This window comes from Pteronotus mesoamericanus, unplaced genomic scaffold, assembly GCF_021234165.1.
Source record: "Pteronotus mesoamericanus isolate MK-2021 breed Mesoamerican mustached bat unplaced genomic scaffold, CSHL_Meso_final scaffold_651, whole genome shotgun sequence".
Classification (NCBI taxonomy): domain Eukaryota; kingdom Metazoa; phylum Chordata; class Mammalia; order Chiroptera; family Mormoopidae; genus Pteronotus; species Pteronotus mesoamericanus.
In genome coordinates this window covers 2,730,618-2,802,706 of record NW_026555325.1, presented here as the reverse complement: position 1 = coordinate 2,802,706, position 72,089 = coordinate 2,730,618, and the positions used below count along the sequence as shown (strand labels likewise).

The 72,089-nt window shown below is 36.5% G+C and overlaps 1 protein-coding gene and 1 pseudogene across 1 annotated transcript; both read left to right on the top strand.

Annotated features, from left to right (window-relative positions):
- The first annotated feature begins 10,409 nt into the window (after positions 1 to 10,409).
- On the top strand, positions 10,410 to 12,687 carry LOC129061763 (hsc70-interacting protein-like; annotated as a pseudogene).
- A 7,743-nt stretch (positions 12,688 to 20,430) lies between these two features.
- HNMT (histamine N-methyltransferase) lies at positions 20,431 to 58,582 on the top strand. Its single transcript, XM_054562784.1, has 6 exons — positions 20,431 to 20,627; positions 25,832 to 25,884; positions 40,108 to 40,215; positions 41,261 to 41,391; positions 43,730 to 43,823; positions 57,786 to 58,582. The coding sequence occupies exons 1-6, from the start codon at positions 20,491 to 20,493 to the stop codon at positions 58,139 to 58,141; spliced, it is 879 nt and encodes a 292-aa protein (XP_054418759.1). The 5' UTR covers positions 20,431 to 20,490; the 3' UTR covers positions 58,142 to 58,582.
- Positions 58,583 to 72,089: the final 13,507 nt, after the last annotated feature.

The following is a 72,089-nucleotide window of genomic DNA, read 5'->3' as shown; positions in this document are numbered from 1 at the left end:
AAAACGATGGACAGCATTTGTTGCTGGTGATAATATTCAAACATTCAAGTGAAAATTTGAACTTTAGAAAATTTTTATCCATCACCATGGGTTTACCAGCTTCCCAGCATTTAAAGACTTTTCTGATGAGATTGGTGCTGCTATTAATAAGTGAGATTTTTTGATATTGCATACTGAAATATTTCATTATTTGTAAGATCCACGTAACTCGGTGAACTGAGATTTTCCAAGTCATCAGCTCATGATGTTACAGACTCACACATGATAAGATCTATTCAAAGTGCAAGATAAGCTAATGAATTATAATTTATCAGTAAAAAATGCTCATTGATACCGTTTCAGATCAACACACAATTAACTTTTAAGTAACTACTACTTGTTGAGATTTGGTGTAGTATTAAAAAAACAGTACTTGTAATTATCTAAAATAGCAATTTGAATTCTCCTTATTTTTCCAACTATAAACCTGTTTGGTGACAGATTTTCTCCATGTATTTCTCTAAAATAGCAAACAGCAGATTGGATGCCCAACCATACATGGAAATCCAGCTGTCTTCTATCCGGCCAAACATTAACAAGATTTATACTCACAGAGGTCTTCAGGGACTATTTAATTGACTGCCTTATTAAAGTAAACCTGAAAGACCTTTTGTCAAAATTATTGTCTTATGGACAGTTATAGAAATTAAAGTGATTTCAGGAGCTCATGGGGTGCCTCGTATTTTCCGAGAACAATGGGCTCTACATCTATGAAGATCATGTACCTGTGGTAAACCAAATATTCCTAGGTATCAGCAGCCTAGTACCAGTGAGGTCAAATGAAGACTAAAGTCTTACCAGGCTCGTTGAGACCCACCTGCATACTTCAGGACCTCAACATACCTTCTTCTGGATCCTACACTTCTCCCACTCCACCAGATTTTTTAAACTATCAAAATGAGTTTTTAAGTATTTTATTGTTTATGCTATTAGAGTTGTTCCAATTTTTCCCTCTTGGCCCCTCTACTCAGCCTGCACCCCCCACTCCTATAGTCAATCCCCACACTGCTGTTCATATCTGTGGGTCATTCACATATATTCTTTGACTAATCTCTTCACTTTCTTTCAATCATCCCCCACCATCTTATAGCTGTCAGTCTATTCCATGTGAAACTATCAAAGTGTTTTTTATTTATGTTTGTGAATCAATTAAGTTCACAAGAATCCTCTTGTCCCTTCTGCGTAGCTCAAGCCAGAACCAGTATTGTTCATGTTTTCCTTCAGGTTACTAAAAACCAGGTGGGCTTAATGTCATTGTCATAAAGTTGCATCAGTCACCACTGCACTGAGAAAGCTGGGAGGATGTGATTTTTCTAAGAAATAGGAGTATAGTGAGCATCCCAGCAGGGACTATGAGCTATGAAATAGGAAGAGACATGCTGTCTATTCAAGGTCATGAGGAACAAAGACATGGTAGTCTCAAAACAAACAAACAAAGAAACAAAAAAACAAAATCCTAGAAACTGGTGGAGACCAGGTGTAGGGTTTAGCTTAGCACTTGGCAAAGGATGGAAGTTGTTTGGTGATGATGAAGTAAAAAGCTGAGCTTCCACAAAGGGCATAGCCATGTTAAAAATATAGTTTGAGACAATGTTCTGGTAACATAAAATTGGACACAGAAAAATGTGGTCCCCATGACAATGAGAGGTTTCTAAAGTGTCTATAAAGGCACCCTAGTTAAAGGAGAAAACACAACTCAGGGCCTACTGATTCTACCTTATCAATACTTACCTGAGAGATGACCCATTTCCTCCAACCCTGCTTTTCATTAAAAGCTAATAAAATTATGACTGGTTAATGAGTGACTCCTCCCAGTGAGGATAGTTTTCATAACTCAGTGGGATACATTTAATGTTGGAAATTTAGAGGAAGGTTTGAGGTAGGCAAGAATTAAATATTCCTAACAGCTAACAATAGCTGCAAACCCCACTCATGCCAAGGCCACTGTTTCATCTAAAGTTGAGCCATTTTTCTCTGTTTCTCCTACTGTCAATATTCTTTGTTTTAAGAATCATATTTGGGAGAGGCAAAAAACCTCTAATGACTGAGAATTTCAGAAAATACCTTTTAAGAACTCAAGTAAGCTTCTGCTGGTCCCCTTTGTCCCTCAGACTGTGTGCATGTGTTTACAGATATTTTATAAACTAACTTCAGTAAACACAACACTCCTCTGAAGATAAGTATGACTCAGAAAAAGTTTTATGATGATTCAAAATTATTTTTAATTATAAATGCTGAAAGTTACCTTCATAATTATAGACAAGTATGAGTTGATAACCTGCAGGAATCAGTTTTCAGGGATTATTATGAAAACTCAGTGAGATTGTTTGAATTGAAGGATGTAGAATATAACAAAAGGCTTAATAAAAAAATATTCACTTCAGTATTATGGCTACAATTTATATGAAGGCGTGTGTGGAGGCTTTGTCTAAAAATTGTTACACTCAATTTTCATGTCAGCAGTGCAGTTGCAGTTTATTTGTGGGAAAAAATTTAGATGTCATTAGAATGGTCATTATTAGTCCTATGATTTCCCAGAAACCTAACAGTAAGAGAAGGGCACAACCATCCCTGAGAAGAGTGCCAACTGAGGCATCTGGAGACTTTGCTGCATATCTCAATTACCAAAACTGAACTTCCAAAGACACACTGTACATCTGGGCATATGATCTCTCTCATCATCATTTTCAACTCCATTTCATCTACATCCTCTACAGAGCAGCCCCTGAATGTTGCCTGAATATACTATGAAGGCAGAAGGTAAAATAGTAGAGTAAAAACGTAAAGTTAAATGGATGTGATGGTGAGAGAAATGTAAGAGCCCATGATAGGGCAATCACCAAAAGAGATGTGATTGCACCTAAAATGGGAGCAGTGGTTCAGGATCAGAGGGCAGGTGCTTGTTTACTTAAATCAGGCCTAGGTTACACTGACTTTGACCTGAAATAGTGGGCAGGTGTTCAGGGACATTCCAGATTACATAGAGCAAATAGATTTCTTCTGGTATGCTGACGATACTTGATGGATAATGTATCTGGCATTCTGTATTGAAATAGAATTTGGGTTGTGGGAAAAAGAAAGTTGTAATTCATTTATAACATCTGCCATGGACATGACAAAGGTGACTGCAACATGTGTGTGACATATTTATAACCCTGCTCCACATTTTTCTGAGTAGCCTGCTAACTGTATGACTACCTCTTCCTTCCACATTCTCAGGTTCTAAGGTCACCTTGATATTCAGTGACATTGCCTGCTGCAGAGATTGGCATGTGTATGAGAATTCCTGGCACAGGCACTTCTATCTCTTCCTGTCCTTCCATTTCTAGAAGACATAAGGGATTTAAGTCTCCATATTCATCATTCTCATAACCTCTTCGCTGGTCCTGTTCCCAGAATAATTTTCCTAAGACTCTGCCAGGGATGTTGTCCATTTCTGTATTCTCCCAAATGAGTGACATAGGCAAAAAACTAAACTATTTGTCAGAGAGAGAGGACTCAGTGGGACTATTCCCCTAGGCCACTAACATCCCTACAATAATTCAAATGAGATGACAGCCAAATATCTTCTTTATTTGTTCCCTTCCCTTGACTAGCCACCAGAATGTGGACAATATTTTAGAAAGCCCAAGTTAAAAATTGCTTCTACTCTCTGTTTATATTGCATTTTAATTTAATTGGTTGCTTTTGTCTATTTGTTTGGAGGTGGCGACCCAGCTCTGGGGGACTAGGGATGATGAAGTGAACACGGAGGAAGAGAGAAGGAGAGCACACACATGAAAAACCCCATCAGCAATACCTTCTCTTATTTATAGTGACAACCCCAAGCAAAATATAAAAATATATTTAGGGAGATGACAGCTTTGCTGCTTCTTGATCACAAACCAGCACTTAGGAGTTCACTTTCGTGAGCAGATAAAAAGGGCTGCATCTTGATAAAGCAGGGTGAAGAAAAGGGAGATAGAGAAATTGGACGAAGGGCAATGTGTCCTAGATAAAACAGGTATAAGGACCAATACTCTAAATAGGAGGGAGATTCTCGGGTTGTTATCTGTGGGTGCCCTGGACTGCAGATGGATGAGAACCACTTCCCATCCACAAATTTGAATGCCAGAAAAGCAAGAAGTCTTTAGACTTGCCTTTCAGTGCTAGGATTTATATTTGATAAATAATACATTCAGTCTTCAATTTATCTCACATCAAAATAAGAGATGCATGAAATGATGCATGAAAATATTTGAGCACTCCTATTCTTGTGTTAAAATAGAAGCATTTTTCAACTCATAAATGGGTCCATATTTGAAGAGTTCAACAAAAGTGTACTCTGTGCTAAGACACAGACCCTGCTCTTAAAAGGCTCACTTTAATGGAACCAAAAGTGTTTTGGAAGCTGATTAGAAACTTGTAATGCCATTAAGCCCTGGCTGGATGGCTCAGTTGGTTGGTTGGAGTGTTGTCCCATGCACCAAAAGGTTACAGGCTCGATTCCTTGGCAGAGCACATACCTAGGCTGTGGGTTTGCCTCTTGCTCAGGGAACATATTTAGGTTTTTGGTTTGAGCTTCATTTAGGGCATGTACAAGATGCAACTGATAAATGTTTCTCACATTGATGTTCCTCTCTCTCTCTCTCTCTCTTTGTCCTTCTTTTCCTCTCTCTGTAGAAGTCAATTAAAAAAAAAACTTATAATGCCTTCTTCATAGAGATTATGTTAAATGTGGCAGTTGGTTTTCAGTTCCCAATTGTTTTGTTTTTGAATTATTACTTCAATAGTTCCATATCAACACCTCTTTTACTGGTACTATTTTTATTATTTTTTTCTATGATGGAAAAATATATATTTTGAGTTTCAATCTAGGACAGAGAAAGTGCTTTGCTTATAGAATCTATTCAAATATCTGACTTCCTTGGTGCTGAGTCACTTGAAAAGGGAGAAAAGCTGGGGGAGAGGTGGAGGCAGAAGATCCCCTGCCTGTGAAGATGTGAACACGTACTCCTCACTACAAGTGTGAGTGCCCAAGAATCTCAGTTTTGACCTAGGCTGACAACATCTCACCATTGCTTTACATACGTTTCTCTATCCATTCCCCCAAACCTCCTAGTCCACCTAACCTGGTTAGTTTTAAGAACATATGCAGTTCTACATCAAAGTACATTCCCGTACAGGACCATGACCCATTACTTCCTGCCCACCCTTGTTTCTACTCCTGATTCGTGTCCGCTTGCGGTCTCAGCTCTTCCACTCTGGCTGACTCTTAATCTGAACACCCAGTCTCTATGAATCTGCTTTTATCCACTTTGGTTTATCTTTGTCTTGGTTTAGGCATTCTCTTTGATATGTGATTCTGCCTACAAGTAATCATCTGCTACCTCCCTGACTTCCTTATGCTCTCTTTAGTATCTAAAGTCAAGAGAAAATATTCCAATGAGGTGTATGAAGAGGGGAGGAAAGGGAGTTATTTATGAACTTGTTAACTCTCATTAACTCTATAATTACTTAAAGAGTTATCTAAGTCAGACCACCCACCCATGAACGCCACTAAGCCACAAGTTAATTTTGATGATACTGAGGTTACTAAATCCCCAGATACTCTTTCCATTCCTTCCTTACTCCCTCCTTTCAGACTCACAGGGATCTTGCTTAAAAAAAATAAAAAGAAGCTACACACACCCCAATTCAACTCCCAACTCCACTACCACCAACGTTCAGTGTGAAGCTTTTCCATCAGCCCAGTTCCCCTACAATCAGAATGTTCTTTCCCAGGTCAGAGCTCTCTTCATCACCATCATTAATTTGAAGATTTGGTTCCTAATTTTTTTCTTTTGTATTAAAAAAAAAGAAATCAGGAAATCATAGCAAACACTGGGGAATAGAGGAAACTATAGAGAGGTGGGCAGGAAGGAGGCTTTGAAATAGTAATTAAGAAGGTGGAGAAATACCAGTTATATATCAAGTCTACTGGTGGACACATGTAACAGAAAGCCAAACTGATACACTTTTAAAAAAATGTATAAGTAGGTAATGTTTACTTATCTATTTTAAAATTTACATACACTAAAATCCCCTCCCTTTTGTCATACAGTTCTAGGAGGTTTCACAAATACCCCCGCCATTCTCAGAATACAGAATAGTTCCATCATTCCACAAATACTGCCTCTTGCTATACCTTTGTAGTCTGGCCCTCCCCCAAACTTTAACCCTAGCAACCACTGATCTCCTTTCTGTTTTTACCAGAATTTTAAAATTGGAAATGAAAATTTCCCATGCAGGTGGTAAATATAGTTTCCTTCTTATCTCAGCATTGCCCTTGGTCTGGACTTTTTGTTGCACTATCGCTTGCAGTAATAAAGTTCAAGGAAGAGCTATGGTTTTCCAAGCATTCCTATCATTGTTTTGGCAGATGTTTTCCTGTCAGGGTGCAGAGGAAAGTCTGGGGGTGGGGATTTATTGTGTTTGAAAAAATGAACAAGATCTCATAGAAAGGCCATTTTCAGTACAGAATTGCAATCCTGGTATCAAATTAGAATTGCTTCTCAATGAGGAACAGCCTTTATTAAAGTAGGTACAAATTCTTTCAGGAGACTCCCAGGTTTGATATAACTTTTAATTAAGTTTCTCAAAAGCTGGAGCTCATTTATTCTTCCCTCTGCCACTTAGCAGCGGTGTACGGGGCTGTGTATTCACTGAGACCTTGCTTGGAATTCTAATTCCAATTTGCGTTTCTATATATAATTTTTGTTCATTCTATGGGTTTTCTGAAATTATTTATTTAAATATCAATATATACTTCCTCCTCTCCCTCCATTTTCACTATGGAAATCTCTCTGGATAAGGTTATTAAGGAGTTCAAGCTATCTCTTTTCAATACCAGATTGCAGTTAGTATTTTAAAATCAAATTAAACAAAATAAATTCCCTAAACAAATTAAATTCCAATATGCATTCATTTCTTACCCTGACTGGAGATAAAAAGGTGATAAAATGAACCTTAGGAAAATGACTTTAGCAGCAATATTATGAAAACCAGGTGAGCTTTTTAGTGTTTATCTGAATAATGAAAGGCCCAATACTGCGAAAAGTTTTAAACCAACTTTGAAACACCAACCAGCGTTTCTTCTCACATGCAAACAAAAAGCAGATGCTGAAAAAGAGCAGGCATTGGTGTGAGGCAAAAATCACTTTGTGGCTTTTTTCCCCCACTTCGGTGGTATGACATTTCAGAGGAAAGAAGCCCACATGTGTATTCAGAATTCCCAAAATCATATTTTAAAAAGTTACCAATTTAATTCCATACCAATTTACCATCTTTGACCCAATCTGAATTTCATCACTGCTAGAATTATACCAATGGAAGTATTTATTTGGACTAGCAGAATAGAGAGGTTTTATATGCACTTTGTATACATTATACACTCTCTCTTAATCATGTGTTTATTGACTGCAAATTTCACTTGACTGCACAAAATGCATTCAGAATTGATAACTCTAAAACATAACAGCAACTGTGTTTATGAGAGGCCATCTTCTAGCTACTTAAATTGGCTGACACCCCATGTATGATGTCTGATTATAGAACATCCTGGGCCAGGAGCTAGTTTTTCAGGTGCTATAGGTATCAACAACAACTCTTAGATGCCTATATAAGAAATAATACATACATACATACACACAAATATATGCTTTGTTTTTAATTAGCCATATTGGTGAACAGATCTTAATTATTTTACACCATTTCAGAGCATATGAATAATTACTATGATCTCCTTATGTGTTCCAAATAGTACATTATGAAGGTGAATATTTGCTTAAAAATAGAAAATAGTTTTGAATTTAGGGAAGAAGCATTACCGAAGTGTTGCAGGGAGTGATGCATTGCAAGGAGCACCACGGTGGCTCTTGGATCTGAGGGTTACTGTCCAGAGCCAGCTGAGGAGGGAGCAGGGCTCCGAATCCCACAGAGCCCATTCCAGGGTTGTCACAGATGGGGGAATAAACACAAGTCGTCACAAACACTTCCCTGTTTGCCAGGAGAGGAGACATGGCTCTTTCCTCTAGGGGAGAGAAGGCCCCATACCCCCATGTCCAAAGGCTTTTATTGAAAACAATATGCACAGTGGTATACAGCAAAGCTCATCAATCAATGTCAAAAGGCTACATTTACAGAAAACAGACAGAGATCATAGATAACAATTGGAGGAACACAAGAGATCTGCCTCAGGTCAGGGTCTATGAATAATGTAAATCTTCCCAGTATGAGCCAGTTATCATGGTTATCATTGCTTTTGAGGGAAGAACAAAGCATGCTTAGAGGAACTTAATTCTAGACCTGATTTTCCCCAGGAACTTCCCAATCCAGTTTAGGGCTGTACTTGCCTTTAGTATTGTTTTAAGCCTGAACCAGGCAGGTGGAGCAGAGCCACCAAGAGATAAGGGGGCTCCTTTCAGATAAAATGAGGACTTCAGCCTTGTCCAAGCTGAGCTGAGAGGTGTGGGCCTTTTTACCCTTTCTCCGTGTCCCCCCAAGTCTTTGTCCTGCTGCCCATACCAGATGATGTCTGTCTTAGGTCATCTTTCCTCATGAGAGAACTTACCCTTCATCAACAACTGACCATCACAGGGCCAAACAGGATAATGTGAGGGAGGCAGAGGCTGCACCCCTGACAAGGGGACATGTTTTGTCTACTCAGTGGCCTGTTTTCCCAAGGCCTCCTTGATTATTTACAGGCTTGGGGCCCTCTCACCTGTCAACAAGGCTATAGTTCCTGAAACCAGGCAGGGCATTTCCCAACACCAAAGAGTTGGAGAATGAGGTGCACAGAGTGCATACAGGCTGTAGCAGGGTATGCTTACACATCATTTCATTTGAGTGGATTCAGCATAATGCTCAGTGCATGGCAAATTCAAGATTACTTTTGGAACTTTCTGAGATTTTTTTTTTACTTTTGAATATTTTTATCAACAGTTAGTTGAATTTGTGGATGTGAAACCAGCAGATATGGAGAGCCAATTGTACATTAACAAGTGTTTGGAGGCATACAATATTACTTCATATTCTCTTTATTCCAGTCTTCTCTAATATGGAAAATAATATTCATGTTGGAAAGGTACAGAATGTGAGAGGTAATATGATGTAATTTAAAACAAACATTCCATGGGGTTAAAAGCATAAATTTGAATCCAGACTCTTCTCAGTCACGATGGGCCAGAAGTGTTATTTACTATGCCCATTCTCTGTCCCACTGCCTCACTAATAAACTCTTTCACTTTAAACTCTATACTGGCTTGTGTTTGAATTCTTTCCTACATGAAGCCAAGGACTCACAATGAGTCATGAACCTTGCTCCTGGAACACCAGCATCGTTAGGATGTAGTGACCTTTCGAAAGTGATTAGGTCATGAGGGTACAGCTCTAATGAATGAGATTAGGTGCTCTTACAAAAGAGATTCCAGAGAACTTTCTTGCCCCTTCTAGCATGTGATGAGGCAGTGAGGAAATGGCTAAGAACAGAAAAAGGGCTCTCATTAGACATCAAATCTTCCGGCACCTTGATTTTAGATTTCGTAACCTTCAAAATAATAAGAACTAAATGCTTATTGCTTAAGTCACCCAGTCTATGGTTTTTTTGTTATAGCAATCCAAATGGACTAAAAATTACAAAAGAAACTCCTTTGGAAGTAGAGCTATCTTATGAGCCAATTTCAAATTTTTCAATGGGTATTGTACAAAGAAAGAATTAGAATCATTCTGTTCAGTTTAAGCAACCAGAGATATGAGTACTATGTAGAAGTTATAAGGAGGAAGATTTTGACTGAATACAAAGACTTGTAAGAGCACTGGTCTTGAGATTTGATAAACTAGAATTACATGCCTAATCCTGCCACTTCCTTGCTAGGTGTCCTTGGGTAAAGGAACTAACCTCTCAGAATCAGTTTTTTCATCTGTATATAGCAAGTTCACAGAGGTACTGCAAAAGTAAAAGTCCTAAAACTAAATTTGAAAATATCCACATAGTTCCTGGCATATAGCAGATACTTGATAAATGGAATTATTATTGTATTAATAACACTTATAAATGTTCAATAATGAGAAGGATTAAGATCTTCTGATGATGGAGAGCATCTCAAAAGTGGAAATGATCAAGCACAATCTGAGTCATTTAAATTAACTGAAAGGCTACTGTGGGCAGCACACATCAGAGAAAGTAGTTGTGATTCCGTTCTTGTCTTTATGGGCTAGCAATCACATGATGACTAGCAGGTCAGGTAAGGTAAGTATATTAATAAACTATACTCAAGGACAAATGCTATCAAAGTTGCAAGAGGCTAAGAAGATTAATAGCATGAGTGAAAGTCCTTTTAAAAGAAATACAGATGGCTTCACGAATGTGGAAGCACATGAAGAATGGGAAAATTTTCAGTGGGTGGGGTAAGAGGAGAAGCAGAGCATTATAGAAGAAACTATTATGAGAAGTCATAGGAAGGAAAGAACAGAGAAATCTACAAAGAAGCAGCACCATTTGAAGGACTGCAATGGCAACCCTGAAGTAAAATGACTTGTGGGGGTCATAGAATGAGTTTTGGACTTAACTTGGGGAATAGTGGGGAGAGAGTAAATATTTGGAGGAGAGGAGTAGCTTTATTAAAATTGTACTTTAAAAAACTAAATTAGACAGTGGCAATGAAAAATTGGCTAGAATAACCAATGCACGATTCCTAACACAGGAAGACCAACATAAAAAATAGCACAGCTTGTTCTGTCTGGTGACAGCCACCCCCTTCCACAAAATCACAATGAGTTTGCACCCAGGGCCTGGAACCTGGCTGCAATCTTAATGGTGCCTGCTGCCTTGGACTATTTCCCAACCATGGAGTACATCCCCACAAAGTGAGTGAGCCTTGGGACCTTGTGAAATTGTGTAAGCAGGATCCCACCATTCTGCATACAGAGAAACAGCACTTCTTGAGGGAACGCTTAGAGAGCATAGGAGGTAAAATACTACCTGCTACTTATAAAATCAGAGGAAATACCAAGGAAGGAAAAACAGATAGTAAGTAGGCAGAGGAAGACATAAAGACAGATAAACCATGAAGTGAAAAAAGTGATCTTAAAATTGACTATGGTTGTTTTCTCTACTCATCTATTGACAGACACTTGGGCTGCTTCCATTTCTTGGTGATTGTAAATAACACTGCAATGAACATAGCGGTGCTTCCATTCTTTTGAATTAGTGTTTTGGGTTCCTTTGGATATATTCTTAAAAGTGGAAACACTGGGTCAAAGTGAAAATCCATTTTTAATTTTTTGAGGTATCTCCATACTGCTTTCTACAGTGGCTGCACCAATCTGCATTCCCACCAACAGTGCAAAAGCATTCCCCTTTCTTCACATCCTTACCAGCCCTTGCTGTTTGCTGATTTATTGATGTTAGCCACTCTGACTGGTGTGAGATGGACATTTACACAATGAAATACTAATCAGCCATAAAAAGAAGAAAATTTTACCCTTTGCAACAGTATTGATGGACCTGGAGAACATTATGTCAGAGTGAAATAAGCCAGTCAGAAAAAGACAAATACCATATGGTTTCACTCATATGTGGAATCTAATGAACAAAATAAACTAACAAGCAAAACAGAAGCAGACTCATAGACGAAGAGCGGATGACAACTGGGAGGGGTAGGAGGTTAAGGGGTACAGGAATTGAGCAAAAAGGAATAAGGATACATAGATAACAGTGTGGTGATTGCTGGGGGGAGGGAGGTGTAAGAGCACTAAATGGTAATGGAAAAAATGCAATAAAGATTAAGTAAAAAATTAAAAATTGAGCATGAAGGTGTGATTGAACAGACACTAATGCCCCTCAAGAAATTGGAGGTGAAAAAGAGATAACTGAGGAGATGATGGATCAGACAAATGACAAAGAAGTGGCTGCCATTGATACCCTAGATTTACAGTGAACTACAAAAAGACATTGACTTGTTCACAGATGCCATAAAGCTGAATCCTCACTGTATGACATTCTGTATGCAAAGAGAGCCAGTCTCTTCATCAAATTATAGAAGTCAGATACAGTCATCTGAGACTGCCACAGGACTATTGAAATAAATCCTGATTCAACTCAGTCTTATAAGTAGTGAGGAAAAGCACACAGACTTCTGGGACATTGGGGAGAAGCAGACCATGATTTTGCCCTTGCATGTAAATTGGATTATGATGAAAATGCTAGTTCAATGCTGAATAAACTTCAACTAAGGTGACAAAAATTTCAGAACATAAGAGAATGTTTAAGCAGAAATATGCCTAACAGGAAAAGAATAGAAAAGGTTAAGAGGGCTTGGGAAGGACAAGAGAGCCTGGAAATCAAAAGAAGCCAGGTAACAATCAGCAACTCAGTATGGCTCTTTTCCAGGTGCCTTTCTTTGAGGAATGCCTGGAAAGGAAGGAGGCAGGCCTGGAATGGCAGAAATGCTTGGGCTCAATGAAATTTTTAGTGATGTAAGGATTCTTACATCCATACAGGATCCAGAAGTTATGGTGGCCTTCCAGGATGTGGTTCAGAACCCAGCAAATATGTCAAAATATCAAAGCAACTGAAAGATTATGGATCCAACCATTAAATTGTCAGCTGAAGTTGGAAGTCAAACATAATGCCCTTCTGATGAATGAAGTCCTTGATGAAGGAAAAACAACTTAGATCAACCCAATGGATGTTACAGTATCACAAACCTGTGTACCTCTGACTTTCTCATGAAGAAAGCTGCAGTGATTTGAAGAGAATCCTTACTCGTGTGACCCGAATGCAATTATAACATTTTACAGTGGTTTGCCATTAGGGTATTCATTCACATAATATTTTTTTCCTAGAAATTATAAAGTTCAAACACGTTTAAACCTCAGAGGATTACAAGATGGTAGGAAAGTAGGTAGAAAGTACACTCTCTTTCTTACAGGACCAAAATGGAATTACAGCTAAAATATAGAACAATCAACCTGAATGACCCACTGAAGATTAGCTGAACAGAATTCCTATAACAAAGGACTTACAGAAGAAACCATATGGAGACTGGTAGGAAGGGTAGAGAAGTGAAAAGGGCTAGCCCCAGTCCCACCTGGTATAGGCTGAGGTTCCAAAGGGATAACGTAGCTGCAAAGGTTCCCCCAGAGGAGTGTGGGGTCTCAACCCCACTTCACACTCACAAGGCCAAAGCACCAGAGCCACGAAGTGGTGCCCCTGTAACATCTGGCTGTGAAAAGCTGCTGGGATTTTATCCACCCGGGAGAGGCTGGAGTTAGCTAGGGACAAAGGTGCCCTCTTAAAAACCCAGTGTCTTGTTTGCAGCCACTCACTCTGGGCTCTAGTGGAGGGAGGATGGAGCAGACTATAGTTGTATGAGGAAAGACTGGGGCTTGTGGCTCTGGAGAGAAAACTGAAGGTACAGCTACCAAGATCCCTCTGTTTAGTCATTCTCCCGCACCACAGAAGCCATCTTTCTTGGGTGGAGCACTCCTCTTCGTACTGCATGAGCCAGAGGGAATACAATAGTCTCACTTGCTGGACACCCTATTGCCCCAACCTGTAGAGCTTGAGCCCTACTGAGGAGTCTATTGCCTGGGCCAGGGTGTAGAGGTCTGGACAGACTCAGGGAGGTGTCAGTGACTGAGCTGTGTGGTTCTCAGGTAGAGGCCATTACCCTCTCACTTTCCTGTGAAACTGACAAGCTGTTTCTCCTCTACATGTGGATCTGCTAGCTCAACCCTCTGAACTTCCAGCAGCCCTGCCCTGCAGAGCTCAAGCTCCCAGCAGAATCTGGGAAAGACTAAGTTGTGTGCTTCTAGAAGAGAGGTCATTTTTCCCTTGCATTCTTAACCAGTGCAGACTCTTCCCTTTACATGGTCATATCATGGTCTCTTTGGGTCTGATAAACTCTGTTGGTCTCACCCTGATGATGCCCTGAGATCCAACCTCACCACAAAGGTCTACAGACACCCTGTGGAACGCAGCTAGAAATGGTATACCCTGGAACATTTGTTGAGTGTCCTCAGACCCAGCACTATCACAGAGTTGGAGTCTATATATCTGGTGAACACAACTTGCCCCTACATGGTGTCACTGTGAACCTACCTCAGGTGACTAGAGGCTATTTCAGTGACTGAGCCTAACAGGCAGCTCTCAGACCTGTTAGGGAGAGGTGGATCTTAGAGTATCTTAGGCCTTTTGCTGACAAACCCCCAGGCAGGGTGCTGGTAGAAGGCGGCCTTGGTGAGCAGCTTGGTCCTTCCCCCACACATTAAAACACAGCAAAGGCAGCCACAAGCTGTGGATTGCTTTGAAGCTCCAAACAGGTTGTCCAGAGACAATTACAGGCAGTGTCTGACATGGATCTGTACCTGAGTCCCTCCCAAAGAGGCCTCAGAAGAGATACACCCAGTAGCCAACTTCAGATATTAGAGCACGATCTAATTAGCTTCAGAAGCAGCATATTCATAGGCAGATCTTGGCAAAAACCAGACCCTACTACGGTGAAATTTGCTTCCTGCAGTCAGCACCTCCACAGCAGCTAGTACACGGTGGTTGGGGTTTATAGCCAGCCTGATGGTCCTCCTCACACACAAATTGGCCAACAGCAATCAAAACTCAGTTACAACAGAAGGGTTCACATAACCTGCACAAGTGACATTCCGGGAGCACCCAACTCAGGTGATCAAGGAGACTGCACCACTGGGTCCCACAGGACTCATAGCAGATCATCCTAATCCATAGAAACAAACACAGGGAGGCAGCCAAATGGGGAGACAAAGACACACAGACAACCAGAGAAAACTGTTAAAAAAAAAAAAGAGCTAAATGAAATTTACCAAACAAAGAATTTTTGGAGGCAATTTACCATGAAGTAAAAAAAAATATGGTTATAAGGATGCTCAAGAAACTTAGTGAGGAACTTCAACAGCATGAAAAAGAACAGACAATCCATTAAAAATAACAGTCAGAAATGAAGAATACAGTATCTGGAATGAAGAATGCAGTAGAAGTAAATGGTAGGTTGGATAAAGCAGAGGATCAAATCAGCAATTTGGAAGACAAGGTACCAGAAAACACCCAATCAGATCAACAAAAAGAATTTTAAACAATGAGGATATTTTAAAAAACATTTAGAACAACATAAAGCTTAACAACACCCACATTATAGGCATGGCAGAAGACAAAGAGAGAAATGGATCAAGAACCTATCTGAAGAAATAATGACTGAAAATATCCCTAACCTAGTGAAGAAAAAAGACATACAAGTTCAAGAAGTTCAGAGAAACCCAAACAAGATGAACTCAAAAAAACTCACGCCAAGACACATCAGAATTAAAATGCCAAAGGTTAAAGCCAAAAAGGGAAAATGTTAAAAGCAGCAAGAGAAAGATGGTTAATTACTTACAGTGGAGCTCCCATAAGACTGCCAGCTGATTTCTCAACAAAAATATTTCAGGCCAGAAGGGATTGGCTTGAAATATCAAAGAGATAAAGAGCTTCCCAGACAAAAAATAAAAAGAAAAACTTAAACTAAAAGAATCCGTTATCATCAAACCAGTATTACAAGAAATATTAAAGGATCTTCTTTAAACAGGAGAGAGCAAGAATGAGAACAAGAACAGAGTAACATAGTTATAAAGAATAAAATAACAGTAAATATGTATCTATCAATAATTCCTTTAAATATAAATGGTTTAAATGCTCTAATCAATAGACATTAGGTAGCTGCATGGATAAGAAAACAAGATTCATATATGTGCTGTCTACAAGAGACCTACCTCAGAATGAGAGATACACACAGACTAAAAGTAAAGAGATAGAAAAAAATTTTATGCAAAAGAAAATGAAAAAAAAACCTGGGGTAGCATTTCTAAATTTTAATAAAAGGCTATAGTATCAGACAGAGAAAAATACCACAAAATGATAAAGGGAGCAATCCCACAAGCGGATATAACCCTTGTAAATATTTATGCACCCAACATAGGAGCACCTAAATATATAGAAAATCTTGATGGACATAAAGTGAGATATCAACAGTAATACAGTCATAGTTAGGGATTTTAACACCTTATTGACATCAATGGGTAGATCTTCCAGACAGAAAATCAATAAGGAAATAGTGGTCTTAAATTATACAATAGATCAGATGGATTTGATTGATATCATCAGAGCATTTCACCCCCAAACAGCAGAATATATATTTTTTTCAAGTGCATATGGAACATTTTCTAGGATAGACCACATGTTAGAACACAGAAAAAATCTCAATAAGTTTCAGAAGATTAAATCCATATAAAGCATCTTCTCTGATTATAATGGTATGAAACTAGATATCAATCACAAACCCCTCCCCACAAAACACAAAAAGACATAGAGACTAAATAACATGCTACCAAACAATGAGATGGAGGAAGAATCAAAATGCAGTCATACCTTGGTACTTGTTGGCTTCAGACTCATCAAACCTTGTACTTGCTACAGTTTGGAGAAAAAAAGTTTTAACACATGGTGCTTGCTCAGGACTCATCACACTCGCTAGAACTTTAATGAGTCAGGACACCGCTCTGCACGAGAAAATGCTTCTTTGTTTGGTACCAGTTGGTTTCAGCATTCATCATGAGTTCCAGAAAAAATTAATGGGAAGTAGCGAAGTACCACTGTATACCATAAAAAAAATGAAAATAAGAACATAACAACCCAAAATCTATAGAACACAGTGAGTGCTGTCCCAAGAGGGAAATTCATAGCATTACAAGCTTACCTAAAAGATAAGAAAAATCTCAATTAAGCATTCAACACTTAAAGGTACTAGAAAGAGAGCAACAAACACACAGTGAGTAGAACAAAGGAAATATTAAATATCAGAGCAGAAATAACAAAATAGAGTCAAATAATACAAAAGATTAATGAAACCAAGAGCTTGTTTTTTGAAAATATAAACAAGATTAATACACTATTATCCAGAATCATGAAGAAAAAGGAGAGAGGACCTAAATAAATAAAATCAAAATGAAAGAGAAGTAACAACTGACATCAAAGAAATATAAAGGATTTAAAGAAAATATTACAAACAACTATATGTCAATAAATTGGAAAATCTGGGTGAAATGGCTAAATTCCTAGAATCATACAATTTTCCAAAACTGAATCAGGAAGAATTCGAAAATGTGAATAGGCTCTCTACAAACAAAAGCCCTAACCTGGATGGGCTTCACAGATGAATTTTGCTAAACATTCAAAGAACTAATACCTCTCCTTCTTAAACTATTCAAAAATTCAAGAGAAGAGAAGACTCTCAAGGCAATTTTACAAGGCCAGCATTATCCAAATTCCAAAACCAGATAAAGACACTACAAAAAACAAAATCATATTATAATATCCTTGATGAATATTGATGCTAAAATCCTCAACAAAATATTAGCAAACCAGATTTATCAATACAGTGAACAGATCATACACCATGAACAAGTGAGATTTGTTCTGGGGCTACAAGCTGGGTACAACAGTCACAAATCAATAAATGTGATACAAAACATAAAAAAATGAAGGATAAAAATCCCATGATCATATCAATAGATACAGGAAAAGCATGTGATAAAAATCCAGGACCTATTTATGATAAAAACTCTCAGGAAAGTGACATAGAGGGAACACACCTTAAAGAAAAAGAAAAAGCTAAGCATTATGCTAAGCGAAATAAGCCAGGGGGCAAAAGACAAATACCATATGATCTCACCTATAAGCGGAACCTAACCAACAATACAAAGATGCAAGGAAAATAAGACCAGCAACACTGAAATGAAAAGAAATCAACAGAGACAAGAGGGAAAGGGGGTGGGGCAGGGAAAAGGAAGGGAAGGGGAAAGTCAAGGAACATATAGCAAGGACTCATGGACAAAACCAAAGGGGAAGAGCTGAGGGAGGGAAGGAGGGAGGGGGCAAGGGAAAGTGCTGGGGGGTAGGCAGAGACAAATGTATTTGAAAAAATAAATTAAAATAAAATTAAAAAAAGTAAATGATAAAAAATTCAAAAAAGTTGAGATTAATTGGTTACCTTTTTTAAAAAAATGAAAAAATAGAACAAGCATGGGGAATGATCATAATAGATTAAAGCTCTACTAGAGTTAATTGTAAAAAATAAACACTTTTAAACTTTAAAAATATTTAAAAACAAAATGGTGTGCTAAACCCTACAGTTTTCTTTAAAAAAAAAGAAAAAATGCACAGCAAATGAAAAAAAGAGAGAATCTTAAGTAAGCTGGATGCAATGAGAATGGAGAGAAAATCCTTAATGAACCTATATAAAAAGCAGACGTTTAGTGAAGATTTGACACGTGATGAAAGTGATGAACTTAGGAGAAGATTAGGTTTTAGTTAAAGGTAGGAAATGTGAAGATAAAATCAAGAATATTCTCAGCAGAATAACATACATTAGACCCCTACTAAACATTTGTTCAGTTGATGAATACGTGAATAAATGATTTGAACTGAGTTCTAAAAAGAAATGTGGACGATAGTAATAGAAAAAACAAAAGCTTAAAGAGTCAGTTTGAGGAAGGTGAGGCTGGTTGGATGGAGCTGGGAGTATATTTAAGCAGCAAATATATGGAGGCATAGGAGCTAGATTATGAGTTGGCCAATTAAGGTCCATGGGCCAAATCCAGCCCAGCAATGGTTTCTGTACAAGCAGCCCATGAGCTAAAAATAACTTTTATATTTTTAAATGATTGAAAAAAATCCAAAGAAGGGTAATATTTCAAAACATGTGAGAATGATATGAAAATCAAGTTTTGGTGTCTATAAACTAAACAACTTTTTGTTGTTTCATTATTGCAGAAGGCATCATCCTGTACCTTACAGGAGGAGTAATTATGTACTAAGTATTTTATAAAAATTATCTCTGTAATTCTCACAACAACTCTATGAGATGTAATTCATGGCTCCCATTTAACTGATGAGAAAACTGAAGCTTATGTTTTAGCCAAGGTCACATAGTTCATTAGTGCCCAAGTCAGGAACTATAGCCATCGATTTGTTTTCCAGGCTTCCCATTTTCCCCCTAGGATAAAACCTATGGCTCTGAAAGGAATGGGACCATAAAATGCTTATAAAAGAGTATTGGAGTGCTTGCTGAATGCTTAGAGGGCGGTTTTGGAACTGAATCAGAAAAGGTAATGGTTTAGGCATACATATTTCAAAGAGATGTACATAAATAAACTCATCTAATTCTCACAAGTGCTCCATGAGTTGTATACTATTATTAATAATCCTTCATTGGATAAAGGGTAGCTTCCTTTAAGACCACTTCCCAGGTAAAATGCTCAACATTTGAGTACTCTAACACTGAGTCTTTTGATAGGTAACACTACTGGATCTCCAAATGCTCACCCAACCCTAAGAATCTATGATCCCACCTTCAGAAGCATTTAGGAAAGCTGTGCAATGGACTCAGCTTTTAGCCTGGTTCCCTGCATGCTTGTCCTAAGACTCCTCTGCCAGTTCCCTCATTTCTCCCCCCTAGGCTTCTGAGACTTTCTAGCTAATAATTCTCTGGTTCTTCTCTGATGGTTTATTCTGAAGAGACTTCCAAAATCACAACAAATTAATCAGCATGTTAAGAAATGTAGCAGACGAGTTTAAAGTTAACCGTTGAGGAACATGAAGGCATGAAACTCTCCACAGACAGCAAGAAAGTGATGACAGTAGTCCCATATCAAAAATTTCAACAGCTGCCCTGGCTGGTGTGGCTCAGTGGATAGAGCACTGGCCTGAGAACCAAAGGGTTGCCAGTTCAATTCCCAGTCAGGGCACATGCCAAGGTTGTTGGCTAGATCCCCAGTGGGGGTTGCACAAGAGGCAACCACACATTGATGTTTCTCTCCCTCTCTTTGTCCCTCCCTTCCCCTCTGTTTAAAAATAAAGAAGATCTTAAAAGAAAAAAAACTAAAAAAAAAATTTCAACTGCTGTAAATTTCAGAAAGATTTTTGCAGTTTTGTAGCTGGCCTGTTTATTCCTGTGTTTGTCACCTTTGGCCCTGAAAGCAGCCACTTTACCACTTGAAATTTATTAGCAGGCAGCTGCTGACAAAACAGGAAATGATCGGACTGTAGTTTGTTTTTACAACTCTCTGACCTTTGGGAGTAAAATCAGTTTTAGCATTGGATTTCCTGCCTGGCTTACTACCTCCAGTTCTTATAAAACAACTGTGTAGGGGTTAAAGTATCAGTGCAAAAGCCCCACTGACGTGGCAGTGAGCTTTGAACACCAGCCTTTCCATTGCCTCTTAAATTGAAAGCAAGGTTTTTTTGTTTTTTTTTTTTTTTCCGTTTTTGAAAACAAATTGGTGGGGGTAGGGAGAGAAAAAAGGAACTGGGAAAAAGGGAGAGAGGAAGTTAAACTTTCCCTTCCTGTCTTCCTCAGAAAATCAAATATGGCATCTTCCATGAGGAGCTTGTTTTCTGATCACAGCCGATATGTTGAATCTTTTCGGAGGTTTCTCAACAATTCCACGGAACATCAGTGCATGCAGGAATTCCTGGACAAGAAGCTGCCAGGCATATTAGCAAGGTAACAAAAAAAGGACGTTTCTGTCAAAGGGGCAAGCTCCGTGATTTCTTTTCAGTGATAGATAGGAGCCCAGCCCTGCAGGCTGGGTAAGGGGATAAGAATCTGCTACTGATAGCAGCTCCCCTCCCTCCTTGCCCCACTGTGCCCTTTTTTTCTGGGGCGCTTTAGTTAAACACTTGATTTAAACATTCAAAGGATTCTATTTGTGCAGCGTTTCCAGCTGCATGGAAATAAGCAAGAACCATTTAAAGGCACAAATCTATGTTCATTTGGGAAAAGATAAGATGTAAATCTTTGAGCTCAGGTTTTTCAGCCCTCCTCTAAATTTCTCATTCAAAATCGTCCCAAATGGAGTCTAACATTCTTTTCATTAGAATCAAATATAAAAAATTACCAAATACTATTTGCTCCTGAAGATTGAATGGCAGCTTCTCGGTTCTCCTAATATCCATTTAAATTCATTTTTTCTTATTCATTGTTATAGCTGTTATGCTCCAAAAAAATTTTGTCTTTTCCTTTCAACTTAATATTAGCAATGTGGCACAAAAGAAAAAGCATTTTTTTATTATCAGTGAAACTCACTAGTTTCTATCCTTCTTGCAGACTGCTTTTTTTCATGATTAATGTGTTCAATTTGTGCCAAGGCTGATAAGCATTATAAGAGTAACAGATTCCACATGCTGAAGATAATCAAATCACCTATCTAGGGGTGGATTGCTGTAACTTACTCTGCTTCAGGAAATAATGATGGAAAACTGGGAAGAAATGACTGACTGTAGATCCAATCAGCAGCAGCAAAGGAAACTGAAATTTTATCTTCTGCTCGCTTTCCCTATTATAGGCCTGAAATTCTTACACTAGCATATGGCACCTCTGCCTCATCAGAGCAAACATCGCTGGCTATATATGGAATTGTGTTTCCCCTTTTGTTTATGGTTTAGTTTTTATATGTTTTTAAAATATGTTAAAATTTTTCAGTTACAATCGACGTAAAATTTAAATGTGGCTTTTAAAAGTAGAGTATTATATAATTTATTGATAACTTAAAGTAGAATATTGATGCAAAAATCAAAGCAGATAGCAAATACAGAAATACTTATTAAATGGTAACTAATTATAGTTTACTTCTTTGGGTTTTTTTTTTTTTTTTGTTCATTTCTAAAATTAAAAGTGACAAACTTATTTCTGACTTCTTCTGTGGAGCTAAAACCAAGCTTATCTGGATACTTGGTTTTCTTTAGCCATCAGTTTGGTTTGATGAGGCATCATGAACGAACATAACATAATAAATGGTAACCCTTCTTTTCAAGGTATATTCCAATCCAATTGGAAATATTGAATGTGGGACTTATAAAAAACTGAAAAAATTTCAAAGACATCAAGAAGTTTGCATTATGTTGGTAACAAAATTAGAAATAATCTAAATCAAAGTCTCATTTACTTAAAAAGTAATTTTTTTTTTTCCTGAAGGTGATGTTTGGAATGAAATATAGCCGAAGGACCTTTAAAATTGCTGCTTAAAGTTGTTTCTAAGTTATATAAGTACTCAACATGACTGTTTTATTTTTCATTCTTAAAAAAAAAAAATACTGGTTTCTGGCCCTTCCCACTTCCAGCCCTGACTCCCAGTCTCCAAAGGCAACCACTTTCAACACTCTGAAATCTTTTACTTGTTTCTTATGGAATTTTCTTTCCTAATTCTGAATAACATGTTATTCTTGTCTTTCTTCAGTATTCTGTGTTAAAATAGCTAAAAAAACAGGTACATTTTCTCCTTTATCATATCAATATATTTATGTCAAATTTTTGGTTAAATAATTTGAAAATTTATATCATTTTGCCTATATACATATTATTGAGGTTTGAAAATGCATTATAGTAAAATTACACTTCCTTTCATGTCTGGCTTTCTGTTTTTCCTAGAGTTAACTATGGTCTTGATTTTAGTTTTCCATGAACCTTAGACTTCCTTAGTTTTCTATAAACTTATTATTACTTATACCCCAAGCAGAAGTATTAACCTTCTCTCAATATATTCCAGTTAATCAAGTAATCTGTTACTTTTTCTCCATGGGAACATCTTAACTGGAGTTCTCTGTTCTTTTTTTCCTCCAGACCGTGGTGATTTGCTCTTGGCCTGCTATATAATTATTGATAAGGGAATTTATTTTACCTTGTATAAATTCTCTTCTCTCTGGTATTGGATTCCCTGATTCTGGATCTCATGCCCTTCTTTTCTTGGTTTCCTTAATTTTATTTCTTCTTTTTTCTTCTCCTCCTTTTTTCTTTCAGCTAATACTTTAACAGCTTCCCAAGAAAGAGTATATGGGAGGTAAACTTTTTGAGACTTTGTATGTTTAAAACTGCCTTCACTATGCTTACCTTTGGACAGTTTGACTGGGCCTAAGATTCTATGCTGACATGATTTTATATTGTACATTTAAATGTATTTTTCCATTGTCTTTTACCTATGAGATTTACCATTGGGAAATCCAATACTATTAAAATTTCTCATCTTTGATTTATCACTGTTTTGTTGTTTTTTGTTTTGTTTTTGTTTTCCCTACTTAGAAGCTTTTAGGATTTTATATTTAGTATCATAGAATTTTAGGATAATGAATTGCAGTGTGGGCCTTTTTCACCCATTTGTGTTGATACTGCCTGGGCCATTTCAATTGAAATTCAGATTCTTCAATAAAACTTTGACATTTTAAAATTATTCTTCCCCTCTCTTTTTCTCTTTCTGGAACTTGTATCCAGCAAACACTAGACCTTCTAAATTGATTCTCTAATTTTCGGATATTTTCAGTTTTCCACAATTTTTTTCAGCCTTTCTATTAAATGTTTGCTATTATATTTTTAACTCCCCAAAGTGTTATTTTTATAGCATTCTGTTCATATTTCACACATGTAATGCCTCATTTTATTTCTTATAAAATTTTCCACTGCTTTCTGCATGTTTCTCCTGAGTTTTGGTTTTGACCTCTGTCTTCCATATTAGGGGTACTGCCAAACTACCTAATAAGGCTTGATTGCTCATCTAATCAAATAAAGAGGCACTCAAAAATGATTCAGATTTTCCTTATATATATAAGGGAAGAGTTTGTTGAGTGGGTGGTTCACTGTAGCAATTTGATGTAAACTCGGCTGTTTACTGGGAGATTCTCAGTTGTCAATATACGTACATTTATTCATTCTTCATCTTAAGATGAAGAATGGGGTGGAGAGAGTGACAAATTATGGTTGTATATAGTAAAATGTTGTTGTTGTATGTAATGCATTTAGATTCTAAACAATAAGTTTTTGATAATTATTAGTTGTCATTATAATATATGAAATAGGATAATAGTATCTAACTCGCAGAGGAGTTGTGAGGATTCAAAGAGTTAATTCATTTAAATCACTTAGTTGTGCCTAGAATAATAATAAGTCCTAATACATGTTGTGTGCTTATCATGAGTAGACACCAATACCAACTTAAGATATTTACATGAATTAAATAATTTAATCCTCATAACTCCTCCATGAGTTATATACCATTATTGCAATCCTATAAAGTAGGTGGTATTATTTTATTTCATAGGTAGTAAAGGTGCAGAGAAATTGAATAACTTGCTCAAGGTAACAAATCAGTAAGCTGGGATTTCAACCTGGACATTCTGATCCATAAACCTCACTATATCCACGCATATGAGCATTTTTAAAAACTAACTAAAAACATAGTAGGAGTGGGTATATTAAGACTCATGATTATGAGTTGTAAGTTAATTAGAACTAAGGCAGGCAACTCACTGGTAGGTGTCTTTGACTCTATACTTTCCAATTCCCTTAAGAACCTTGCTTTAAACTCTGTCTTCGTCCTATTACTCTGCATAGGCCTTTTATTAGCCCAGAACCACACTTGTTCACCGTCCTATAACCCAACAAGCAAACATATCTCCACTTCATGTTTTCCCCTTTAGCAGTCACCCCTTTTCTTCTCACTCATCCTATTTCAACAATTTCTCTAGATCTTTTTTTCTCTTTACCAACTTTACTTTCAATCCCACTGCCCTTTAACCTCTGCACTCAATCCACTTTAAAAACTATTGTCAAAGATATTTATATTGCAAAATTCAGTGTATATTTTTTTCTTTTTAAATTTTTAGTAGTATACTCTGCCACCTTTGTCACTACTGATGACTTTCTCCTTGTTTACTATTCCTTTCATATCTCTGAACTTTCCTGTTTTCCTCTGTCTTCTTTGCGTATGTCCCATAGCTCAGTGACTTTTAAAAGTTGGTATTATATAATCATCCCACTGCTCTTCTCTTTGCAATATCCTTAGTTGATGGAATCTACTCTCCTTTTTTTTTTTTTTTTACTGTTACTTTATAACAATACTTCTCCAGAATACATCATTTATCTTGATATCTCTCTCACCCAGATTAACTCTTGCATATCCAAATGCCTGTTGAATTCAGATTTATCAAAACAAAATGAAAACAAAAAACAAAAAGAAAAATACTGACAAAACATAAAGTTGCCATCAAGCTATATTCTCCAGCTTCCTCTTTGGCGTCATGCTTCACCAAGTCATCCTGGCTGGACACTTGGCATTGCACACTCATACTTTTTTCTGACCTCTTTACATCAACCTAAAGCAAGTTGTAGTGTTGTTTTCTAGGCCATCAATTTCACTCAATTTCTAGTACTAGAGCTTTATTATCTCACATTTCACTTGAGAGCAAAGTAGTGTATTATTCATTTTTGTATTCTCAATGCTTAGAATATTATGCATATACTAAATGTTTGATAAACACTCGTCTGTTGAAAAGGAGTTAGTAAGAAGGCAGCTACTACAGAGACAGTATCACCTCAGCCTTTCCCCGTGTACAATGAATGAATGGCTAATTATTTTACAAGACTCAAGGACCAGCTTTTTCTGTTCTTGTTCTCCAAATGAATTCTCAACAAATGGTTTACCTCTGAGATGTTTATATTGTTTCTCAAAGTCTACCAGTTCAAGATTGTTAATGAGTGGAACCTGTATTTCTAAAGATTTCTAAAGACAGCAATATAACTACTGAAATAATTGGAATCTTTCATGTTGGCCTACTTTTTGTTCACTGTAATTTTAGGCTGTTCTTTTCACCTAGACTTAGTAATCAGATTTCCCAAAGCACCTAGCACATTTTCATAAACAACACAATCTTTTTTTTCAGGATTGGAGATAAAAAGTCAGAAATTAAGATTCTAAGCGTTGGCGGAGGTGCAGGTATGAATTAACACATTTTAAAATTTGTACTTCACTCCAAACACCATGTTATTTGATGGAAATATTGTTTTTTTTTTTTTCCCAGAAAGCTACTTTTGGAAGAGATTAACTTATTTAAACTAGTAAGGGCAAAACCACTTCAACTAAGATTAATTCCCCCATAGATTTATAGGGTTTAGGACATCAACCTTCATTACTATATGTAATGTGGATAAGATGTAACTTTCTTTTTTATAAATGGAAAAACATATAGACTATATTTGGTTAACTTTTATCCAAAATGATTTAACTCTTCACAGAAAAGGAAAATTTCGTAAGACATTTCTGAAGCTTGTCCCGTGTTAAGTATGGTCTGTGGACTGGTTGCTAGTTTGCAAACTGTTTCTGGTCTATGAGAAAATAACCATGCACTGGAATGTAAATAAATGCACAGACCTCATCATTGAAAAAGTATTGCTATGAGGAAAATATGCTTAATGACATAATTAATTAATCCTCTTATAGTTCTGCTCTTTGAGTTGCACTTGCTTAAACCATTCCCTTCCTTTGATTGAGTTACAAAACTACCCTGTTAGAATTCAGCATACTCTTCAGCTCCCCTTTTTTAAGCTTTTCATGGCATCACTACTCCTAGAACCAGTGCATTTATCTTAGGGGAAAATGGAAGGTCTGGAAAGGCAGAGTGATGTAGTGTCAGACTCTGCCACAAATGAACTGTGTGACCTTGGCTGAAACCTAGGCTTCAGTCTTCTTATCAGTAAAATGGGAACAATGAATCATTTCTCATAGAGTGGTAGTAAGAATTGTACAAATAACATTTATAGAGTGGTGAGCACATTGTTACTGCTTCTATGAGGTGCAGGCTACTCCTTTTTGTAAGAAAGAACAACAAAAAATTTCATCCCCAGACTTAGTCTCATATCAAACTCTTGAGTTGTGTTTGCTTTATTTTTAAATTTCTAGTCATCTAGAGGCTGAAGTTAATACATTAATATATAAAATGTAGTCATACATATTATTTTTATCTCCCTCCCTTCTTCCCTCCCTCCTACTCTTTCTTTATTATTTTCTTTTGAAACAATCACTGCCTAGTATTAGCACCTAGTAACAAGTGGATGTTACATAGTGACAGGTGGTAATTCTTGAGTCTCTTAAGAGTCTTAGCCCCACAAGAATGAGTGAATTGTTGGCCCATATAAAACAAAGATAACCAAGAACATGCTAATGGAATGGGACAGCTACTTTTTTATGTCATTATTTGTTCATTTCTCACAAAATACACTGTGATATAATGTAATCAGTACTACCCTTAAAATCATTTTACTCTATTATCATCTTTCACCAAGAAAATAAAAAACAAGAACAAATAATAAAGGATATTGTCATGAATGATCTTATAGATAATGTTTGAGCTTAAATATTTTATTATTGCTTACTGGTATTTTAAGTCCTGAGGATTATAAAGGAGATAAATTGCCCATAATATCCTATTAATTTATTTAACCAAGATAATCACTTCCAGTGTGTTTTGCATATGAGTTTCAGGGAACCAACAGACAATAATACTACCATTTGATAATGTCACTTGTACTTGGACAAGAAGAGAAGCCCTACAAGGAAAAGTTATTATAAACAATCTCTATCATGGCCAAGTTAATTGGCCTTTTAACAATTAATTGAATTTCTAAGGTAAATTTATCCAGATACACATAAGCTAGAAAAAGGAACATTTGGCCTACACAGTGATTCCTCACATAAAAGTGAACATTGGAGCTAATATGGAGACCTTATCGAAACAAAGGAAATGATACTTGGAGTTTCTCTGACTGAGCCCTAACATTATATTAAAAACAGGCTGTGCCTTGCGCAGGACATGGTTGCCCATTAAGGGCTCCCTTCATAAGAAATTGATCAGAAATATAAGAACTCCGAGATTAATTCAAGCTATAGATACTTAACTTTTACTGTTGAAGTATGCTACATGAAATCAAAAGCAGTCATTTACAATTCCTAGGTCTAGATATCCCTGGCACAAAAAAAGCAGTGTATTGGGGGGGGAGAAGACATCCCACTCAATTTGAGTGCGCATAAACTGGGACATGCTCATCTGATAACCTGTCATTGCCCAAATGTAAGCACCTTGCATAGAACAATGTGAGAAACTGCCTATTCTTGCCTTAGAGAACTGGTCTTAAAGTTCTACTTTGTGTCTGAAACATTTGCATTATCTTAAGCTTCCTTCAAGATCAGCCATTGAACTCCAATCCCTGGCAAATATGATCATTGGCTCTGTCTGGTACCTTCGGCTCTGCTTCCATAATGCATCTTACAAGGTTCTACTTCAATCATAGCTTATAATCCTCTCTGGTTTTACCTGCTGGATGTTCTCTTCTTGTTTGCCCAGACAGCCTGCAGATAATATCCTGCATATCTTTGATGCAAATATTCTCTCTGTATTCATAATGGTGCTACTACCACTTCTCCCCAACACAATGGAAAAACATACAAAAAGCAGATAATCCTATGTGAAATTGCTGCTGTTATATCACTTAATGCTCATGTTCTTTGGTGGCCCATTTAATTTCCTTTTCAAAAACCCAAGCAGAGGTGCATATGCACCTTTTCTGTCTTCTTATTCTCTTCTTAGAGGTCTATGCATACGTGAAGAGAGGTTTCACAGTTAAGAGAGAAGGTAAGGTATTTGAAGAGGTATTTGGAAATTCAGGTTAGAAGCCAAGTAATAATTAGGACTCTGAGCAGTTCAAAAGAAAGGAAATCAATGGCCAACTTTTTGATGTCATCTTTAAGTAATTTACCACATCAATAAAATATAATTAATAAACAGTACTGTTATTCATAGATTGTAAAGGAAGATGTATGAAATAAACGTGACAACTTCCCCTGACCCAAAAAGAGAAAATCAGGAGAAAAACAAATCACAAACAGAAACACAGATCATATAGATTTTATAGAGGTCAAACTGGGAAGTATGAAGTTATGTGATGTGTGCTTTAATGAAACACAGCAACACCACCACTTTGGGGTTGTGGAAGAGGTGAGACAAAACTGGCAGAAGCACTAAAAGACATCAAAATTGATGAGTTCAAAAATTGTTTTGAGCAGTGAAAAAATGTCTGGATAAGTGTATTGCATTACATGAAGAGAGTACTTTGAAGATAACTGAAGTATAAACCTGTAAGAATAAATACACTTTTATAAATAAATTCTGTTTGGGGGGTGCCCCTCATATGTTTATATTGCAGAGAGTTTTTAATTCACTGAAACAATTCACATATGAAGGACAGGTGGTTTGAACTCTCTCATAACATATTTTTTGTCAATAATTTTTCTGACGTATTTTGACATAAGTTAGATAGTTTTCTTGTTCTACAACAATGGACACTAGCATTCCTACAGAGGTTAAAAAATAGAGAGTTTAGAGACCATCAATACCCTCTTTTTACAAATAAGAAAATAAGACTCACCAAGGCAGAACAAAACTCAGGTCTCTTGATTTTAGTCTAGGCAAACAAATTGTATTAAACAACATAGAAGTTAATTTTTGACTTGGCCAAGGAGAGATTAGGTACTCAGTTATGACCAGCTATTTGAAAATCTAATCTTATCAAATTATTTATCTTCTCTCTTTTCATAAATGACATGTTAAGGTGACGCAGAGGTTTAGTTTTCTAAGCTAGTTAGATAGAAGTAAAATACATAATTAGGATAGGAACTGGAAGAGCCAATATGGTAATGTTAGCAGCCAGGAGGTGGTAAGTAGCAAAGGTTAATGTTTTCTAGTGGTTCAAAGCCAACAATCTATATAAGCAAATTGGGAATGACTGGACCAATATAGGAAATTGAGAGAAATTTTTGCTCAGGAAATAAGAATATGAATATGCCTATTGCCATTTTCAAATATTTCCTGTTGATCAAATTATAGAATATTTGCCCATGAAGGGCCAGTGGTAAAAGAGACAGAGATTTCTTGGTTCAGTATGAGTTTTCTAATGATCAAATCTTTCCAGAAATGAAAACACACATCTTGGGAGATGAAGAGCTATCTGTTGCTCTAGGAATGTCACCATAGGCTGGAAAAATACAGTTCAGATGTGCTATAGAAGGGACTTAGGCACCAATTTCTTGTGTGCTTGAGCTGTTTAATGTTTTTAGTCCAAAAATGTATGATTTTATGAGTGACCATCTAGAAAGAGGTAGGCATTTATCCAGAGTGGTGGGGCTAATACCATGTTTGACTGTTAAGGAAGTGTAATTTATATGGGACTTCTGGATATGCAGACAATTTTTAGTTTTCATTCTAACTTCTTATAACTTGAAATGAGTAAGAACTGTTTTACTTATGTGCAGCATATCAGCAATTACTCTACATTTAGAAGAATATATACTCTAGTGATTCACTAATATAACAGGATTTTGAACTGTCTACTTCAGGTAACCAGTTTGGGGCCTTAGATATAAAGGCATTCATAAAGATCGTATTTAAAAATAAACTACTCTCCATAAATACTTTAACCCAAAACTAGTTTGCCTTATAGTATTGTATTTAAAACTTTGAGCATGAAGGTACTGTTAAAGATAGATACATTTCAGATGTGAGAGAATGGGAATATGATGCTATAACATCGGAGCCATTGTCATTACAACCAGAGTAAGCAAGATTGTTTTGGCTAATTCAGTAAGGCCTGAAACAGGAAAATATGGGATAATGGACAGAGGGAAGACAAAACTATCATTATTGGCAAATTAAAAGACTATATACTTAGAAAAACAAATAAGTAATTAGTTTTACAACACTGAAATTCGTAACAATGCAGTAATGGCCTGCATACAAGTAAAATAGGTAAAATACATTATTTTTCTTGTTGTTTTTAACATTTGAGTGTTTTTCATGCACAGTTTTGATTATCTGCAATGAAATTGAAAGTTCCTCGCATGTCTATCCATAACTTTTTGAAGAACAAATTTGTATCTATCCAGTTTTTGTACCAGTTTGGGACACAGTCTCTTAGTGAATAGGCTTCCACTTAACATACACTGTTGAATAAAATTTTGTGACTCAATACAGGCACTCATGCAACCCTGGTGTAGGGGTTCTGTTGTCATCCTCATTTTATACATACTGAACCTGATAATACATGAGACAAGGGATTTGGAGGCTAATAGAGATTGGGGTCAATACCAAGGGCCTTCTGCAGCGTAGCCTCTATTAAAAATAAAGAACTGATAGAAATGATATAAAAGTACAAATATATGTTTTTGATACAAATATATTAACAAAACCACATTTTGCTAGTATATTTTCAGCAAAACATTTCTAATAATATATTTAATACAAAATATTCAAAAAACTATTTGGAGAAAAGTTCAAATATTTACTGAGAACCATTTGAGACGATTTAGAGAGCCAATATACAATAGTGAAGAAGTTAGAGCAGTATGAAAGCCTTCATGTACAAAAGGTAGGGGTACAGAAGGAAACAAAATGTTCCTGCAAAATATGTGGTATTGTATATCAAGAATAGTTTGAATATTCTTTTAATACACAAAGGCTTGTTCATGCCATTTGTTAAAATATTGACACAGTTGGTAAAAAGCCACTCCCTTGCTGCCCAACGACAGCCTCAGCTGCTGCTTCAGCCCCTCCTCCTGGACTCCTGTTCATCCCACACTCACCTACCCGGGGCCCTTGCCCCCACCTCCAAAGGCTCCTTGCAAGCAGCCTCTGAGAACGTGCTGTAGTTCTTCAGCTTGCATCCTTTCTCATCAGCTGGCACCTTAGGTTGGGCTCCTGTTTTGTTTTTCCATATCACGAAAGCTCAAGGGTCTCATTCAAACCATTAATTCTGGTCTCAGAATTAATCTAAAAAAATAAGATTTTTGTGCATAAAAATTCATGGTTTGTTGTCAGGTTCCTCATAATAGCAAAAAGTCTCTTTTTTGTTCAGAGCAACTTTTCCTTTTAAAGATTTTATTTTAAAATATTTTTTATTGTTCAAGTACTGTTGTCTCCATTTTCCCACCACCACTTTCTCCTGCCCCCACCCACCCCCATCTCCCACGTTCAACCCATCCCCACTTTGGCTTTCTCCATGGGTCCTTTACATATATTCCTTGACTTGACCCTTTCCCTTCTTTTCCCCATTGCCCCCTTCCCTCCTCCCCTCTGATTACTGTTGGTTTGTCTTTTCTTTTTTCTTAGTTTTTTAAAACTAAGTATAACTATCTGCCTAAAACTATATATAAAACTATATATAACTATATAACTTTATATATTTTAGATCATTTATAAAAGGTTAATAATTAAATCAACCTTTGCAGATATATTTAGAAAATAGCACACCACTACAAATAAGACACACAAATAAATTTTGACATATTCATGGTTTAACTCTCAAGTGAGAAAGTCAAAATAATCTATATACATGATGATCTCACCTGTTTAGACGAAAAACAATTATTTGCTCAAAGGCAGGGAAAAAACCTTAGGAGGAAATAAACAAAAAGCTAACCATTCCTGTCTAGAAGTGAGATATTTATTTTCTACCTTATGCTTTTGTCTGTGTCTCAGGTTTTCTATAGTAGTAATTTTATATTCAAGGACAGTAAAAATGAACTCAATTAAAACAATAATTTTATAGTTGATGAGAAGTGACAGGAAAGAGTAGACTAACTGGCTTCTGACAGCTATTTCAGAAATTTGACGCCCAAAGCACTGTTCTGACTCATGTGTTCATGACAAACTGGTGTCAGTTGGCCAAGTCTGCCTCACCAGTAATAGAATTTTACCTGTACAGATGCTTTATTTAAGAACCATCTCACTGGTGTTGTAGCCGAGCTTTTCTGCAGAGACCATAGATTTACCCATGCCTTCTCCGAGTACGTTAGCCTTGATGACGAGGCTGTGGGTGATGGTGAGCAAAGGGTGGTAGCTGCCCACTGTCTGTAGGTATACTTTCTGTTTTCTGTTGCTTATTTCTTGCTTCTTATTCCACAAAGACAGCAGGCCCTCAGGCTCTACTCACACTAAGGTGTAAATGACTAATAATTTTCCTCAGCAATATTTGCGTTTTAAGCACTCTTAACTTGGTGGACCAGTGCAATGAAGCCCAGATGAGAAACAGACTGTGAAGGTTATCTAAGGGAGAGCAAGCCTGTGAGAATGCACAAGAAGAGGGGAGCAGGGAGTCAGTGCATGCGCACTGATATTGATTAACTCACCAACTAGGTGATTACCTTGGACTACCTTTGTCAGTTCAAGTAGTCTCATCTTGTAAACTTTGTCATTGACGTGAACAAGGTAGGAGAATATTAGCATTTCATTAAGAGTAGCTCCATATAACAAAACTATTACAACATTGTATACATGATTTATCTATGTATGTGCTGAAGTAGCAGTCAACTATATATATTTAAAACTTATAAGAAGTTAAGGCAAGATTTAGTCTTTTCTGAGTTGTCTATCAAAGATCTATACTTCAGCGTTGAGCTCCCTTTGTGGCATTTTCTCTGAGTTTCTATTTTATAGAACTATTTGGTAGCATAGCTCTTTTTAGGCCTCCTACGGTTGCAAAACATTCATTCAAGAAGTATTTTTTCCTGGGCCAATAGCCAGAAAATACACCAAAGCAAATGACAATGCTTTTTCAACTCAGAATTTATATTTATAATTCTCTTCCTGATATCCTACAGATATTTTAATATTCTTCTCTTATTTCCCATATTGACACAACTGCCTCAATGCTGAGACAATCAGGGAGGGGAAGAGAGAGAGGATGAAGGAGAAAGAGAAAGAGATAGGAAAATGAGTTATCTTGTCAAGAATCTTATATCTTTCACACTGCAACTCAGAATCAGATTGTTCTTGCACCTGTTGCAAACTCATAGCTGAAATTATTTTTCATCACTAAGCATAGGGTTATCTGGGCAATTTTTCTCCCTAGAAATATTTGTGTGTGTGTGTGTGTGCCTGTATTCTAGTATAGGGAACAAGGAAGATAATCTCAATGCAACATGGAATATGATAAATTTTTCTTGCTGATAATCTAAAGAATTCACATATATTTTGATATGAGAAATGAAGCAAGACTAGATAGAAATCAAATGGCAGGAGATGCCTCAACAGTCTTTAATCCCCCATTGACTTGACCTGCAGATTTCTCATTTGGAGAAGCCACAGGGTTCTCAAGATTGGGATTTGTGTTTTGTGTAACAGGCTCAGCTAGAAGGACAAGCCATCATGAATACATGATGAGTACTTTTCCAACTTGTCATTTTAGTATGGAGCTTCCCATTTAGAAAAGTAAATCTTCATTTCCCTCATTCCTAGTCTCCTTCAGGCCTCTATTAATGTCTCTGTTCCCATGAAGTATACTTGACCACCCAGTGGAAAATCACAAAGACCCCTGTCATGGCTTCCTCTCACCCTTTTTTGCCTTGACTGTCTCCAGGGGACTTCACCATCCATGAAGCCTGGATATTTTTGTCTTTTTTATTTGTTGCTACATCGTCAGTGATTAGCACCTGGTGTTTAGTAGGTGCTCAAAAATATTTCTTAAACTAATGCATAGCTTCAATTTATTGAGTAATTAGTATATATCATGAACTGTGGTAAATTATATCTGTGTAATTCCTCTAATCTTTACAATGGCCCTACACTATAGACCATATTATTTCTAATTTACAGATTTACAATTTAAAGAGTAGTGATATTAAACAATTTTGCATAATTCTAGTGAATGCTATGTTTGAGTTTAGTTTTTTCTCAATGGAGACTTTAACATTTTCATATTTTTTTCCATTTTTAATCAGATGACATTGGATTTCAAGCAAAAAAAAAAATTTTTCTGCTATTTCACTGAATATATACTTGAAATTCAGGGAGTGGAGAAAGTTTTCTAAAAAAGGAGATGGCCCACTTCTTGTTTTTGAACATTTTAGAAATTCCATGTCAGGGATGTCAATTATAGTCCCTTTTTAAATATAGACCAGAGCATTTAAAATGTGGCTTGTATGAAAGCATGATATCATAACCACAAAAAAATCTGCCTGTGAAATTAAGCAAAACATTCATCTTAGTCCAAAAAGGAGACTTGTGAGGTAATGTTATAGTTGTGGCTGATATGAGAAGTACAGTACAAAGAAAAGAAATGTGCAAGGAAGGAGAGTTTTAAAATGTAGTTTTCATTTAACTTTCCAAATTAAAACGTCAGCATATTCTGTTTGATAGATAATAATGCAGGACTAAGTGGAACAGAAAAAAAATCCTCAATCTATCCTGATAGAAAATAATTTTTGGTTAGTGCTGACGCATGTCTGTATTTTTTAAATTTTGCTCAAGTTCCACATATTGATCAACTGAGAAAATAAGTTACATCATCATAAAATGCAGACTCTAAAATTATTAATTTGCTTTGGTAGTCACAAAAGAAGGAAGGGAAAAAAGGAGAGGGGGGGAAAGGAGAGAAGAGAAAAAATAAGAGGTAAATAGTGGAGGGAAAGAGGGCGGGGGAAAGGAGGAGAAGAAAAGTAGGATGATATATTGGAATAAAATTGTTTAATCATTATCATTTTTCCATTTGTCACAAGAAACTTCGCAGATTTTGTTCCAAAACTTTAGGAGGAAACACATAATAAGGCTTTAGTTAACCCAAACAACTGTTGGTATATACAGTTGCTTAGGTGTATACAGACGGCTTAGGATGTCAAAATAAGTAGTCTGCAGTTGTCAGGATTATGGTTAGGCAATGCTTAATGAAATTATATGTGAAATGAGATTGATTATAAAATGAAAATATACTGCCTTATTCCTCTATATGCTGTTTTCTGGATCTCGAATTTGATATTTCCAGAGGGCTTTGCAATGTACAATAAAAGAAGTAAACTGCAAGCTTCCACATTTCTTTCGTTTACCCCTGAATTTGCTCAGAATTTCTGAATTATTTGATTTATTCATTTCTAATTTACTTTCCCCCATTTTTTTGGCACATTAGTTTTCCTTGTGCATCCTGTAAAAGCATTTATAGAGAACTTAATGTCTGATACTGGGGTACATTTAATGTTATAGCTCCTGCTCAGAAGGATTCATTTGAGAAAGAACAAATGATTTCCTTTAAAAAGAAAAAAATCTCTTTACTGTTTGTTCATGGTTCTGTAGGGTCTGATAACCCCTTATATGCTTCTCAGTGATTGATGATCAAACCTGCTCAGTTGTTCAATCTACCATTTTAGAGTCTTTGATGCTACTTGACAAATTCATTGGAATCAAGCCTTTGCTAGAGACTAAAATCACATCAAGGAACACAAGAAGGCTTTTATATGAGTTTCCATCTCCAGTCAATTGATGGGTAGTGTCTGTCTGAAGGATTCTCATGATACTTCCAGTCTCTATGGGAAAGTCTACCAAGGTAATTAGTCTTGTGTGGAAGTATTTAAGATGCATAAGAGTTAGATTATGTGTACAAAGGAGGGGAGAATAATCCTGTAAGAGGAGAAAGCATGGGTAAAAGACAAGGAGTATGGAAGAGTATGGTGTGTCGGGGTGCAAAGGAGGGATGAGAAGGGCAGAAATATAAAAAATTTTGAGTTCCTAGTTTCAAAATATGAAGTTGTGAGACATGAAATGAAGGAACTAAGCAGTGGTCTATGCTTAGTTAAGAAGTTTAGACTTTAAGCTGGTTGGTTAACCATTAGAAGGTTTTAAACAGGGAAGTCATGGGCTTGTTTAGCTTAGGGTTTCAAGTGGTTGCTGTAGTGATGGCTTTGAGAAAGATAGAGTTCAGAAGACATAGACTGAATTTGTAGGCTATTATTGTGGTATTTCAAGAGATAGATAATTTGAGCCTGAACAAGGGCACTGCTAGTAGGGACAAGAAAGAAAGTAAAGAAATGTTTAACAGGAAAACTTGCAGATGGACAGAAAAAGAGGATGAAGGAAGGAGAAAAGCTTGGGTAACTGGATGGATATTAAACAGTATAGATGATGTTTCAAAAAATATATAACAAAATGCTAAATGTTTAGAATAGATTGAAATACTGTAGAACATCTAAACTACCTCTCTGTTGACTCTCTTCATTTGGGAAGAGTTTTATTATATAAATCATTTAAAAATATTCATGTCTCCTATTTTTGAAGGATGATAAAAAACAAACTATGTAGGATATGAGGCCAAAGAATATATATTTTTTACAGGATCTCTCTCTGTCTCATCTCAAAATAAGAAATAATAGAGTCCATTATAAGAAACAAATATAGCACTGAAAATAAGTGACTTATGAGCATGGTGGCATTAATTAGTTATTGTCAAACCTAGGATACTTTTAAGAGTGACAGTTGAAGGGAGTGGGCAAAATAATGAAAATTATAAGTTTTTAAATTTATAATTTAAAAATTATAAATTTATCAAACAAGTTATTTTTATTATATTTGTCTATATTAGTGTTTAAAAACCTATTTTCAAAAATAAAATTTTATTAATAATAATATTTTATTAGAAATAAAAACAACATAAGATAAGAAATGAATCTAGATATGACACCAACACATCATCAAATAGAACTGTCTCTGCCAAATAGGGGTATGGTCGGTCACCTTACTTATGAAGCTAGAAATAGATTTTATGTGCTAACTCCTGCAGAAATAGTTTCGTTGTCTCCCCTTGTTGTTACTTCATTTCTCCTAGGGGTCCAGCAGTGAATGCACATATGGTTCATGTCTACATGTGGGCTCACACTGAGGTTGTTATGTGAACTATGGTTTCTGTGTCTCCATTGCAATTCTAGCATTGTGTTCTCCATCATTGACATAGGAAAAGGTACCGGCTGGCTCTGACTGTGGCAGAACATTCTGCTGGTTAGGAAAGTGACAAGATAGGAACATACACAGGGGATGTGTTAGATACATTTTGCAATTTGGACAGATCCATCTTAGGAGAAGAGCTCATCAAGCACCAGGTGGGGAATGATTGTGTTTAAAAATGTTGGATTTGGGATCCTCATAACTGATCACTTTTTTAACATTAAATATATATCTATATATATATATATATATATATATATATATTTATGGCTAGACTGATAGAGCCAAGGATAGCACTTTTGGCTTCTGGTTCTTTGGGACAAGCTGGAATCTATTTCTCACTAACTCACATCTTTTCTTAGTTATTTTATTTACCCTTCACAAATAGTTATTGCAGAGAAGAAAAACTTCCTATGTCCTTTTAGTATTTGGTATCTTCCTATTTCTTGTATCAAATCATTAGAACAAATACTTCAGAATCAGAAAAATTGCCTTAAACCTTAGGCATATTAATATCCACCAAGTGTCAAATTACTCAAATCACCCTTTCTGGTTGGGAAGACGTGTGGCTTTTGAGATAGTATTATAGTCAGGGTTGAATGAGATGTCCAGGTAAAGCCCCTGTATAGTGTTTGACAAATAGTAGGTGGCCAATTAATAGCAACTAGAATTATTAAGGAAGAATTTACAGGTTTCATGTCTGTAGGGACAGCTTTGGAGAAAACTGTCACATAGTCTCCTTCGTCCTCCATTTCAGTTTCTATCCCACTCCTTCCCCTGCAACCCTTCACCATCTCTTATTATACCATTACACCCTCATTGTACCTTTATACTCCCTCCTTTTCCTACATTAGCATATTTTGTTCTTAATTTATCTTCCTCATCTTCTTCCAGACCTTCCAGTCTTACGATCTATTCTTTTGTTGCCTGCTATATCTAACCTTAAATAGGTTCTGTTAATGTAATTTATGCCAAAATATTAAAGACTAAAATCATTTTAATACGCTAGTCTTACCAGCACATATGTTTGTTTTAGTGAAGGTATCAACATCATAACCTAAGAGCAAAATTTAACTTGGAGGCATCAGTAATAGGGAAGGAAGATATATTTTTAAGGAGAGAAAATAATAATAAAAATGTACAGCTAACATTTATTGGGTGCCAACTCTATCTTGTACTGTGCTTTATATACCTTGCATCATGTAACCCTCACGACTAATAAATTATGTACCATCACTGCTATTTTTATGGTGAGAAAAATACAGCTTGGAAAGGTAAAGCAAATTGCCAGAGGTTATATATACCTAGTAAGTGGAGAAAACAGGTTTGGGACTCAAGTCCAACCGAGTTACCATCATCTCTATTGTGCAATCATTTATAGGCTAAATTTTCATCAAGGCAGGTATCTATATCTCTTCTTATCATCATTTGCCAGAACCTAGCACAGTGTCTGGCACATAGTAAACAATCAGTTCATAGTTGATGCATGAATTAATGAATAGATATTTATTCTGCTATAACCCTCTATCCATTTACCTCTCTGGTGTAACCTGTTTCTTGGAAGCCATGCCTTGGCCAGTATTTCAAAATTCTAAACTGCCAATAGTCCTGCGTATACTGTTCTGCCCCCTGACTTCATGCCTCCAGCCTCCTGTCTTCTCTACTTGCAATTCCCCATTTCCTGCGAAGTCTCTGGGCTAACTCCCACTTAACCCTGTAACACAGAGCTAAGAAGTGATCTTTCTCCATGAGGCTTTCTAGGTCTCTGACATCTCTTCCTGTCCTCTCCCTCACTGTCTCGTTTCTTCTTCACACCTCAGCTCAACCCAGTCAAGGTTCTTTCCATGTCTATCTCTTCCATTAGACCATGGTGTTTTTGAAGATAGATATCTGACATATTTTTGTATCCTTTTTTGGACCTGACATATTTTGCATCTGACATATTTTTTTATGTGCTTCTGACCTAGCCTAGTTCATTCTAAGGTACATTTTTTTTTCATATTTTAACAGCTGTGAAATTGGGATACATTTTCCAGTTAATGATGTCTTAAAATTATAATTGAGAGTGTTTTTTCTGACTTAGTGATACAAAAGGAACAGTTGATTGCATCTTATAATCAAGGGCATCTTAGATTTCATGTAATACAATAATAGATATTGAATAAATGTTATATGAAAGAGTGAATCAATAAATAACAATTACAGCACTTCTCAAATTACTTTATCATTCCTACTTATAACCTACCTGTACTGCTTCATAGATAATGTTGCAGGACTGCAATTGAGCACTATTCCTTATATATATGCTGGGCTTTGCTAGTAAAACTAAATCAGATAAACTAGTTGGAATTATTTTTAATTATTTTTTTCTGGACTAATGTGATCTGTTCCCTTTGCCTGTATTCTAGGTGAAATTGATCTTCAAATTCTCTCCAAAGTGCAGGCTCAATACCCAGGAGTTCCTATCAAAAATGAAGTTGTGGAACCAAGTGCTGAACAAATTGCCAAGTACAAAGGTACCTGTAACTCCTCGTGCTATATGTCAAATTCTGTCCCAAAAGGCTTATCATCCCAAATTTATCCCTTTAATTATTAACAGTATCATTACTGTGGTATATTCTTTGTAAGCTTATTGGGAAAACCTAATTAATTTGTTTTCTTGGCAGGGATAACTAAACACCTCATAATATGAACAGTAAATAATTAAACCCCGTTTTTCACTGACTCTCCATCCATTCACTGGTCATGAACTATTATTTTTGATGTTTATTCTCAGATACAGAGTTATTAATTCATTCAGGAATGTTTAATCAGAATCCCAGTCCTCAAAGAGCTTATGTTTAATGGATTATATTAGAAATCTGAAAACTTTTTCTGAAAAAGGCCAAAAAGGTAGTAAATGTTTTAAACTTAGAAGACTGCAGAATCTCTGTCACAAAAAATCAGCTCTGCTACAGTAGCAAAAAGACCAGTCACAGGCAATACATAAACTAATGACTGTTGGTTTATTCCAATAAAACTTTATAAACACTAAAGTTTGAATTTGATATTCTTTTTGCATATAACAAAATAGTATTCTTTTGATTCTGTTCAGTCATTTAAAAGTGTAATAGCATTAGATATGAAAGACAGAGGCATAAAGACAAAAAATAGAATAGTATATGATTTTTGCTTGCAGTTCATTTAAAATAGGCAGAGGGCCAGATATGGCCCAGGGGCCAGGATTGCTGACTCCTGTTACAAAATCATATCACCTGTTTTACACCAGTTTTTCATTGATAAAATCCACCACTTAATTCCCCATTAATACTGAGATAATGTATGTTTGATCAGGGCTCTCATAATTATTTCTTATTGACTCTTTCTTTAATCTCTAAATTGATTTAATACTAGAAAAAAATCAGGATGAACTCTCTGGTCTTCCAGAGCTGGAGAAAAAAAGAAAAATGTCTTTTATGTTTGTTATGTATATAACACTGATTGCATTAAAATTCTAAATGGAAATGGGTTCTACATTTGCAATTAAAATTGATGGTGTGTCACCTCTTTTCTGTATTTTAGAGTTTGTAGCCAAGTCTTCAAACCTGGAAAACATAAAGTTTGCTTGGCATAGAGAGACATCATCTGAATATCAAAATAGAATAATGGAGAAAAAGGAACTTCAGAAGTGGGACTTTATTCATATGATTCAGGTAAGAAATATTTATGGTTATATACTCTCAGAAAGATTTTTTCAGTAATGTGTATGAAGAGTGCTTAATATTCTAACTTTAGAAAGAAAAATGAGAATCTGATTTCTGATTTTATAAGCAAGAATATTCAAATTGAGGGTATAGATGTTAATAATACTATGAAATTCTCTATAACATTCAAAAAGCCAGTTTTCTCTACTCAAAATACTTCCAGAGTTATTGATTTTTTTCCCATAGGACTGAAACTTTATAGATAGATTTGAGGACAGTAGAATGTAATAACATATCCTACCACAGTTCTCCAGTAGCTCTAATGATCTGAATAGACCAATGTCTCAGAGTTTTCCAAATCCTCTTGCTTTTGCTTTCTGTTGATGACCTGGCAAGTGTGCATGTGACAAAAGGGACAGGGTAGATGATTCCGGATTAATACAGTTTTATTAATATTAGTTAGTCATTCAGTAGGAATTTATTTCCATGGTCCAGCACTGATAGTGTATTTCTTGGAAAGGAGGTGACTATTCAGTAGATGGTATGGGGACATATTTCCACCGATATTTCTGGATAGCATATGGGTGTCTAGGCATCCATTAGAAGATGTGTGCATTCTAGAAATACCACAATTAACAAGTTATTTCTTATTTTCTATAGTCCACAAGTACAGTTACCCGAAAGGAATAAACTTAAAGAAATCAAAGGAAGATATGATTTCAAGATTGGCATATTCAGGCAATCCCACATCTCTGCTCTCTTAGCTGACAAAATCCTTTACCTATAAGGGAGTGCCAAGCAAGTCTGTGATATTCCTCAATTAGGTTTGCTTCCCACCTCCTCACACAACTATTTCATAACCCCCTCTCTCTCCTTACACCTCCCGTAGCCCTTTTCCCACCATTCATTCCCAAATCATGGCCTTTACTTAATCCTGTATAGGGAAAGGAGAAGCCATCAGATGGAAACTCATCTTTCTTCACCCTCCAAATTTACAAACATAGTTGCAACTGCACCTATCATATCTTTCTTTCATATTATTACAAGAGCCTTTCTTTTTTTTTTTTATCAAAAGCTAGTCCCTCCAGTTGTGTTCTGGATCCATTCTTTGCCTGGTATGAAATTTTGCAGCTTCAAAGATCATTCTCTCAAAGCTCCCATGTTTGGTTTTTCTTACAACAACTCTGTGTCCTCTGCATTATGACTCTACTCCTCTCTTACTCTCTGTCTACTCTGCATTTTCCTGTGCTGTATCTGTCTCTTCATTGTTCCTTATAGCCCTAACCCTCTCACAACATTTTCAATTTAACATTCACAGTCAGCTACAGAGAATCTCAGTGTCTATTAGATCAAATTTCAGAGTATGAAATTTGGCCCACCAACTACTTTGGCCCACTTCTGCTTTTTTTCACCAGGTCATGTCATAGATTGTTAACCATCTTATGGATTAGCTGAATCTAGGCACCTATCTAAGTATGGTCTCTGTGGTGAACAGCATGGAATAACATAATACTAAATAGTGCTGCTGAGGCAGCATTGGCCATGTGCAAGTCCATTTCCTTTAATTTATTTGTGAGAGAAGCCATAGATTAAGTTGGTTTTGTTTTCTGCAATAAATTCTATCATGGGAATCTACACAGAATACTGAATTCTTGTCCAAGGGAGACAGAGATGAGATATTAGAAATGAATGTCTATGGAGGTAGATTCTAAGAATACACGCCTCAGGTAGTTTTCCACTGCCAGTGTTAGGTATAAAGACCTCTCCCTGTACTTCACCAGAGATTGTCCAGAAATATTAAAAATGGGTAGACTGACTCTTAGTACCTTGTGACCAAGCATGTAACTTCATGCTTTACCTGGTCCTTTCCTAGAGAGTCTATCACATTTTCTGGGATTTAAGAAAAGCATCTGAGCTTGTGGTGAAGCTAGAACAAAGGGCTTAATTTTACAGCAGCATTCCATGAAATGGAGTCTGTGTTTATGGTGCCAGCACCATTTTCTCCCAGAAGAACTGCAATTCACAAAATATAAAGTAAGCATAGAATCATTGCCTCCATGTGGAGTGGAGACTTAGTGTCTCTGGCTGTAGATGTCTGTGTTATTAAAGCCAGAAAGAGTAAATTTAAAACTATTTGGCTCTAGTTGAGCAAATAACATAGTTTCCCTTTCTTCAATTTTTTTCTCACATTATTATTCTATCTCTCCATACCACATCTTTAATTTTTAAACTAAAACTTGCTTCTTAAGTATTTTGTTCAATAAAATCTACTCATGAGTATCTAGTTCAAGCACACAAAGATATGGACAGAGAAAAGTGTCTCATTTCCTTTTTCCTTTATTTCTAGATGCTGTATTATGTAAAAGACATCCCAGCAACCCTGAAATTCTTCCACAGTTGTTTAGCTACCAATGCTAAGATTCTTATTATTCTTGTATCAGGTAAGTTATTTTCATCCAGCCTTAATTTTAAAACAGCAAAAGTAAATATATGTATGGATGCATGTGCTTGAAGTCTGTATTAGGCAAGTTCTTCACAACAGCCCCAAGTCTAGAGAGCTCAGTGAAATTAAATCTCTATTCATTTCTTTCTCATTTCAGTAGAAATGTTATTGCTATCTATATATAAATTCTTTTTTTATGTAACATAGAGCAAATACAGCAGTTAGTAATTTTTAATGAGACTAAAAATATTAAATATTTGTTTACCTCCTTTTTTCCCCTTGAATGTTTCTTTCCCCTCAGTGAAATTTATAAGGAAAGAGAGAAAGAAAGTTTTAAATGTTTGGGATGCTATCATATTTGGCTAATTTGCATTTCTAAAGCCATTATCAATATTATTTGTTATAGGTTTTCTCAAATAACTATTAAAAACAGTTCACTTGTTTTGTTTTATGTTGTTTTACTTTCCCAAGAAGACAGTTGATCCTCTCATGTTGCTTACAGACATATAAGTACCACATAGAGAGCACAAGTAAACACTAGCAAATGAAATATTGACCTTGTTGAATTCATTAATTCTTAACTTCTTTTATTCTTCACTTTTTAGGGACTATCCATGCAGGTGCAGGCAGGTTGATTGTAGATATAAAACAGTTTATATCTTCTTAAACTTATACAAGACCCCGTACTCAAAAAACCATATGCCACACAATTCATTTGGCCTTAAATATGAAGAATAACTTTAAAGATAACAAACATGGTGGTTATTCTTAATCCTGGGTTTGAACTCATGTGCAAATTTGGCAAATGAGAGCTTCTGTAAACAATCTCTTCTCCAAGGGAACATTTTGATATACTATTTTTATCTCTGGTTAGTTAAAAATACTCATTTAAGTGGAAGAGTTCTATCTTCCCATTTAGAAGTGCTTATGGAAACTGGATGCTTCCTGCTAATCTCCCTTTAAAATGGGACACTTAGGTAAAGCACTTTGTTGTGCACTTAGGAATGCAAAAGTGAACTTAGTTATCATCATTGAAGGCACTCTATTTTTGATAATCTGTATCAACAATACAGAAAAAGTATTGCAGATAGAAACAGCAATCTACCCAGAAGTTATATGTTTTATTTTAGAACATATAGAATATCCATAGAAATCTACTCTTACTTATATTTGGTTTATTCTTAAATATTTTCAGATGCTAAATACTTAACTGTCAAAAGGCAGCTTTCTATGAGTAAATATCTACCAACAAGTAAAAGCCAACCTAAGGTTTAGAAAGTGTCATGAACAGTCTATAAGCAATTGAGAATAAACTAAATGCCCTTATAGATACAGGATTTTGCTGGCTATATCACAAATAAGTTAATACAATCCATGGTTTATTGGCATCAAGAAATGTGCAAACCAAAACAGGCCCAGTGGAAAGTATGATAGTACTTGAAAGCAAGAATGCTGAGGCACTTCCAAGTGTGAACTTGGTCTATGAATCTAAGTTTACTCAAGGGCTATTTCTGGATAATACCTACATTATATTGCATCTATGCATGTGTGTGATCCATATGTACAATGTATATCTATTTTCATTGGGAAAAATCAAAGAAAGTAAAGGGTTAAAATCAGTTAGCTTTTTAATATTAAAAGTATTTAGAGTCAAATACTATTCAATCAGTGTGGTTTGATAGTGAAAATATTTTACTAACTTTTTCAGTATGCAGTTCCTAATTCTTCATTACTGCACACAGCATGGCAGACAGGTATCCCAAAGAGGAAAACATTGTTAATAGATACTGTTCCTAGATATAAGCATGCAACAAATAACAGTTGTTGAATTAGTAAAGGGACTCTCATTACTTCCTTTCTTTACCATAACACTTCTTTCTTCGAAGATTTTATATAACTATGGAAGAAATATCATACACATTTCTTCTTAAATAACCACTTAGCAAAAGGAAAAAATAGATTTATGTATTTTATTTTGGAGTTTCCACTTCTCTCTTAAGGCTAAAAGTTATAGTGTTCTATTTACCAGAAGAGTTGTTAAGTACAGAAATTTATTATTTATGAGTAAAAACTTTAAAACACAAACTACCTTGTTCAATATAGTTTCCTTTGCAGTTAAAGAAAATATTCTACCATTCAGGTAAATAAAATTGTCTTCAACTTAGTGTAACCTGAATGGCTCCAGATTCCCCAGTCTATGAGCTCGTACTTAACTCTTAAACATGCAGAGTAAATAACAGAAGCCTTCATCCCAAGTAAGTTGGTAGTCTATTACTTGGTCTGTGACTCCTGAGGAGACCTGGGGGTCATTCTTCTGATGGTTGCCAGGCACTGTTTACTCCAAACTGCTGCTCCCAGCTCAATTTTTTGATTTCTTATGGCCAAACCTTGAATGTGCTGCAGCTATCTTCTTTGATCCTGTTCTGCTTTACCCCAAATATGGACATAGCTCTATTTCTTTCATTTACCAAAGCATCGTTCTTTGATTTTGAGAAATGTTGACATCTATGGAGAGGAAGAACAGCAACATAATTCAGCACCGGTTTCTCACAGCCACTCTTTCTTCAGCTTTTCTCTTGTTCAGTTGGGACCCAGTTCCCTTGCACCTATTTATAACTTCTTTCAGAACTCCGCCATATCCTCTTAGCTCAGTGCTTTTGCAAAGTTACCAACTCCTCACTATCTTCCACCTCTCATTTATTATATAGGACAAACTCCCTTTTGCTCTCTCTTACCTCAAGTAAACCTGTGCACCTATAAATCCTTCTTAATAACAACACTTTTTTGTGAGATAAATTCTATTGCCTCCTCAGTGTTTAGAAGTGGCTGCACTTTCATTTTTTAAAAATAGCAATAATGGCTTCATTGTATCAATAAAGCCAATAGAAATATATGGGTCAGCTTTTAGAAAAATAGTCATGGTCAGTTTTCAACAGTGGAGACAAATTTAATCACAAGAAATGTGCAATCAGATTTGTCTTATATCATTGTCAATCAACACTTACGGGGTTAACCACATTTTTATTAGGCTTTTCTTTTTTTCATTGTCACTTCACATCCTTATCTGCCAGACTATTCTGTGGATATTGAATAAGTTTAAGAAAGGTCTCCAGGTCATTTGAGGTGCCCAATCAACTTCCCTCCTCACCCCTGTATGAAAACCATTTCCTAAATAGCCCTCTCAGCCCAAACTGTAATTCTTGAAACCCCATTTTCCATGCTTGTCCAATGAAAACATTCTTTAAACTAAATACTGCCCTAAAACTTGGAACACCTCCTTTAAATGGTTCACATTAGGCCCTGTTTTTATCACGTTTCTTACACACACTTTCTAAATGGAATCTACTTTATAATTACCTAGAAGTGAAGAAACCTGTTTGTGTATTTTCTTTCTTTCAGGCAATATTGTCATTCATAGCTACACTGCAAGGCAGAAAACTGAGTGCCCATTGTAGACAGATTTGGAAAGCCTAAATTAAATTTTGTCATTAAATTAAATTTCTAAGAGCACTCATGTAGCCATTGTCTTATCTAGGCAAATAAAGGTGCTGGATTAACATCTTGCTCTATGTGGTCATCTTAAATATGCCACACAACTAAAACTCCCACCTGTCCATCTCAGTCAGACACTAACCTATTCTGGAATTGACGAGTGATTTCTCTGACTAGACTGAATTACTCAGTTATTTGAGAACTCATTTTTGCAATTTATTAGATTATAAAATAATGAAAATTGGGGTCAGTTTCTAGATTTAATTATGCAGAGCACCTTGCTTGGCTCAGGAGCCATGTCTATTCAGCCTTATTCAAAACAGAATGCACAGGACAGTCATGTAGATTTGGTTCATTCTGCTTTTATTGAGCTCCTGTGGTCAATCACTGGTAGGGTCTGAAGGTTGCAAAGATAGCTTTGCCTTTGCCTTTGCCTTTGAGAGGCTACTAATTAATGTCAGATTCAGACATGTAAACACTTTGAGCAGTGTGCTAAGTTTTCTACTGGAGACACATGGGGCATTTAGGGAGAGTTCCTTGAGAGCAGGAGGCTCTGCCTCATATCACTAGTCCCAGATCTTTGCAAAGCCTTTGGCACCTAGAAGACTCCCAGTAAATGTGATTGAATTGAACTGAATAATTGCTTGTTATTTCCCCCTTATGATATCCAAAATACAACTAGTTCTGAATGTCCTTCCAAACAAAAAAACAAAAACACATGTTTTAGCTAAAACTTATTACATGATGGACATGGAATCAGATAATATAGAAAGTTCTGGAGATTTGAAGATAGCTTTAATAAACAGAAATAAAAGATTCAATAAAGAAGATACATATAACCGTGACTAATGGCTCAGTGGCTTGGGCATTGTCCCACAAACCAAAAGTTCTCCTGTTCCATTCCTGATCAGGACTCATGTCTGAGTTGTGGGCCAGGACCCTGACTGGAGGCATGTAAGAGGCAACTGATCACTTATTTTTTTTTTCCACTTGCACATCGGTGTTTCTCTCCCCCTCTTCCTCCTTCCCTTTTCCTCTCTCTAAAATAAATAAATAAATAAAATTTTTTAAAAAGACACATTCACACACAAAGTACTCACTGAAATAGGTGGATACAAGCAATGAGGGGTAGCCAAGTGGAATTAATTAGGAAAGGAAAAAGAAATTGAAATCAGAATTAAATGATAGCATTTCTGGTCAGCCTTTTAGAATATATGTTGCTTGAGGGAAGAGAGTCTTTTGTCTGTGTTTCTAAGTATCCATTACAGAACTATACCACCTTCAGTAAATATTCACTTAATTATAAGAAGCGGAAGTTCCTAATAATAAAAATAAAAGGTTTATTTGGAAATAAAAAGAACAAAAGGGGTGTATCACACACTAAAATGTGCCTAGTGACATGTTTTTCTGCAAATGTAGTAGCCAGGTATTAGTTGAATGGGTTACTAATTAAAATGCAACCTATGTCGTTAAGGGAGATTAGCCAGAAGGTGATCATTAAAGTTTTCTGTCCTTCCTTCTCCTCACCTAAGGAAGGAGAATAATCATGGTATTCTCTTTAATACAGTGGGAAAAAAAGAATCTGATTTAGATCATGTTGAAAACAAAAGTAACACCATATGTTGTGCCCACCAAAAGCCATTATGATAATGCATCAGTCAGAAAGTGTATAATTGCTCAGCTCAGAACTAGCATCCAAACACAGAACGAGCAAATTTTCTGCCATTAGTGTTCTATTATTTTTTTCTCTGCCAGGTTTAAAAAATGGTGACAAAGGCTCTCAACCATCAAAATATTTATCTTCCTATAAAGTCTTGTTTGTAGGTAAATTGTTATTTGGGAAGGCAATCACTGTATTTGGAATGAAAGATCTTTTAATATATACTCGATACCCTCATTTTTTTCATTGAACTAAGGTTTTATTTTTTTCTGCTTCATTCCAATTCCTAGAACATATTCTGCAGTTATCACTCCCTCTTCTGAAATATAAATGGAACATCAATTATTTAGGCTATTTATTATTTTCTGTATTCTGCCTTGGATAGCCTCTTTTGTTGAGTTAAATCAGGGGACTTTAACCTAGTCCATGAATGATTGCCAGGGGTCTTTGAGCATCCTGTAATTATATGCACAATGATGTGGGTGTGTCTTATTTATGTACTTTACTGGAGAGTCAATTATTTGGATCGTGAAAGAGGTTTGGGAACCAAAAAAGTTTAAGACATCTTCATTTTTTTTATTGTTGATGCTATTATAGATGTCCCCCAGTTTTTCTCCCGTTGTCCCCCTCTACCAATCCCCAACCTGGCCATCGCCATAATGTTGTCTGTGTCCATAGGCTATCCATATATGCATATATAAGGTCTGTCTGGAAAAAGTAGAGCCATTGTTAATATAATGAGAACAGTTTGCATGAAATCAATGTAACCTGGCAGCCAAGGAGAGTGGGCTGGAATGTACATGCATGAACAATGATAACTTCACTGTACTTGTCAATGGGGGCAGTAGATGTATTTGAGTGAGCATGTGTACTGTGTGGCCCTCGCAATCAAAATGAAAGAGTAGAGCAAAGAATCTGTATCAAATTTTGCAGTAAGCTTGAAAATTCCTCTGGAAACTATTATGATAATACAGAAGGCCACAGCTATGGGCAGCTGATGATTGGCAGCTTCATGACTACAATGCACCCACTAATGCATCACATCTCATACAGAGTGTTTTGGTGAAACATCAAATCACCCAGGTGACTCAGCCACCCTAAAACCCAGATCTGGTGCCTTGCAACTTCTGCCTTTTCCCAAAACTAAAATCACCTTTGGAAAGGAAGAGATTTCATGTTATTATTAGTTTATCTACAATTAAAAAAATCATTTGGCAAAAAAAGAAAAGGAAGAGATTTCAGAACATTGATGAGATTCAGGAAAATACAATGGGGAAGCTGATGGTGGTTGAGAGAACTGTGTGAGGTCCCAAGGTGCCTACTCTGAAGGGAACTGAGGTGTCATTTCCTTGTGTACAGTGTTTCTTGTATCTTGCATGTTCTCCAATAAATGTCTCTATTTTTCACCTTACATGGCTGTATACAGTCTGGACGGACCTCATATAACCTTTGGCTAATCTCTTCCAGTCCTCCCAACTCCTTTCCCCTCTGAGATCTGTCAGTCTGTTCTATGTATCCATGTCTCTAGTTTTATTTTGTTCATCAGCTTATTTTGTTCAATAGATTCCATATATGTATGATATCATATGTTCGTCTTTTTTTGACTGGCTTATTTCACTTAGCATAATATTTCTCAGGTCCATCCATGCTGTCACAAAGGGTAAGAGTTCCTTCTTTTCTACAGCCACATAGTATTCCATTGTGTAAATGAAATCTTCACCTTTAATCCTGGAAGTTCATAGAAATACATTCCTTTTTATATTGCTTTGTCCAAGTCCACTTAATTATTTAACACTTCAGCAATGTTTACTATGTGCCAGTCATGGTTCTATATGCCTTATCTTTTTAACTCAATTAATTCTTGCAATAACTATGTAATAGATTCTATTATTATTCCTGTTTTACACTTGATAAAACTGAGGCATGGGTTCAAAAAGCTAGTAAGAGGAAAAACCAGGCTTCATACTTAAGCAATAGGGCTTTAATTACCACTCTTAATTCACTGTACTGACTGTGTATGTAACAGCCTGGAATTATGTGCATGTATTAGAAGGTCTACAAGTCAATATACATTTGTTTTGATTTATTATAATCAGATTTCTTTTTAATTTTTTTATTGTCATTATACAGTTGTCCCAATTTTTGCCCCTTTGCTCTCCTCTGCCTAGCCCTCCCCCTACTTCCACAGTCAATCCCCACACCATTACCCGTGTCCATGGGTCATTCATAAATATTCTTTCTCTAGACCCTTCCCCTTCTTTCCACCATTACTCCCCATTCCCCTCCCGCCTTGTCACTGTCATTCTGTTCCATGTTTCCATACCTCTGGTTCAATTTTGCTCATTAGTTTATTTTATTCATTAGATTCCTCTTATAGGTGAGATCATATGGTATTTGCCTTTCACTGGCTTATTTTACATAGCATAATATTCTCCAGTTTCATTCATGCTATTGCAAAAGGCAGGAGTTCTTTCTTTCTGCTGGGTTGTATTCTATTGTGTAAATGTCACAGTTTTTTTATTACATTCTTATTTTTTTTTAATTTATAAATCATGTTTATTCTATTACACTTGTCTCAATTTTTACCCCTTTACCCCTTCCACCCATCCCACCCACATCCCCGCTCCCACAGTCAACTCCCACTCTGTTGTCCATGTCCATGGGTCATTCACAGATGTTCATTGTTTAGTCTCTTCCCCTTCATTTTGCCATTGTCTTCATTTTCCATCCCCCAGGTCACTTTCAGTCTGCTCCATCTTTCCATGCCTGTCATTTATTTTGTTCATTAGTTTATTTTGTTGAATAAAGTCCACTTATAGGTGAGATCATATGGTATTTGTCTTTCATGAACTGGCTTATTTCACCTAGCTTAATATTCTCCAGTTCGATCAATGTTGTTGCAAAAGGTAGGAGTTGGATCTCTCTCTTCCTTCCTTTCTTTCTTTCCTTTCTTTCTTAAATGCAAATTGATATTATTTATTTTTTAAATGTCAAAGTTAATTATAAAATATTAAAAAAATTTAAAACCATTGTAAAGTCTCAGCAATTAAACCAAAATGATAGCGCAAAAAATAATCAAGTAGATCAATGAAATACAATGAGCATTCTAGAGCCAAATGTATATATCTGTCTAACAATATATGATTAACTTGATATTTCAAATCAATGGGGAAAATTAGGCTTATTCAACAAATATGGTACATAGACCACTATTACTTGAAATAAAACAAATATAGAGCCCTATTTCACACATTATGCATGAAATATTCAGGTGAGTTAAAAATCAATATGTAGAATCTAAGGAGTTTTAGAAGAAACTAGAAGTAATATTTTTCATGACCTGAAGTAAAATATTCAACCCCAGAAGCTATAAAGTAAATATTAACAATATGACTATATTAAACATTTAAGACTATATAGTAATATACATATATTAAAAAAAACTTAAAGGACAAGGAATAGAATAGGAAAGTATTTGCAACACAGTTAAAATATGGTTAATAGGGTTTTTTTTTTTTAGGGAAGAAAGTTCTACAAATATTTTATCAAAAAATGGATAAAGACTACAAAAATGTCATTTAAAGCATTTTTAAAAAATAATAAAAAGAGGTAAGAAATATCCAAAAAACAGGTTTAGTTTCAACAAATAATAAAGGAATAATAAAAATAACATCATTGTCACAATCACATTAATGAGTATTAAAAATATTGGTTATCAAGTATTGGCAACTCTGAAAGGAATTAGAAATTCAAAGAAACTTTTTCTTCATCTTAAAGCAGTCCCTTTAACATATTTCACAGTACTGGTTTGGTGAAGGTATATTCTTTTAGCCTTCTTTTGACTGGAAAACTCCTTATTTTGCCTTCCATTTTAATTGAGAGCCATACTGGGTAGAGCAGTCTTGGTTGCAGGCCTTTGCTTTTCAAGACTTGCAACATTTCTTGCCAGTCCCTTCTGGCTCACAGGGTTTCTGTTGAGAAATCAGCTGCTAGCCCTACTGATACTCCCTTATATGATACCACATCCTTGTCCTTTGCTTCCTTTAGGATTCTGTTTGTCTTTGATATTTGCCGTTTTAATGATGATGTGTCTTGGAGTGGGCCTCATTGAGTTCCTCTTGAAAGGGACCCTTGGTGCTTCCTGGACTTGTGTGACTTTTTCTCTCCTTCAATTAGGGAAGTTTTCCATCATCACTTTTTCAAACAGGTTCTCTATCCCTTCCTTGTCCTCTTCTGCTTTCGGTATCCCTATTATATGGATATCATTATGTTTCAGGTTGTCCTGCATTTTCCTCAATGCCTCTTCATTCTTTTTGAGTCTTGTTTGATTTTCTTGCTCTTTCTGGGAGCTTTTTTCTACTTTGTCTTCCAGCTTGCTGATTCAATCCTTTGCTTCATCGAGCCTGCTTTTTATTCCTTCTACTGTGTTCTTCAATTCAGAAATTGTATTCTTCATTTCCTCTTTCTTCTTGATACTTTCTACGTCCTTTTTCATGATGATATAGTTTGCAGTAAGTTCCTCATAGTTTCCCTGTAGTTTTTGAGAATTCTCTCTGAGCTCACTGAGCTCATTGTGCTTCCTTAGAACTGTTGTTTTGAACTCAGTATCTGATAGTTTACTTGCTTCTATTTCATTGAGTTCTCTTTGTGGGGATTCCTCCTTTCCCTTCGAGTGGGGCATATTTCTTTGTCCTCCCATTATTTGTGAGACTCTTCTCTTTCGCTTCTGATTCTTAAGTTGATCTGTCCTGATTTCCTGACTTCGTGGTGTAGACTTCTATGTTTGGAGAGCGCTGTTTTTACTTTCTAGATCTGCCTCTGATGATGTCAGATCTTGACCCTGTCTGACCTTAGACAGTCTGTTCGAGACTTCCAGTAATCTATTGTCTATGGCTGTCTCCTTCAGCTGTTAATCTAGTCACTGCACTCAGCAGGCCACAGTAGGCAGCTCAGGGCAGGGCGGAGTCCCTCCTGGGGGTGGGGTCATTTAGTCCTCTCACACTGCTGCCCTATGGGGGAAGGGTCTGCACTGGGATCCTGCTGGCTACTCTCTCTGTTCTCTCCCCTAAGCCTCCGTCCACAGTCTCTCCTGAAGTGTCACCAGACTTTTCTGCGTCCCCTTTAGCCAGGGATCTACTCTCTGTGGCTACCACTCTGTACTCAGCAGGTGGCTTAGACAGCACAGGGTGGGGTGCAATTTCACCTGGGGGCGGAGCTATTGGGTCCGTTGACACTGGTACCATTCAGAGGCAGTGGTCTCTGCCTGAGCAAGACGGCTGCTGCCCCATGGGCAATGAGTCAGCATCGGGATCCCGCTGGCTACTCTCTCTGTTTTTCCTCCAAAACCTCCTTCCTCAGTCTTTCCTCAGGGTCTCTAGTTACTCTGCCCGTGCCTTTGCTGGAGACCACGGTAAGTGGCTGCAAATAAAAATGTATGCCTTGGTCCTTTAAACAGTTCTTTGCATCTCTAGCTGCCTATCTCTGGCAGAAAGCAACCTTGCTGCTTTTCGCAGCTGGCAGTTTTCTGTGTACTGTTTGGGCTCTGGGGCTGTGGGCTCAAGATCCCCACTTTTGGTTTAGACTCCGCTCTTCTCAGGGGGATCCAGCTGGCCATTTCAATATCCTTCTGGTGCTGCAACTCATGGGCGCCCTGCCCGCCTTCTCAAGTTTGTATCGCACTCCTTACCAGTTAGATTGCGCTAAAGCCAATTCTTCTATCTCTGAGGTTACAAGGCTCCTCTCTCGGTATTGTTCAGTTGTTTGTTCCAAGTAGTTTCTCACAATTTAGTTGTAATTCCAGGGTTGTCCTGGGAGGAGGTCAGTGTGACTTGTACTTACTCCTCCACCATCTTGAAATCTCCAATATGTCACAGTTTTTTTATCCACTCATTTCCTGATGAGCAAGTGCTGTTTCCACCACATAACCATTCTGAACGGCAATTTGTTTTTTCACAGTCTAAAGATTACAACCAATGGAAATACATTATCAAACTAATTTTATGTAATGTTCATATATTTTGTCAGTACTTATTATACATCTACCATGTGCTTAACATTGTTTAATGATTCACTGAAAGGGTCTCATTTAATACTCTCAGTTGCATTTGAGGTCAGTACGGTTATCCCCATCTTACAGATGATAAAACTGAGATTCTGAAAGACTAAATAGTAAACCTTGAAAAGAAAGGACTTCCAGCCAAGATGGAAGTGTAGGTAGATACCTTTTGCCTCCTCACACAAAGAAAGACAACAACAAATTTACAAACAAAAATTAACCGGAACTGCCAGAAAATCAAAGTGTATGAAAGTCCAGTAACCAAGGAGTTAAAGAACAAACATTCATCAAGACCAATAGGAAGAGCAGAGATGAGCAGCTGGGGCAGAGAGGCTGCTCAGCAAGGCTGTGGCTTGAGGACCGGGTTGTCCCACATTTGCATGCGGATAAACCAAGGGGAACAGCTGGGGAGTGAGACAGACCATGCAATCCAGGGTTCCACTGTGTGAAAAGAAAGCCTCAAAAGCTCTGTAGGTAAAAACATGTAGGGGTTGCAGCAGCAGGAGAAACTTCCAGCCTTGTAGGAGAGTCCGTTGAAGAACCCCACAGGGTCCTAGAATGTACACAAACCCACCCACCTGAGAATCAGCACTAAAAGGGCCCAATTTGCTTGTGGGTAGCAGGGGAAGTGACTGAAAGCCTGCCAAGAGCTGAGCAAATGGCATTGTTCCCTCTTGGACCCCTCCCCCATAGACAGAATCACAGTGCAGTGATCTGGGTGGTCTCACCCTAGGAATACCTAAGGCTCCATCCCTTCCAATGTAAGAGGCACAATGAGACAAAGAAATATGGCCCAAATGAAAGAACAGATTAAAGCTCAAAAATAGAACTAAAAGATGAACAGATAGCCAGCCTATCTAATGCACTGTTCAAAACACTGGTAATCTGGATGCTCACTGAATTGGTTGAGTATGGTCACAAAATGGAGGAAAAAGCAGAGGCTATGCAAAGTGAAATAAAAACATACAGGGGACCAGCAGTAAAGGGAAGGAAACTGAGACTCAAATCAATGCTTTGGAGCAGAAAGAAGAGATAAACATTCAACTAGAAGAAAATGTAAAAACAAGAATTCAAAAAAACAAAAATGAGGAGAGGCATAGGAACCTCTGGGACAACTTTAAATGATTCAACGTCCAAATCATAGGGGTGCCAGAAAAAGAAGAGGAAGTGCAAGAAATAGAAAACTCATTTGAAAAAATAACGAAGGAGAACTTCTCCCATATGGCCAAGGAAATAGAATTCCAGGAGATCTAGGAAACTCAGAGAGTCCCAAAGAAGTTGGACTGAAGAAAGCACATACTAAGGCATATTGTAATTACATTATCCAAGAGTAAAGATAAAGGGAGAATCTTAAAAGCAGCAGGGGAAAAGGAGACAGTTACCTACAAAGAAGTTCCCATAAGACTATCAGCTGATTTCTCCAAAGAAAACTTGCAGGCAAGAAGGGGCTGGAAAGAAGTGTTCTAAGTCATGAAAAACAAGGACCTTCATCCAAGATTACTCCATCCAGCACAGCTATCATTTAGCATGGAAGGGCAGATAAAGTGCTTCCCAGATAGGGTCAAGTTAAAGGAGTTCATCATCACCAAACTCTTACTATATGAAATGTTAAAGGCACATATCTAAGAAAAAGAAGATCAAAAACTATGAAGAGTAAAACAGAGGGGAGGGGGGAAAATGGGGGAAAATGTACAGGGAATAAGCAGCATCAATAGTAGATACAAAATAGGCAGGGGGAGTTTAAGAATAGTATAGGAAATGGAGAAGCCAAAAAACTTATATGTACAACACATGGACTTGAACTAAGGGGGAGGGGAATGCTGGGGTGTGGGGTATTGCAGGGTGGGGGGGAATCAAGGGAAGAAAAAAATGGGACAACTGTAATCAATAAAATATATATTTTTAAAAAAGAGTAATCAGAAGAATAAACATTTCAATTAGCAAGCCTTAAAAAAACCTCATCTCAATTTTGAACTGTCAAAAAAAGAGCCTAAGATATGTCTCTTGCCCCTCAGCTGCTGTCTCTCTTTGCTTCTACATTCCGTTGGGTCTTCAATTAAATACAACAGACATTGCTAAAACATATTCTAAAGTTGAGGGCAAAGTCTATAGAAATCCACCTAGTTATTGGCAGTCCAAGGCAGAATGTAGCAAATGGATAGACATGAGAAGCTACCAGTCTTTAGTTTGAATAAATCATTTTGAGTCCATCAGTCCAGAAAGGTCTACCAGATGAATTCCCATTTCCTGCCACTGTCTCCCTTGTTCACTCAATTCCAATCTCACTGGCTTCCTAGCTAGTTCTTAAACATGCCAAGCATGTTCCTACCTCAAGTCCTTTACAGTTGCTCTTCTCTCTTCCTGGAGTAATCTTCTTTCTGATATAGCTACATGGCTTGTCATGTCTGTGCTCAAATGTCATGTAATAAAAAAGACTTTTTATGACTACCATATATAAAACAGCAACACATCCAACTCTTTGACTCTACTATCCTTTGCTCTGATCTCTTTTTTCATTAACATTAAACACCATCTGATACACGATTATTTGTTTGTTTGTTTATTTATTTATTTAACTGTTTCTCTCCCTATCTCCAAACTCTTCACTCCTTGAATTAAGAAAAAGGATATGTTTTCTTTTTTTCTTTTTTTGAAATTGATTACTGTATCCCAGGTGTATAATGCACTGCCTGGCAGGGTAGGTAAATGAAAGAAAGAATAAATGGAAGCATGAACTTTGTTCTGTCTCACAGGAACCAGTGGCTGGGACAAGCTATGGAAGAAGTACGGATCCCGCTTACCCCGGGATGACCTTTGCTTATACATCACAGCGACTGATCTCACTCAGATGCTGGATAAGTTGGGAATTAAATATGAGTGTTATGACCTTCTGTCCACCATGGACATATCTGACTGTTTTATTGATGACAATGAAAATGGAGACCTGCTTTGGGATTTTTTGACAGAAACCTGCAACTTCAATACAACAGCACCATCTGATCTCAAAGCAGAAATTATGAAAGATCTGCAAGAGCCTGAATTCAGTGTAAAGAAAGATGGAAAGGTTCTTTTTAATAATAATCTGAGTTTCATAGTGGTTGAAGCATAAATACCAATCATGAGAATATATTCAAAAATTATATTTTAAACAATGTTGATCATTTATGTCTGTATTAAAATTACAAATATATATCATAATATAAATAGAACATTTTCTCATATATAAAATCTAGAAAATTACAAGACATTCTTGGACTCTATATACAATCATAAATGATATTGCTGATCTTATCCCATCCATTCTCCAGATGGGAAAAATGAGACAACTAAGTTTAACTGGCTTATTGACAATAAAATTCTTTCAATTTATTGATTGTATTGGAATTTCCTAAAACACAAATAAAGTATGTACTATGGATTCTTTAAATGTTAGTAAAGTATGTGCTTATTAATACTTTGAACACTAAGAAAGTATGTATTTATTGATTTTCCCCTTTGGTAAAGAAATATTTGTCTTTGTACATTCTTTTATTGTAGTTGCTATCTTATTTTTATCGATCACTAAAAGTAGGCACTTTCAGGATATTGTAAAATTAACTCTTTGTTATGTGTTATTTCTTCTCAGCTTGTTTTCTTTTTTAGTCTTGTCTATGATTTTTATAGTGTTTTTTTAATATACTAATGTGTTTCTATTTTATTCTGTCAAATTTAGTTTTTTAAGAAATTTTCTGGGTTCTTGACACATTTCAAAAGGCCTAAAATCCTTTTGAAATATTAACATATTTTATAATAATAATTTTATGGTTTTATATTAAAAACAATCTCTGATATGTTTGAAACTAATATAAGTGTAAAAGAGTGAGATTGAAAACAACTGGTTTTTCTCAAAAAGATAAGCCAGCTACACCAACACAGTTAACTTAAAAAAAAATCCACTGATTTATAATGTACCTCTTATCATTTATTAAATTTTGAGAAAATATTTAATATTTTTTTCATACTCTATACCCCTTTACGTCTCTCTTTGATCTCCTCTAAGAACAAGAGTTATCTTTGGAAAGTAAGATTTCAGGGAATTTTTTAAAATTTATTTGATGTACTTTATTTTTAATAACAAACGTCTATGATTCTTATAAAATAGTACATCTGTTTATATAAGTAAGTAATTTTATAATTAATAAATATATATTTTTAAAGTATATTTTATTGATTATGCTATGACAGTTGTCCCAGTTTTCTTCCACTTTATCCCCCTCTACCCTGTACCCTCTCTCTCCAGCATTTCCCCCTAGTTCATGTCCATGGATCATCCATATAAGTTCTTTGGCTTCTCCATTTCCTACACTATTCTTAACTTCCCCTTGTCTATTTTGTGCCCACTAATTACACTTCTTATTCCCTGTACCTTTTTCCCATTCTCCTCTCTCCCCCTCCCCACTGATAACCCTCCATGTGATCTCCATTTCTGTGATTCTGTTCCTGTTCTAGTTGTTTGCTTAGTGTACTTTTGTTCTTGTTTTGTTTTTGTATTACTTTCAGTTGTTGATAGTTCTAAGTTTGTTACCATTTTACTGCTCCTACTTTTGATCTTCTTTTTCTTAGATAAGTCCCTTTAACTTTTCCTATAATAAGGGTTTGGTGATGAAGAACTCCTTTAACTTGACCTTGTCTGGGAAGCACTTTATCTGCCCTTCCATTCTAAATGATAGCTTTGGATATAAGTTGTTGTCTTTCATGACTAGGAATACTTCTTTTGAGCCCCTTCTTGTCTGTAAGATCTCTTTAGAAAAAACAGCTGACCATTTTACAGGAACTTCTTTGTAGGTTAACTGTTGCCTTTTCTGTTGCTGCTTTTAAGATTTCCTCCTTATCTTTAATCTTGGGTAATTTAATAATGATGTGTCTTGGTGTGTTCCTCCTTTGGTCCAGCTTCTTTGGGACTCTCTGAGCTTACTGGACTTGCATGTCTATTTCCTTTGCCAGATTGGGGAAGTTTTCCTTCATTATTTGTTCAAAGAAGTTTTCAATTTTTTGCTCTTCCTCTCGTCCTTCTAGCACACCAAATATTCAGATGTTAGAACATTTAAAGTTGTCCCAGAGGTTCCTAAGCCTCTCTCACTTTTTTGAATTTCTGTTTTTACATTCTGTTCTGGTTGAATGTGTATGTCTTCCTTTTGTTCCAATTCATTAATTTGAGTCCCAGTTTCCTTCCCTTCGCTGTTGGTTCCCTGTATATTTTTCTTTATTTCATTTGTATATCCTTCACCTTTTCCTCTATTCTGCGACCATATTCAATCATTTCTGTGAGCATCCTGATTACTAGTGTTTTGAACTCTGCATCTGATAGGTTTGCTATCTCCTTGTTGCTTGCTTCTTTTTCTGGAGTTTTAATCTGTTCTTTCATTTGGGCCATATTCCTTTGTCTCAGTGCACCTGTTGCATTGTAAGGGGCAGAGCCTTAGGCATTTACCAGGGCAGGGCAACTCACCTGCATTGTGATGCTGTATGTGGTGGAGGGTTCAGAGAGAACAATGCTGCTTGCTTGACTCTGGCCCTGCTTTCAGTTACTTCCTTCACCCCACAAGTGGACTGTGCCCCTTCAGATGCTGATTCCCAGGTGGACAAGCTTGTGTACATTCTAAGATCCTGTGGGACCCTCCAACAGCCTCTCCTCTGAGATGGAATTTCTCCCATTGTTGCAACCACTACAGGTATTCACAACCAGAGGTTTTGAGTCTTTAGTTTTCTATGCTGCAACCCTGGGTTGCACAGTCTGTCTCACTTCCCAGTTGTTCCTCCCGGCTTATCCACATGCGAATGTGGGATATCCTGGTCCGTTAGCCACCTTGTCACACATCCTCTCTGCCCTAGCTTCCTGCCTCTGCCTCTCTCACCAATCTAGATGAAAGTTTCCTTAACTCCTTGGTTGTTGGACTTTCATACAGTTAAATTTTCTGGAAATTCTGGTGGTTTTTTGTTTTTAAATTGGTTGTTACCCTTCTTTTTGGTTGTGCAAGGAAGCGAAGAACATCTACCTATGCCTCTATCTTGGCCAGAAGCTTCTAAATAAATATATTTTTGAGGTAAGTAAGTAATTATTACTCTATGTTACAAACAAAAAGTGCCCTCATTCTCCAAGTAATGAAGCCTGATACACAGTATTATAGTCCCTCTTTCACATTACAGAGCTACTACTTAGTGCTGCAGTGTAATCACTTTGACTGGAGTGCAGAACCTATTTGCATTAACAAATGAGTAAGCTTTGTTTTTCATAACTGAAACTGGCTTGCATTGCCCTCTTTTCTTAGACAACTTCATTAATGTTTTTTGAATTGTATATTCCAAGAAATGACATGACAGTTATCCAATCAGATTCCTAAATATGAACTCTGAACCATTAATCATATCGATATGTACTATGTATCAATATGTATCAATATGACAGGAAATCCATGAGGCACACATGATTGATGAATATAGACCATGGCCTCCTTGGACAACTTTGCCAAAAGAATGGAAATCAAGATTCTACAGAGCAAATTATGACCTTTTTAAAAAAAGGCAAATGTGCAATACAAAATAAGAATACAACTAACATGCTACTTAAAGAAAGAAAAGAACATTAGTCCATAGATGGATATTTGTAAATACATACAGCCTTTTTCTCATCCCTATGCAGCCATTACTATAAAACATAAAGATGAATAAATTCACACTTGCCTCAATTTAATGTAATGGGGACACTCAAGCCTTTTTTAAAAGAAAATCTCCATGAATACCTACCAGTTGGTGGTAGAAAGGTAAAAGGGATGAAACTATTGGTTTCTGCCTACATTGCATTAGATAGTACAAAGGATTGGGGTAGTCACATATTGCCTTTTCAAGTTTGTTCTTGAGATTCTGGGAAAGAAAAAAAAAGCTTTCAACGTGAATTTGGAACATTGTTGTATATATACAACATTGTGCATCTGCCAGTGTTTAACAAGGTGCCACACATATGGAAGACACTAAATAATGGGTATTCAGTGAATTCTTTACTTCTCAAGCATCTCTTTTACACCTATGTATTTATATTGTTATTGTAAACATAATTCAAGAAACCTAACAAAACTTGCTCTTAGTATTAGTACAAACCTTAACTTACTTTAAGTGGAGCACAATGTTTTAGGGCCTTGGTATTTGCTTATAAAAATTAGCAAACATCTTCACTGAAAACTCTCAATTTGGGCAAAATATTTTAAATTTCTGGTATACATACATAAAAACACATGCAAATATCATAGAGAATACTAGGTCTTAAGTCTGTAAAATTGCACAGACCCAAGGGAATATTTGATATATTTTAAATGTGTATTAATAATAGCTTACTCAAAATATTTTGCCATTTTAAGATCATATTTATGTATGTTTACCCTGTAAGAATATTATTTCTAAGAAAACAAGGACTTTTTTCTAAGCCTCTCAGGGGAATAAATGTATGAAAGAGTGTGTTGGATAAAGAGGTCGAACCAGACTTCCCAGGTTTGAATCTTAGTTCTGTTAATTCACTAAGAGATCTCAGGAAATTTATTTTCTCTCTATTCTCACATTTCTTTATCTTCAAAATGAAGATATTCATAGTAACCTACCTCAGAGGATGATTGTGAGGATTCAGGGGTTAATTACATAAATATTCTCATAGAGTAGCAGCAGGCTCATAGGATATTTCAAAAATATTAACTATGATTATTATTAATTGCTCATCAAGATTCAATATAAAATTCAGAGCAGATAAAAAATAAAATTAAGAAATATTATAACTGAGGCCAGAGAGCTGGTATCTAGAGAAGCCAAACTAGTTCCTGACCTTGACATTTCTAGTTAAAGGTATATGGCCGCTCTGTGCCTATTAGAGGCTGGGCTGGTGCTTCTCAAAACTCGAGGTGCCATCAGGGTTGGGCCACTTATGCCCCACTGAGGGAATCTGCCTGCCTGACACTGTACATACCTGCACTCTGTAATATGTGAAGTCATCCCGTTTCAACTCTGTCTCCAGGTAGACTAATGTCAACTCATCAGCTGATTATCATATGATTGGAGTGATTCCTTTTGAAAAATATGAAATAGATCATTTTAATTCTTCTTTTAGAAATCTGTAATTATAATTCTGGAGGTCAGGCAGTCATTGTTTCATTTACTCATAAAATATATCATTTAACTAATACTGACTGTGTGAGACACTAGTCTAGGCAAGGGCAGTACTGCAGTAAAAAAGAAAAAAAAGTTGTATAGTGATATTAGTCAGAGTGCTCAGGGAAGGCCTTTTTAAAATAGTGAGATTTGAACAGAAGTTTAAATGAAGTGAAGGAGCAAGCCAGGCAGAGTTGGGGGAAGAGCATTTCAGGAGAATGAAGTGTAATACAAAAGGCCCTGATTTGGGAATGAGCATGACATACATGAAAAACAGTCAGAAACCTAAGTGGTTTTATATAGTAGCTAACTGACAGATCATGAGATAAATTCAAGATCAGAGTTGCCATTCTGGCCCACATGTGGGAGGAGCTCCCTGGAATACCACAGTTAGAAAGAGGAATGGAGTCGACTTGAGAGAGTAAGACCACACGGCTTTTAAACAGGTGATGAGCTTGGAAAGTTCACCTCATCATTTCCAATTCCTATCTATCCTGAAAACACCCTTTTCCCTGAGGTCTGCCTCTTGCTTGTCAAGTAACCTAGTTAGAACAATATATAATGTCTCATTTCATTGTTAATGAGTTTAAAAGATTGATTATTATGATCCCATTTTTGATGGTGAGGAAGCTGAGACACTGGTAAGTTAAATGGCCCAGACTCTCAAATCAAGTTTGTCATAGGAGGTAAGTTCTGCCCTGTACCATCCGACTACTTGCTGTGTGTCTATATTTTGGGCAAATTAAGTTTATGATCCTCTTTTTATCTCAGATGCAGCTTTTCTTAAAGAGTAAGACTTCTTGGAACAGAATTATCTTTGCTCCTGAATGTTCATATGCAAACTGAGGGGAATGCAATCCCTTCAGATATGTCCCTTGCAATTGATGACAAAGGGAAGAAGCAACTGGATGATCAAAGTGTAGTATAAAAAAATCATCTCCTTAAATGGTAAAACAGAACTCTTTCTAAACACTGTGCTTCACTAATAAGTTTGTTTTAATCTAACCACAAATACCTGGATTCTCCCATCCATTTGCCTTATCTTTTGCCTTTATTTCTCTATTATTCCTACTCCATCCCAGGCATCATCAATTTCATGTTTAAATTATCTGTCACCACATCCTAGCTGCTCCATGATTCATACGCTGTGCAACACACATCCACAGTATGAGATCAACTAATACAGGGTAGTTAAAGCTACGGATTGTGTGATCCATTTCTCAATGTGATATACACCATGAAAAGGCAAGTGCAGTAAAATGGGGGTTGATTTAAGAGGCTCCCTGGGCAATGACAGCCACAATTTCCAAATGTGCCAAAAATTCATTAGGGATCCATGTCAGATTGCCTTAATCTCTGTAGCAATGGATTAATAAATACAACAATGCACTGTTCTGGAGGCTGCAATGACACATTGTGAATATTCTGTATAAGCAGTGTCTTCCCATGATCACATTCTCTTGAAGAATTATCTATGTTTCCTGACTCATCCTAATGATACTTGAAGGACTTTGTGAACAACCTGCCTTGGGTAAAAAGTGCTGAAATAAATCACAGGAGCCATCAACTACACTCCAAGCTGGATGAGTTCTCCAAAGATATTTGATATGGAAGATGCAGGAAAATGTCAGTACCTCTCTTTATGTCCTACAGCTAACTAATTCCATGCTAATTTCATTTCTGCACTGTGATCCCTTTTTGTCCATGTGTTGATGAATGAGTATTATGAGTTAATTCTCTAGTTTCCAATGCAGACTGGACATAAATTCCAAGGTTCTGCAAAGGAAGAGGTTGTTCCATGCTACTTGTTATCAGCACAAGCACATTGCAGCCTTGGCTTATTTATCAAGATATTGCAACTGTTCTGCATGTTTTCCAAGAGGTTTAATCTACTTCACAACAGCTTTTAATGAGAGGTGCTTTACAGTCTTTGTGTTTCATTTTTTAAATTTTTAAATTAAATTTATTGGATTCAACATTGGTTAATAAGATCATATAGGTTTCAAGTGTACATTTCTGTGATACACGATCTGGTATATTACATGATGTATTTACCACCCAAAGTCAAATAATCTTCCATCACCAAATATTTATCCCCCTTTATCTTCCCAACACCCACATCCTTCTCTCTGGTAAACACCTTACTGTTTATGGTCTGTATCCATGACTTTCAGTTTTATGTTCCACCTATGAGTGAAATCATATGGTTCTTAGTTTTTTCTAACTGACTTATTTTGCTTAGTATAATATTTTCCAGGTCTATCCATGTTGTTGCAAATAGCAGTATGTTTTGTTTACTATTTTATTAGGTTTTTTATTTCTCCAGGACTGACTGAAGGGAGAGTTTGAACTTTTTTCTCGTTGTATAAAAGATACCCAGAAAACAGGATAAGGAAATTGGCCAGGTCTTACTGCTTCAAAAGAAGCCTCATGGGATGGATTTACTTGGACAAGGTTGGCAGTCCATGAGTTTCCCCATCTGTGTGTCTCAGCAATGGTGAACTAAACGTTGGCTCCCAGGCTTACCAGCTTCCATATTTTTTTAAAATTTTTTTATTGTTACTATATTACAGCTGTCCCAATTTTTCTCCCTTTGCCCTCTTCTTCCCAGCCCACAGTCAATGACCCCGCTCCCACAGTCAGTTCCCACTGTGTTGTCCATGTCCATGGGTCATTCATGCATGTTATTTGACTAGTCCCTTCCCCTTCTTTCCACTATTATCCCCCTCTCACCTCTCTTCTGGTCACTGTCAGTCTGTTCCATGCCTCTGGTTCAATTTTGCTCATTAGTCTATTTTGTTCATTAGATTCTTTATATAGATGATATCATATGATATTTGTCTTTTACCGCCTGGCTCATTTTATGTAGCATAATATTCTCCAGTTCCATCCAGACTGTCACAAAAGGTAGGAGTTCCTTCTTTTTTTCTGCTGCATAGTATTCCATTGTGTAAATGTACCACAGTTTTTTGACTCACTCATCTACTGATGGGCACTTAGGCTGTTTCCAGCACTTGGCTATTATAAATAGTGCTGCCATGAACATAGGGGTGCATAAGTTCTTTTGAATTAGTGATGAGGGATTCTTAGGGTATATTTCCAGCAGCAAAATTGCGGGGCCAAAAGGCAGTTCCATTTTTAGTTTTTTGAGGAAATTCCATACTGTTTTCCACAGTGGCTGCACCAGCCTGCATTCCCACCAACGGTGCACTAGGGTTCCCTTTTCTCCACATCCTTGTCAGCACTTGTTTGCTTCCATATATTTTTTTTGGCTTCCTCAATTTATAGATTCCCAGTTTGAAAAAGAGTTGATAATGGAAGAAGATTCTTTGCTAGATTAAACAAACCTTTAAGAATTTTAAGGCCTCCACATTAATAATAGTTAATATTTATCAAGGGCTTATGGCATGTTAGGCACTGTTATGTTATTTAATCTAATTCTTGTAATAAGCTTATGAGTTAGTTACTATTTTTTATTCCAATTTCACAAATAAGGGAACTGAGGTTTAAGTTGCTTATATAACTTCCCCTACATTCTAAGAGCTGGTGGAACCAGATTTCTAACCCCCACAGATGAACCCCACAGACCATTTTCTTAACCACCTTATCTTGGCTGCCCCTAATGTTGAGGCTTGTTGATTTTCTGCTTCTTTCTTTCCTAACTCTCCAAGCTTAATTTTAGGAATTATCTCCCACCTCTTGAATATTCATTCTACTTCTTGGGGACTGATCTCACCCAATGACTGATATAAAGAGAGAAGTTGTTTGACTTAGTCACCTTGGTCCAATAATGTATTAATTTCAAAGGCAGCTCCTGTATGACTGTGGCCTGCCCTCTTGGGTAGGGGAGAACAATACCAGTGAATTGATCTATTATTTTATCCTAGTGTGAATATAATCTGTTATTGGATCCATAACAAAAAAGGCTTTCTAATGCCAAATAATAAGACCTCTGTAGCTCCAGCTGGCCAGAAAGCTGAAAGTAATGTGACAAAAACTGTTCCTAAAAGCAATTCTCCCCATTCGTGTGTTTTTTTTTTTTTAAATTAGGTCCATGGCTACACAGATCACTATATTTTTCATACTCCCATTGAGTGATATATAGTTGTATGACTAAATTCTAGCCAATGGGATGTGAGAAGTAGCAATTTGTGGGATATGTGGACAAAAGAAGAGGTAAGTTCTCTTTCTGTTTTTCTTCCTTCTGGATGACTGAGATGTAGATGTGATAGTGAGTTATCTCAGACCACACAGACAACAGTGACAATGCCCGAGGGAACCCAAGGCCATAGGTAGAAGGAATAGAGTCTCTGGACCTGGCAGAGCAGTTGCCACATTAGGGATGAACTGCTTACCCTCAAAATGCTACATGAGAGAAAAATAACATTCTACCTTCTATGTACAATGTTAACTTACTTGGAGTACCAGTGACTGAACCCATGCCCTGACTACCACAAGTAAATTAGTCTGACCCAAGTCTTTCCCATATTTTTCAAAATCTTTTTCTAATTTATAAAGCAGGCCAAAAGGAACATTGAAAAAATAGGAGAAAAACATTGAAAAATACAACACAAGTTATGTTGGGCCTAGGAGAGTGGATGACTGTCTTCGAGGAAAATATGTTTTCCAAAATAAAGCCAAAGTATCAAGATGAGAAGTGTACCTGCTGCATCAAACATGTGTATCTCAGATATTTAATATGCAAAAGTCAACTACTGTAGCTTCCCCCCTTATCCACGGGGCTTATGTTCTAAGACCCACAGTGGGTGCCTAAAACCATGGATAGTACCAAATCCCATATGTGCTATGTTCTTTTTCCTATGCATAGAGGCATATGATAAAATTTAATTTATAAATAAGGCATAGTAAGAGATTGACAAAAACTAGCAATAAAATAGAACAATTTAATAATAAAATAAGGATTACCTAACACAAGCACTGCAATGCTGCCTCAGGTGATCTAAGAACCTAAGGGCTACTAAGTGACTAATAGGTGGGAGCATATACCATGTGGACCTGCTGGAAAAAGAGATGATTGATTTATTTTTTTGGGGGGGGGTGTATACTTGGCTAAGCTGTGGTTACCATTTTTTAATTTTGTCAGTTTTTGTCAATGTGTATATACGTACAAATGTGTATATCCATACAAAGACCATACCTGTGTGCGATACACAAAGAGACAAAGACGCACAAACAAAAATCATTTAAATATGGACCTTGACATGTATATCACAGCTGTTAATCTTTATAGTGAAAGAAATCATGATGTGGATTATAAATTCATGTTAACTTAACATGAATATTTGTATGTTTTCTTAACTTAAAATAATACTTCCATTAGCAAGACACAAGTATATATCAGATCTTAACTGGGTCCTCAATTACAGCAGGAAGTTAAACAAAGACATTCACATATACAAAATGTCACATTTAACTCAAAGACATCAATCTATCTCATTCTTTTGTTTTATAGTAAGAGTTTTTAATAGTACTATTCAGAGAAAAAAAGTCTCCCTTTTCAATAAAAACAAAAACACTAAAATAGATTAATATCTAATTTTATACCTTCATTTATTTTATGTGCAAAATTATCTTAAATATGTGTTATGGATGAAGTGACTTTCTACCAAATTGGGCTTTTTCATAGTAGAAAATGTTAACATAAATTGTAGCATAAATCACTGCCTTGTAGAATACCAGAATGTGCATATAAAAACCCATATCTTTACTGCACATATTTCCCATTAACCATAATCTATTAGTAATTGAAGTTCATTACAAATTCTTGTAGACTTTATTGCTATCATGCTGCATGACATACCGAACCTGGCTTGCATAACGAGAAGTCCTTGCTGGGAAATATCCTATTAACAATGACAGTGCATTTGTCATTGTGATAATAAACCCAAGAGCTGTCTGTAGACTATAAATTATCAAGGCGCCATTTGTGCTGCCCTGACTTGAAGGTTTGTCAGCGCTTCTATTTTAAACCCCTGGTTTTCAGTAAGTTGTAACTCAACTATCAGAATCTGCAGTGAGTTGCAACTTTGTGTCCAAGGATTCAGCTCAAGACTCTTGGAACAATTCTCAGGTATGATTTAAATTTCCAATCAAAAGAACAAAAGGTCTGCTGGCTTGTTCACAATAGTATTAAAGGGATCTGTAAGACATAATCATTTCCCACCAAGAACAGTATGTTTAGATCTGGCCCAGATACCTACAGAGTTTTTAACAGTCAGTCTTGTGCCTTAAAAAGACATTATTTAATTTTTAGGAGGCTAACAACTAAACTCAAAAGCCAAGCATGCAAGGCAACTACAAATGCCAAGTGATTTTCCCTTTCCTGTAAAACCCCCGACTTTCACCCCCTTTAGATCAATAATTTGAAAAAAAAGAATTTACAGGGATTTGTGAGAAAACATTCCTGAGAAAGGAAAGGGACATTGGAGAAGCAAGTGTTAATTTGAAACAGAAACAGCCACAGCTGTGTAAATAGGTGTGTCTTTGCTTGGAGGTGAGCTTCATCAGCCTGTGACATTTCTCAGCCAAGGAGCTGTTTATCAGCTGGACCAGTGCTTTCTGCATTATATAGGACCTAGTTCCACAAACTTTGACCTTTCTTATTTACCTCAAAATGTGGTTTTAAATAATTACAGGTAAAATTGCCCCAATTCCCAAATTAAGGATGTGCGTTTTCATGGACTCAGTCACAGTAACCAAGAGTTCCAAGCCTTGGGGTCCTGTAGAGGGGGAGTGATTGATAGGTGCTGACCTTGTTTGGACACTTATGTATAAGACCACATGTTGGGCAGACTGGGAAAGCCAGTGAGGGAGAAACTTAGCCTCACTCTCAGAGGTGCTGACTGCTAAGCGAGACTGACAGGTAGGAAAACAAATAGAAAGTAAGAATATATAAAAATATACAAATATAAAGAAGAAACAAGACAGAAATGTAAAATTATGCTGCCTATAAAAACTACCCAAGGGAGTATAAAGCAATTACTTCTTACTAGAGAATTAAAGAAACATTTCATGAACAGGACATATTTGAGCTGAATCTTGAAAAATTCCACTGTTTCGTTGTTGTTTGTTTTATATCTTGCTTTCTTTAGAGACCCCACCCTCAATTCCCCAATGCAAAACCCTTTCTGGAACATGTCCCAACATGAGGAGAAAAATAGATTCTTATTTCAGGAATGACCACTGGCTTGTGGTGGGGTGAATTAATTTATTCTTGCATAACTTGTTACAGTGACAAATGCAAAAATCACAGCCAGAAGGTACCAATTGCTTAGAGGGATAGGGAGCAACCAAAACATTAGAGAAGGAATAAATCTGCTTCTTATTTAAGGGAAACTCTAATATCTAGGTCCCTTTAGTCTTCTTCAGACAGGACACTGGGCCTTCAATCATTAAATGAAAAAAAGAAAAACAAACCCAGAACAAATAGATTCTTTCATTGAATTTATTCCCTAACAGCTTTGAAAGAAAAATTAAATAGTTCAGGCAATATCAATTTCATCCTTTGCATAGAAAATTTACTGGGAGAAACTACATGAAAAATTCTAAATCTGTTTCAGATGCTATGCTTAGCAGTATAATATATATTTGTCCCTGAAAATAATAAAGTGGGTTTTAATACTTCCACTTTATGGAGAGAAAAAACTGATACTTCAGAAAGATGTGGAAACGAAGATAGGTTAAGATTTGTCTAATATCACACAGTTATTATGTGGTACAGTGGGAGTTCAGGCTGGCCAACCTAATTACACAGGCTATGCTACACTCTAGCCTCTATGCACCCCTACTATTGTTTTTAAATTAATCTCTAGTAATAAATGAGAACATTGAGGTAGCCAGTTCCCACCATCCAAATTTGAGTTCTTATTACTGAATTCATGTTTCACTTTTTCTTTCTTTTTAGGTCCAAATACTTTGCTCTTCAGTTGTGTATCATTCTGCTTCACGTTTTTCCCCCCTCAAGAGCAAGCCCAAAATAGTGATTTCATGTTTAACTAAAAGAAAAAAAAAGGGAATGTTATTTTCCCATAAAGATGATTGGTTCTACCAAAGTTACATAATATTCTCTTTAGCTTATTTAGAACAAAATCCATAATTCAAGGCCCACATTTTCATTTAAAAATAGTTCTGGTCTCTACAATAATGAAGGATGCAGAGTTTTTCCACACTTAGATGAAAGTCCGCCACCTTAATTCAAATTCCGCAATGTGCTCAGACTCTTTTCTTCCCCTGTTAGTACCTTTCCCCTTTGCTGATGGATCTCTCTTTCTTCCCTTGCTTTCTTTTCAAGCTGCATCCTAGTAAATCGCAGATTTTTTGGAGCAAGTTGTATGTCCTTTTATAATGGAGAACATGGTTTGCATAGTCAACAGAGTACTGAAATATTCTGAACAAATGGAGCAGGGTCATTCTGATTCCACATATTTTCCGAGGCAATAGTTTGCCATTTAGAACCAACCTGAAATCCAGTGACACCACGATGAGCCATGTACTCATTCTTAAGAATGTTAAACAATTATTTCCATTCCAATGGCACTTTTCTTTCAAAGAGCTTGACAATTGATGCATATATTATTTCATTTATCAACCCAAACTTTTCACTAAATAAAAATAGATAATTCAAGAGACAGTAAAACCTTACCATGTGTCTTATCCAATGGTATCCCCAAAGAGTCTTCTCCATGGGAACCAAAGAACAGGGGCATTGAAAGTTATTCCACAGATGAAGCATATGACTTCAGTAAGTAATGTTTGTCCCTCCTGTGCTGACCAAGTCCCCATGTCTTCATGAGCTAAAGATGGCATGAACTCAAAACAGGGAGTATTGTTACTGGAGAAAAATGAGAATGTTAGATATCAGAGAATTC

Bases quoted from the DNA above. Each gene is read 5' to 3' on its own strand.
- HNMT (XM_054562784.1), top strand. From the start codon at position 20,491: ATGGCATCTTCCATGAGGAGCTTGTTTTCTGATCACAGCCGATATGTT. The intron at 25,885-40,107 runs GTATGAATTAAC...CCTGTATTCTAG, and splicing joins AAGCGTTGGCGGAGGTGCAG to GTGAAATTGATCTTCAAATT. The intron at 41,392-43,729 runs GTAAGAAATATT...CTTTATTTCTAG, and splicing joins ACTTTATTCATATGATTCAG to ATGCTGTATTATGTAAAAGA.